We start from the raw sequence: 72,089 nt of genomic DNA, 5'->3' as shown, positions 1-72,089 counted from the left end.
CTAGTCCCTATATCCCAGTTATGTACAGCATAATTCCCTATATCCTAGTCCCTATATCCCAGTTATGTACAGCATAATTCCCTATATCCTAGTCCCTATATCCCAGTTATGTACAGCATAATTCCCTATATCCTAATCCCTATATCCCAGTTATGTACAGCATAATTCCCTATATCCTAGTCCCTATATCCCAGTTATGTACAGCATAATTCCCTATATCCTAGTCCCTATATCCCAGTTATGTACAGCATAATTCCCTATATCCTAGTCCCTATATCCCAGTTATGTACAGCATAATTCCCTATATCCTAGTCCCTATATCCCAGTTATGTACAGCATAATTCCCTATATCCTAGTCCCTATATCCCAGTTATGTACAGCATAATTCCCTATATCCTAGTCCCTATATCCCAGTTATGTACAGCATAATTCCCTATATCCTAGTCCCTATATCCCAGTTATGTACAGCATAATTCCCTATATCCTAGTCCCTATATCCCAGTTATGTGCAGCATAATTCCCTATATCCTAGTCCCTATATCCCAGTTATGTACAGCATAATTCCCTATATCCTAGTCCCTATATCCCAGTTATGTACACCATAATTCCCTATATCCTAGTCCCTATATCCCAGTTATGTACAGCATAATTCCCTATATCCTAGTCCCTATATCCCAGTTATGTACAGCATAATTCCCTATATCCTAGTCCCTATATCCCAGTTATGTACAGCATAATTCCCTATATCCTAGTCCCTATATCCTAGTTATGTACAGCATAATTCCCTATATCCTAGTCCCTATATCCTAGTTATGTACAGCATAATTCCCTATATCCTAGTCCCTATATCCCAGTTATGTACAGCATAATTCCCTATATCCTAGTCCCTATATCCCAGTTATGTACTGCATAATTCCCTATATCCTAGTCCCTATATCCCAGTTATGTACTGCATAATTCCCTATATCCTAGTCCCTATATCCCAGTTATGTACAGCATAATTCCCTATATCCTAGTCCCTATATTCCAGTTATGTACTGCATAATTCCCTATATCCTAGTCCCTATATCCCAGTTATGTACAGCATAATTCCCTATATCCTAATCCCTATATCCTAGTTATGTACAGCATAATTCCCTATATCCTAGTCCCTATATCCCAGTTATGTACAGCATAATTCCCTATATCCTAGTCCCTATATCCCAGTTATGTACTGCATAATTCCCTATATCCTAGTCCCTATATCCCAGTTATGTACAGCATAATCCCCTATATCCTAGTCCCTATATCCCAGTTATGTACAGCATAATTCCCTATATCCTAATCCCTATATCCCAGTTATGTACAGCATAATTCCCTATATCCTAGTCCCTATATCCCAGTTATGTACTGCATAATTCCCTATATCCTAGTCCCTATATCCCAGTTATGTACAGCATAATTCCCTATATCCTAGTCCCTATATCCCAGTTATGTACAGCATAATTCCCTATATCCTAGTCCCTATATCCTAGTTATGTACAGCATAATTCCCTATATCCTAGTCCCTATATCCCAGTTATGTACAGCATAATTCCCTGTATCCTAGTTATGTACAGCATAATTCCCTATATCCCAGTTATGTACAGCATAATTCCCTATATCCTAGTCCATATATCCGAGTTATGTACAGCATAATTCCCTATATCCTAGTCCCTATATCCCAGTTATGTACAGCATAATTCCCTATATCCTAGTCCCTATGTCCCAGTTATGTACAGCATAATTCCCTATATCCTAGTCCCTATATCCTAGCTATGTACAGCATAATTCCCTATATCCTAGTCCCTATATCCCAGTTATGTACAGCATAATTCCCTATATCCTAGTCCCTATATCCCAGTTATGTACAGCATAATTCCCTATATCTTAATCCCTATATCCCAGTTATGTACAGCATAATTCCCTATATCCTAGTACCTATATCCCAGTTATGTACTGCATAATTCCCTATATCCTAGTCCCTATATCCTAGCTATGTACAGCATAATTCCCTATATCCTAGTCCCTATATCCTAGCTATGTACAGCATAATTCCCTATATCCTAGTCCCTATATCCCAGTTATGTACAGCATAATTCCCTATATCCTAGTCCCTATATCCCAGTTATGTACAGCATAATTCCCTATATCCTAGTCCCTATATCCGAGTTATGTACAGCATAATTCCCTATAACCTAGTCCCTCAGGGCCGGCTCCAGGTTTTTCTGGGCCCCGGGCGAAAGAGTCTCAGTGGGCCCCTTTAACACATACCACGATTCATGATGCAGAGATACGGCGGAGAAATATATATATATAGTACAATGCAAAGATTTCACTTCATACATTACATGAGTGATATCTATTGTAAATTGCACAATAGCTCAGAAACCGGTGAATCGCTCCACACAGAATAGTGGCCCCCATATAACGCCCATACGGAATACTGGCCCCCATATAACGCTTCATACGGAATACTGGCCCCCATATAAGGCCCCATACGGAATACTTGCCCCCATATAAGGCCCCATACGGAATACTGGCCCCCATATAAAACCCCATACGGAATACTGGCCCCCATATAAGGCCCCATAAGGAATACTGGCCCCAATATAAGGCCCCATACGGAACACTGACCCCCATATAAGGCTCCATGCGGAATACTGACCCCCATATAAGGCTCCATGCGGAATACTGACCCCCATATAAGGCTCCATGCGGAATACTGGCCCCCATATAAGGCTCCATACGGAATACTGGCCCCCATATAAGGCTCCATACGGAATACTGGCCCCCATGTAAGGCCCCATATGGAATACTGGCCCCTATATAAGGCTCCATATGGAATACTGGCCCCCATATAAGGCTCCATAAGGAATACTGGCCCCCATATAAGGCTCCATACAGAATACTGGCCCCCATATAACGCTCCATACTGGATACTGGTCCCCTTATAAAGCTCCATACAGGATACTGGCCCCCATATAACGCTCCCTACAGGATACTGGTCCCCTTATAAAACTCCATACAGGATACTGGCCCCCATATAACGCTCCATACAGGATACCGGTCCCCTTATAACGCTCCATACAGGATACTGGCCCCCATATAATACTGCATGCAGGCTGTTACCCCCCACATAATGCCCCATACAGGCTCCCCCCCCTTATAATGCTCCATGCAGGCTGTTCCCCCCCACATAATGCCCCATACAGGCCCCCCCTTTTAATGCTCCATGCAGGATGTTACCCTCCACATAATGCCCCATACAGGCTGCCCCCACCTTATAATGCTCCATGCAGGCTGTTCCCCCCCACATAATGCCCCATACAGGCCCCCCCCTTTTAATGCTCCATGCAGGCTGTTACCCCCCACATAATGCCCCATGCAGGCTGTCACCCCTCCTCTTTATAATGCCCCATGCAGGATGTCCCCCCCCTCTCTTTATAATGCCCCATGCAGGCTGTTCCCCACCTTATAATGCCCCATGCAGGCTGGTCCCCACCTTATAATGCCCCATGCAGGCTGTCACCCCTCATCATTATAATGCCCCAAGCAGGAATCCCCCCCCCCTCTTTATAATGCCCCATGTAGGCTGTTCCCCACCGTATAATGCCCCATGCAGGCTGTCACCCCTCCTCTTTATAATGCCCCATGCAGGAATCCCCCCCCCTCTTTATAATGCCCCATGCAGGCTGTCACCCCTCCTCTTTATAATGCCCCATGCAGGATGCCACCCCCTCCCCTCTTTATAATGCCCCATGCCTCCATACATTAAAAAAAAAAATCAAATACTCACCTCCCTTCTCCTCACCTGCTACCTGCTGCCCGCTGCCTGCTGCCCGCCGCTCGGCTCCGAACTCCAGCGTTGTCGGTGTCTTCCCGCTCAGCGCTCCCTGTGACGGCTCAGGGGAGGGCGCGGTGTAAAGACGTCACCGCACCCTCTGACCTGAGACGTCACAGGGAGCGCAGAGCAGGAAGACAGCTCATCTGCGGAGGCACGGGGAGAGGTAAGTATCCAGCTGCCGGGGCCCTGAGCAAGCGGGGGAGAAGGGCGGGCGCTGACACCGCTCTCCTCCACCCATAGCCCGGCGGGGTGCGCGACCGCCAGTGGGCCCCTCTGCCTGCTCAGGGCCCCAGCATTTGCCCGGGTGCGCCGGGTGCTGACGCCTGCCCTGTAGTCCCTATATCCCAGTTATGTACAGCATAATTCCCTATATCCTATCCTAATTATGTACAGAATAATTCCCTAAATCCTAGTCCCTATATCCCAGTTATGTACAGCATAATTCCCTATATCCTAGTCCCTATATCCCAGTTATGTACAGCATAATTCCCTATATCCTAGTCCCTATATCCCAGTTATGTACAGCATAATTCCCTATATCCTAATCCCTATATCCCAGTTATGTACAGCATAATTCCCTATATCCTAGTCCCTATATCCTAATTATGTACAGCATAATTCCCTATATCCTAGTCCCTATATCCCAGTTATGTACAGCATAATTCCCTATATCCTAGTCCCTATATCCCAGTTATGTACAACATAATTCCCTATATCCTAGTCCCTATATCCCAGTTATGTACAGCATAATTCCCTATATCCTAGTCCCTGCATCCCAGTTATGTACAACATAATTCCCTATATCCTAGTCCCTATATCCCAGTTATGTACAGCATAATTCCCTATATCCTAGTCCCTGCATCCCAGTTATGTACAGCATAATTCCCTATATCCTAGTTATGTAGAGCATAATTCCCTATATCCTAGTCCCTATATCCCAGTTATGTACAGCATAATTCCCTATATCCTAGTCCCTATATCCCAGTTATGTACAGCATAATTCCCTATATCCTAGTCCCTATATCCCAGTTATGTACAGAATAATTCCCTATATCCTAGTCCCTATATCCCTGTTATGTACAGCATAATTCCCTATATCCTAGTCCCTATATCCCAGTTATGTACAGCATAATTCCCTATATCCTAGTCCCTATATCCTAGTTATGTACAGCATAATTCCCTATATCCTAGTCCCTATATCCCAGTTATGTACAGCATAATTCCCTATATCCTAGTCCCTATATCCCAGTTATGTACTGCATAATTCCCTATATCCTAGTCCCTATATCCCAGTTATGTACTGCATAATTCCCTATATCCTAGTCCCTATATCTTAGTTATGTACAGCATAATTCCCTATATCCTAGTCCCTATATCCCAGTTATGTACAGCATAATTCCCTATATCCTAATCACTATATCCCAGTTATGTACAGCATAATTCCCTATATCCTAGTCCCTATATCCCAGTTATGTACTGCATAATTCCCTATATCCTAGTTCCTATATCCCAGTTATGTACAGCATAATTCCCTATATCCTAGTCCCTATATCCTAGTTATGTACAGCATAATTCCCTATATCCTAGTCCCCATATCCCAGTTATGTACAGCATAATTCCCTATATCCTAGTCCCAATATCCCAGTTATGTACAGCATAATTCCCTATATCCTAGTCCCTGTATCCTAGTTATGTACAGCATAATTCCCTATATCCTAGTCCCTGTATCCCAGTTATGTACAACATAATTCCCTATATCCTAGTCCCTGTATCCCAGTTATGTACAGCATAATTCCCTATATCCTAGTCCCTATATCCCAGTTATGTACAGCATAATTCCCTATATCCTAGTCCCTATATCCCAGTTATGTACAGCATAATTCCCTATATCCTAATCCCTATATCCCAGTTATGTACAGCATAATTCCCTATATCCTAGTCCCTATATCCTAGTTATGTACAGCATAATTCCCTATATCCTAGTCCCTATATCCTAGTTATGTACAGCATAATTCCCTATATCCTAGTCCCTATATCCTAGTTATGTACAGCATAATTCCCTATATCCTAGTCCCTATATCCCAGTTATGTACTGCATAATTCCCTATATCCTAGTCCCTATATCCCAGTTATGTACAACATAATTCCCTATATCCTAGTCCCTATATCCCAGTTATGTACAACATAATTCCCTATATCCTAGTCCCTATATCCCAGTTATGTACTGCATAATTCCCTATATCCTAGTCCCTATATCCCAGTTATGTACAACATAATTCCCTATATCCTAGTCCTTATATCCTAGTTATGTACTGCATAATTCCCTATATCCTAGTCCCTATATCCCAGTTATGTACAGCATAATTCCCTATATCCTAGTCCCTGTATCCCAGTTATGTACAGCATAATTCCCTATATCCTAGTTATGTAGAGCATAATTCCCTATATCCTAGTCCCTATATCCCAGTTATGTACAGCATAATTCCCTATATCCTAGTCCCTATATCCCAGTTATGTACAGAATAATTCCCTATATCCTAGTCCCTATATCCCTGTTATGTACAGCATAATTCCCTATATCCTAGTCCCTATATCCCAGTTATGTACAGCATAATTCCCTATATCCTAGTCCCTATATCCTAGTTATGTACAGCATAATTCCCTATATCCTAGTCCCTATATCCCAGTTATGTACAGCATAATTCCCTATATCCTAGTCCCTATATCCCAGTTATGTACTGCATAATTCCCTATATCCTAGTCCCTATATCCTAGTTATGTACAGCATAATTCCGTATATCCTAGTCCCTATATCCCAGTTATGTACAGCATAATTCCCTATATCTTAATCACTATATCCCAGTTATGTACAGCATAATTCCCTATATCCTAGTCCCTATATCCCAGTTATGTACTGCATAATTCCCTATATCCTAGTCCCTATATCCCAGTTATGTACAGCATAATTCCCTATATCCTAGTCCCTATATCCTAGTTATGTACAGCATAATTCCCTATATCCTAGTCCCTATATCCCAGTTATGTACAGCATAATTCCCTATATCCTAGTCCCTATATCCCAGTTATGTACAACATAATTCCCTATATCCTAGTCCCAATATCCCAGTTATGTACAGCATAATTCCCTATATCCTAGTCCCTATATCCTAGTTATGTACAGCATAATTCCCTATATCCTAGTCCCTATATCCCAGTTATGTACAACATAATTCCCTATATCCTAGTCCCAATATCCCAGTTATGTACAGCATAATTCCCTATATCCTAGTCCCTATATCCTAGTTATGTACAGCATAATTCCCTATATCCTAGTCCCTATATCCCAGTTATGTACAGCATAATTCCCTATATCCTAGTCCCTATATCCCAGTTATGTACTGCATAATTCCCTATATCCTAGTCCCTATATCCCAGTTATGTACAGCATAATTCCCTATATCCTAGTCCCTATATCCCAGTTATGTACTGCATAATTCCCTATATCCTAATCACTATATCCCAGTTATGTACAGCATAATTCCCTATATCCTAGTCCCTATATCCCAGTTATGTACAGCATAATTCCCTATATCCTAGTCCCTATATCCCAGTTATGTACTGCATAATTCCCTATATCCTAGTCCCTATATCCCAGTTATGTACAGGATAATTCCCTATATCCTAGTCCCTATATCCTAGTTATGTACAGCATAATTCCCTATATCCTAGTCCCTATATCCCAGTTATGTACAGCATAATTCCCTATATCCTAGTCCCTATATCCCAGTTATGTACAACATAATTCCCTATATCCTAGTCCCAATATCCCAGTTATGTACAGCATAATTCCCTATATCCTAGTCCCTATATCCTAGTTATGTACAGCATAATTCCCTATATCCTAGTCCCTATATCCCAGTTATGTACAGCATAATTCCCTATATCCTAGTCCCTATATCCCAGTTATGTACAACATAATTCCCTATATCCTAGTCCCAATATCCCAGTTATGTACAGCATAATTCCCTATATCCTAGTCCCTGTATCCCAGTTATGTACAACATAATTCCCTATATCCTAGTCCCTGTATCCCAGTTATGTACAGCATAATTCCCTATATCCTAGTCCCTATATCCCAGTTATGTACAGCATAATTCCCTATATCCTAATCCCTATATCCCAGTTATGTACAGCATAATTCCCTATATCCTAGTCCCTATATCCTAGTTATGTACAGCATAATTCCCTATATCCTAGTCCCTATATCCTAGTTATGTACAGCATAATTCCCTATATCCTAGTCCCTATATCCTAGTTATGTACAGCATAATTCCCTATATCCTAGTCCCTATATCCTAGTTATGTACTGCATAACTCCCTATATCCTAGTCCCTATATCCTAGCTATGTACAGCATAATTCCCTATATCCTAGTCCCTATATCCTAGCTATGTACAGCATAATTCCCTATATCCTAGTCCCTATATCTTAGTTATGTACTGCATAATTCCCTATATCCTAGTCCCTATATCCTAGCTATGTACAGCATAATTCCCTATATCCTAGTCCCTATATCCTAGCTATGTACAGCATAATTCCCTATATCCTAGTCCCTATATCCTAGTTATGTACAGCATAATTCCCTATATGCTTATATCCTAGAACGCACTGAATAAGATTGGATTGAGGACTGGTCCCCAAGAATTATAATTAATAATTGATATACAACCATCAATATAGAAGCACAAGCACTTTAGTAGTTATGGGTTATTTAACCCTTCGCTGAAAGAATTACAATATCCAGTACTGTGTGTTTTTAGTGTATGTGTCCTTCCATTATATCTAATAAGTGAAATAAAAGTTCTGTTTTATTTTTAGGTCTATATTCGGGATCTCTATTGGCCTTTGGCAATCTGTGTGTGTATGAAGTAAACCCTAAGCTGACCTCTGAACAGATTTTGTTAGTGTATGGATAAAATCAATGTCAACCCTACAATTCACAGCCACTTCACATAATGTCCGCTTTTATAATGGATATAACTGTTTGTGTCAACTTTTTAAAAAAAGGTTTTCGTACATATGGAATATTCCTTAATAAACACATTTATATCCAAAAAATTTATATTTACAAAATCATATAGGGGTGAGAAGGAAATACCCCAATTATTAGAATTTATGTCCCTAATAAAGGATTGCATGTTATTGTTACAATTGTCCCATATAAAGAAAGGGTCATCAATGAAGCTTTTATATAAAGTTATATACTTTTTCCATTTATTATTTTGAATACAAATCTCCTCTCATACCCCTATGAATAGATTTGCGTAGGTTGGTGCGACCTTTGAACCCATCGCAGTGCCTCGCGTCTGATGGTAATGTTCACCCTCAAATGTAAAATAATTATTTTTTTAAATAAAGGATAGCCCTGTGTAGATGAAGGATTTGTCTACTGGACAATCTGACAAAGGCCAAATATTTTTGAAACATGTCAATCCGATATATTTGAATATAAAGATGATACATCTAATGTGAGAAAACCATAATTCGGCTCCCATTGTATCTCTTGTAGAAGTGGAATTAGTTGTGCAGAATCTTTTAGATCGTTTGGTAATTTTGACACATGATCCTGCATTAATTTATCAATATATTCTGACAGATTGCTCGTCAGAGATCCAATGCCTGATATTATAGGTCTTCCAGGGGGATTGGTAAGACTATTATGGATTTTTGGAAGGTGATAAAAGAAGGGAGTAGTGGGATTTTTGATTAAGAGAAACTTTTTTTCTTTTAGATTTAATATATTTTCCTCCATTGCTCTGTTGATCAAACTATTATTTATTAGCATCACTTTAGGTAAAGGGTCTGAAGGAATTGTCTGATAGTATTCCACGTCTGATATTATCCTGTATGCTTCTCTGCAATAATCTGTGCAGTTTTGTATTACTATATCCCACCTTTATCAGCAGCTCTAATGACTAAGTTGTCATTATTACATAAGGATTGTAGGGCTTTTTTTCTCAGATATTGAAAGATTATTTTTATTTTTTGTGGTGGGCTTCCTTTAATTGTAAGTTATTTTAATTTATCAAGAACTATATCATGGAAGGTGCTAATGTGATGTAACTTACTCTCTATCGGATAAAAATGGGATTTTGTTTTTACATTCACATGAAATTGTAAATCAGTTTGTGATGAAGATAAAACAGGCTGTTCTCTCACTTTATTGTAAAATGTTTTTTGAATCAATCAGTCATTTTCCTCGTAAATACCTGAAGAAAAAAAGATCAAAGTCTTTGGGTTTGTTTGTGGGACAAAAGGAAAGTCCTTTTGATAACATTCATTTCTCATCATTTGATAAAAGGTAGTCCGACAGATTAAAAATATTTGTGAGTATTATTGTTTGGGGCTTGGGGTAGGTTTATTTTCCCTCTTTTCTTCCTTCTCACGTTCCTCTAGTAGGTTTTTTCTTTCCCCTGGTTTGGGGGAGAAGTATTGGTTAATTGCCCTTTCTTGGGAGACACAGCCCGGGGTAAAAAAGGTACCAGACTTTTAGTACCAGTTGTGGTAATGTCCACTATAACAGTATTGCTTGTTTTTTTTTAGTAGAGGAAACAATATCTGATGTAGTGTCATATATTGAGAGGTCCAGTAGTGGAGTAGAAATGGGATCTGAGAATTCGATTAGAGCAAGAGATTCAATTTCATTAGGTGGAATTAGACTTTTATTAAATTTATTGCCCCTAGTTGTCTCAGTTTTAGTTTTACTTACACAAGCACTTTCCCTTTCTTCATTTAGCCTAATGCTGTCTACATGTTTGTTTTGCATTAAGAACCAAAATGAAGGTAGAGGTTTTCCATTCAGAAGATGGAAGTATTGTATTTGAATTTTGTATAGGAGGAGTGTTTGTCAAATTTGTTCTCCTGCTCACAGTACTTTTTGTAGATTCAACTGTTGCAATTGATAAAGGTTCAATTCTATTTGGTAGGACTTTCTCAATTATTTTGTTATTTGTTATCTTCGGTTGGATATTATTATTTTCATTTTTTTCAATATTTTTTTTTATTTGTATCAATACATTCATTAGCCTTGTTCTTTAGTTGTATAGGTAGAGAAATTTTAGATTTTGTTCGATCACTCAGGGTACACTTTGTGTTTCTTTCTTTTTTATAATACGATAATCATCCCTGTCTCGTTGCAGTTTTTTCGATTTATTCATTATATTATTTGCAGTTGCAAAAACCATCAAGCGCTACAAAGAAACTGGCTCACATGAGGACCTCCCCAGGAAAGGAAGACCAAGAGTCACTTCTGCTTCTGAGGATAAGTTTATCCGAGTCACCAGCCTCAGAAATTGCAGGTTAACAGCAGCTCAGATTAGAGACCAGGTCAATGCCACACAGAGTTCTAGCAGCAGACACATCTCTACAACAACTGTTAAGAGGAGACTTTGTGCAGCAGGACTTCATGGTAAAATAGCTGCATGGCGGAGGAGGTGTGATGGTGTGGGGGTGCTTTGCTGGTGACACTGTTGGGGATTTATTCAAAATTGAAGGCATACTGAACCAGCATGGCTACCACAGCATCTTGCAGTGGCATGCTATTCCATCCGGTTTGCGTTTAGCTGGACCATCATTTATTTTTCAACAGGACAATGACCCCAAACACACCTCCAGGCTGTGTAAGGGCTATTTGACCAAGAGGGAGAGTGATGGGGTGCTACACCAGATGACCTGGCCTCCACAGTCACCAGACCTGAACCCAATCGAGATAGTTTGGGGTGAGCTGGACCGCAGAGTGAAGGCAAAAGGGCCAACAAGTGCTAAGCATCTATGAGAACTCCTTCAAGATTGTTGGAAGACCATTTACGGTGACTACCTCTTGAAGCTCATCAAGAGAATAGCAAGAGTGTGCAAAGCAGTCATCAAAGCAAAAGGTGGCTACTTTGAAGAACCTAGAATATAAGACATATTTTCAGTGGTTTCACACTTTTTTGTTAAGTATATAATTCCACATGTGCTAATTCATAGTTTTGATGCCTTCAGTGTGAATGTACAATTTTCATAGTCATGAAAATACAGAAAAATCTTTAAATGAGAAGGTGTGTCCAAACTTTTGGTCTGTACTGTACGTGTATTTTTGTGGCTGGTCAAGAAGGACATACGATTATTTGTATAAAGCTGAATGTTGATATCTCTTGGTTTTTAAACAATGATGTTTGTTACTATGCTAATTGCATATTGTACTAAAGCCATCAAGATGTTGATTTACAAGAGCCCCCCTGCTATATCAACTATATAAATTGATTAAATGCTCAAACAATGAGACATGAACCCTGTGGAATACTAACTTCCCTAATCCTTGACCTGTGGATGCGTACGTGAAAGGACAACTGTAACTATTTAAGGGACATATGCCTCTGTAGCAGTGAGAATTGAAAATCTGTCAGAGTCTTCAGGGCATCAGCTTGGTAGCATAGCTCAATCCAGAGAGACACAGATTTGAATTCTACATGATTCCGGCCTAAGGATGTACGGCCCTGACTGGAAGGATATGGATCTGCTCCATTGACCATCAGAGAAACCATGGATACATTTGGGTAGACCAGGCTGGGACGATGAAGTCACCTGGCCCCATGGATATGTTGTTTGGGGTTGCCAGGTGGCACCCACTGGTCGCCTAGAACTCATGGAAACTCTCGGAGAGGCCAGGGTGGGACCCTTGGGTCTCCTGGCCTTGTACCTTTATGGACTGTCAGCTTCCTAAGCTTGCTGCTACCTCCTCTCTGTGGGCGCCCACCAAAAGCGGGGGCCACTGGCTGAGGTATTTGGCCCTGGAAGTCCCAAAATCGCAGTTCTATCCCTGGCAAGTCAGTGGAAGGACAAGACTGTGCAATGTTGTACCCTCTTGGGTATTTGCTGGGACTGTTCTGTTTAATGTCCGTTTGGTGATCCAATGAAATATTGCCACACTGCTTTACCCTCACACTGTGTTGTCTGAATAGTATTATGCCAACGGAAGACCCCAGGTCTTCACAGTCCTTAGCTAAAGATAGAACTTTTTCAGTTGCAGTTTCACACAATTGTGTTCTCTTTTTATGTAAACATGTTAATATAATGTGCAGACAATTATTTAAATTAGAGTCAGTTAAACTCAGTAAAGTCCGATTTATTGGACAATATCCACACTGGTGAACATCACCAAAATAGATCATAAATCATAAGGAGGGGGAAAGGGGGAAGAGAGTGTGAATAGATATAAAATATAACTTTTAATATTGATTCAATTAAAATACTGGTATTTAATTGTAAAATCAAATTCTTACATACATCCAAGTGGATGCATATGGGGTCGATATTAATTTGTAAACTCTGACCCTATAAGTCCTGTATTGTATGTCACAGCCAAATAAATTATACAGATCCACCACCCATGTCCCTCAAAGTTGGAGGTGGGGAATTATATTGTGCTGTCCCTTTTAGATGTATATTTCCCTATTTACTCCACATGAATAATTATAAGAAATCATTGTGGGTCACCGCTACATTCTAATTCAGTTGAATATAATTAATTATACAGTTTAGACACTGTGGATAATCATGAATGTGACAGTTGTAACTATTATAAGAATATCTTCTGTCACATATTAGTATAATAATTTCTGATAATTATTCATGTGGAGTAAATAGGGAAATATACCACTTCCCTCCTCCTCGTCTCCCCTGCTCAATCTGTCTCCAGCGTGACGACCATGGTGTCATCTTGGAGCTGAAAGCCTGCTTCTCCCGCAGTCTTTATGTGGCTTTTCCTGGACATTTTTTTCTCCTGGAGCAAAGTACCTCCACACTCAGAAGGTTAACTGGTAGATGTATGACGATTTTCAAAATGGTCGTCAGGTCCTGTATGGATAAATGGCTAGATTCTCGGCAGGAGCTCCTACATCTGCTTATTCACATATGTCGTTAGAGTTGTTGCACAAAAGTACTGCTGCTTTCTGTGTGAGTGGGATAGTCGTGCAAGGGAATATTGTACAAAAAAAGTGACTGGCCTCTCCGACATTCACTTCAGCAAGGGAATAAACTGTCCTGCATCAAGAAGTTGAGGACCCACCTAGGCAATGGTGGTAACAAAATCTTATCAAGTTGGGCCTAATGAAGAACTTTGTAAAGGCTATGGATAAAAATGTAAAAGCATTCATGCATCTGATTGATAACTTTCAAAGGTTAAGTGAAGCAAATAAAAGAAGGATTCTTTATTGGAATACAGATTCGTAAGCTTCTTCAAGATGAGGAGTTTCTTCATTTGTTCCAGGCCAACAAAAAGTCTGTATGGTTGACATTTGCATTTGTGGTAACTAACTTTTGGCAAACTCGAGCAGATACAGTAACTATGAAGAGTTGGTGTTATTTCTCCTCAAAACATAAGGATCTTGGCTGTAACATGTCCTTAATGATTAATTTCTTACATTCTAGAATTTTCTTACACCAAACTGTGAGAGACGAGGATGATGAGAGATCTAACCAAGATATTGCAGCTATGTAGAAAAGATATCAAGGAAAATGAACTTCATCAATGCTTGCAGATTACTGTTCCATAATTTTAAGAGATGATCCGATACAGGAGTACAAGAAACAAGCAAAAAACAGTTGTCACTGAATGAGGATTAATTTTATGGTGCAATGCAATTTCTATAACTGTTCAAAATTCGCAATAGGGTTTAGACAGGTTTTAGTTATTTGAATTGTTTCTAAGTTTTCTCTAAATAAATATCAGAAAATTGGCATAACAAAATATTCTGCATCTGTATATTTACAAAAATAATAATGTTTCAAAGTACTGAAACTTTTATCATTAATTATATGTAGCAGTAAAAGGGAAACTCATTGTCCAATTTGAATTTAGGAGGTCAAACTCATTAAGAAATGGCTCAGTTCATAACGGAACCTGACAACTTTTAAAAATATGTAAAACAGTGTTACATGATCTGAAAGGTCCATGAGCTAGGTTCTTCAGCTACTCAGTCAGGACATGAAGCCTCTGTACAGGTCCCGGTACCTTCCTCTCCTCCTCTGCACCAATCAGTTAGATAAGTGTGGGGCTTGAGGAGAGAGCAGTTCTCTCACTGATCAGGAAGGACACGGTGTCACTGTTCTCGGTCACAGGAAGCTACCTCCAGTCTATAGCAAGATTTATTCTTGCTAAAAGTGTGTCTTTTCAAGTAAAACATTTTCCACATTAAGGATATAAAAAAGGCCTCTCCCCTATGTGAATTCTTTGATGTCTATCAAGATGCGCTTTCCGGTTAAAAAAATTCACACATTCTGAACAGGAAAAAGGCTTCTCCCCTGTGCGAGTTCTCTGGTGACTAAGAAGATTTGATTTCTGGCTAAAACATTTCCGACATTCTGAACATGAAAAAGGCTTCTCCCCTGTGTGAGTTCTCTGATGTGTAACAAGATCTGATTTCTGCTTAAAACATTTCCCACATTCTGAACATGAAAAAGGCATCTTTCCTGTGTGAGTTCTCTGATGTCTATCAAGATTCACTTTCCGGTTAAAACATTTTCCACATTCAGAACATGAAAAAGGCTTCTCCCCTGCGTGAGTTCTCTGATGTGTAACAAGATCTGATTTCTGCTTAAAACATTTCCCACATTCTGAACATGAAAAAGGCATCTTTCCTGTGTGAGTTCTCTGATGTCTATAAAGATGCGCTTTCCGGTTAAAAGATTTTCCACATTCTGAACATGAAAAAGGTTTCTCCCCTGTGTGAATTCTCTGATGTTTAACAAGATCTGATTTCCATGTAAAACATTTTGCACACTCTGAACATGAAAAAGGCTTTTCTCCTGTGTGAGTTCTCTGGTGCTTAACAAGATTTGATTTCCCTGTGAAACATTTCCCACATTCTGAACATGAAAAAGGCTTCTCCGCTGTGTGAGTTCTCTGATGTTTAACAAGATCTGATTTCTGGTTAAAACATTTCCCACATTCTGAACAGGAAAAAGGTTTCTCCCCTGTGTGAGTTCTCTGATGTTTAACAAGATCTGATTTCTGGTTAAAACATTTCCCACATTCTGAACATGAAAAAGGCATCTTTCCTGTGTGAGTTCTCTGATGTCTATCAAGATTCGCTTTCCGGTTAAAACATTTCCCACATTCTGAACATGAAAAAGGCTTCTCCCCTGTGTGAGTTCTTTGGTGACTAAGAAGATTTGCTTTCTTGTTAAAACATTTCATACACTTGAAACAAGAAAATCTATTCTTTGCTGTGTCAATTTTTTGATGTTTAAGAAAAAACTTTTTGAGGGGAAAACTATTTCCATATTCTGACCGTGCAAATGGCTTCTTAGCTTTAGGAGCAGTTAGTTTTTTAATGCTTATTTTGTGACTTTTATTTTCCTTAGTAGTCGGTAATGAATCAGAAGATAGGACCTGTTTCAAAGGATCAGATGACACATCTTTGCTGTGAAGGGATGATGGTATATTTGGAGTAATAGCATTCCCTTCAATTGTATCCTGTGAGAACTCAACCTCATCTGATTTGAAAATTGAAGATGTCAGCCGTCCCTCTGATCTCCTAGTACAGTCATCTAAGTAAAAAAAAATATTATATTTGAATAAAATATTCTTGAAATTTATATTTTTGAACATCTCTACTTAAACTGTTGGTACAAATGGCAAGTTATGTAAAAATATTGAATTATTCACCAAGACAATGACAGTTCACAGTCTAATAGAAAACCTCATAGCATGAACCAGTAGAGCTTGATGTTCAACTGTTTGTTCATTCTGCCTCCCAAATATGAAAATGCGAAAATGATACCAATAAAAATTTCTACTCATATCACAAAAAACAAGCCTCCACTCAGGTCCATCATCTGCCAATGGAAAAACAGAGGTTTCCACATCATTAGTGGCTCAAAAACTCTTGAAAAGCAACATGACTTCCATAAACCAATCCAGCAAAATCCGCTCTTCCAAAGTCAAATATGCTCCCTACCAAATAGAAAGCACCACACCCTACTAAAGCTCATGCATAATGCCAGAAGCTGCCTGATACAGCCTTGTTCTCCGCTGGTTAAGTCTTCTGTGTTCAGCTCCCGTGTTGTGTATTTTCTTCTTAGTTTCTTCTTGTGATCCCAGCCAGTTTTCTGACTACTATTGTGTCTTCTGATTTTGTATTTTCTCTGCCCTCATGGTTCTGATCCGGCAACCTGACTATTCTTCTTGTCATCACACACCACAGAACAGCAGGCAACATCAAGTGCAAGTCTAGGGGTCTTTGTGTATGTACAGATCCATGTAGAGGGGTTAAAGGGTGATGGGCAAAACTTTGACTATAGACAATAACACATCTAATGAAAAGATAAAAAAAAGTAAAAGTAACTAGTGGAGAAGCCTCTCTGGGATAATTAGAGTATGCTTCTTGGTAGCTCCTGGCAATTTAAAATATAGTAAGGGCCAATATTTTCTGTCAAATGAGTTTCAAGAAGAAATATACATTTAATGAGAACTTTTTATAATAGTGCAGAGCTGAGGTGCCTTAAATTTAGAGAAAGTATTAGTGCTCCCCATTTCAGGATAAATTGTATCTAAATTCTTTAGAATTGATAATATAATTTATGACGTGGAGTGAATCCATGAAACCAGGGCTCGAGTCATGCCAACATATCTCCTACAGGCATGAATAAATTTTTTTACAGCCATCCATCAGCCACTCACATATTAGAGATATATCATGGCACAGGTGTAATGTTTTTTTGTATACTTTATCTATTTGAAGTTATTTGGTTTAAAAAGAAATTGAAAAGTCAGGGTAAAGGGAAACTCTGCTGTTATTATACAGAAATTCACACTTGGCCCTCACTGCACGTTTAATGTTGTCGATCATAAAAGATATATTCATCCAATAAGATATCAGGATTCTAAGAAGCCAACAGCATCATTACCCTCTGCTTTCTCTCACAGGCCCATCATAATATTTTTCTAACTTGTGATTTTCTAACTTGTCAGCACTTTCTACATATGCTGTCATTTGGATTGGTAGTTTACAGATTTGGGCAGGTAAGAACCAGGATCTTCTAATTTAAGTTGGTAGGTGGATCTTCCAGGTTGTAAGTTCTATTGAAAAAGGGATTTCAATGCCCAAAGTCATTTGAACAGTTTTTGGTGAAGGACAATGTTTTGGTCTAGATGCAAAATGGTGATCACACGATTGTGATACAGCTGGACTACATGACCGGTAAACCAGCCACAGCCTGCGACTGAGAAGAATCTGTGACTTCTCTGCATTTAGTGGTTACTACTCACCTGGACGGTTATCTGTAGGAATCTCCTCTTTACACCGCTCGTTACCCCTCACATATGTCTCTGTAGTATTAATATGGGTCAGATCTTCACCCTGAAACAAATATTGTACAAGTCACAGACAGATGGAGAAGTCATATCTATGATCAGTAGTGATGAGCGAGTACCGTTATATTCGTAATCGCTATACTCGTAACGAGTACTTTATACTCGGTATTCGGAACGAATACGCGATTATTACAATGTAAGTCAATAAGAAATGCGAGTAATTTTCAGCTGGACCCTACTAAGGGGCCTGGGGCCCTTAGGAAAAGGCTGAAATCGATGGGGAAGTGATGAAACAGAATAGAAGAGCCTGGAGAATGTGCCTGCATGCATTTCTGACTCACATATGGTTTCTGGGAATAAGTTTGTTGCATTATTACGCCACTCTTACAGACACACAAGAACAACTTCCAAACCTAACCTAAATTGCATTTAACAGGCCAAAAAGGTTAAGAAACAGTTTTTCCTGCACAATCACTTGTATATAAGGCTAAATAAACCAGAGAAACCAAAAAAATATCCCTTTCAGTGTTTGTTCACACATACTGTTGTGGCTTTTTTTCGCCTTTTACAATTGGGAGGGCTCTGACTTATACATTTTGTAGGTCCCTCTGTCATACATCATTTTTAGTTCTCTATTCCCCAGCACTTTACAAGCACAGCTAGAACATACTAGTAGGTATGTTGATCTTTGACCTGAGAGGCCTCAGGTGGCTCTGTAACATGCGTTTTGGAGGGACAGCTGTTACTTAAACATTTGGGTGGTCCCTCCATCATTGACAGTCAGATAGTGGAATACATATTCAATAGCAGTTTACAATGTGCCCATTTTAGCGTTGGGTTGACCCTCTTCCTCCTACTCCACCACCATGTGATACTGCGGCCCTACAGTGCCTACAAGTAGTATTCAACCCCCTGCAGATTTAGCTGGTTTGATAAGATGCAAATAAGTTAGAGCCTTCAAACTGCAAACGAGAGTAGGTTTTATGAACAGAAGCATAAATCTTACAAACCAAAAAGTTATGTTGCTCAGTTGAATTTTATTAAATTTTAAACATAAAAGTGTGGGTCAATTATTATACAACCCCTATGTTTAATATTTTGTGGAATAACCCTTGTTTGCAATTACAGCTAATAATCGTCTTTTATAAGACCTGATCAGGCCGGCACAGGTCTGTGGAGTTATCTTGGCCCACTCCTCCATGCAGATCTTCTCCAAGTTATCTAGGTTCTTTGGGTGTCTCATGTGGACTTTATTCTTGAGCTCCTTCCACAAGTTTTCAATTGGGTTAAGGTCAGGAGACTGACTAGGCCACTCCAACACCTTGACTTTTTCCCTCTTGAACCAGGCCTTGGTTTTCTTGGCTGTGTGCTTTGGGTCGTTGTCTTGTTGGAAGATGAAATTACGACCCATCTTAAGATCCTTGATGGAGGAGCGGAGGTTCTTGGCCAAAATCTCCAGGTAGGCCGTGCTATCCATCTTCCCATGGATGCGGACCAGATGGCCAGGCCCCTTGGCAGAGAAACAGCCCCACAGCATGATGCTGCCACCACCATGCTTGACTCTAGGGATGGTATTCTTGGGGTCGTATGCAGTGCCATCCAGTCTCCAAACGTCACGTGTGTGGTTGGCACCAAAGATCTCGATCTTGGTCTCATCAGACCATAGAACCTTGAACCAGTCTGTCTCAGAGTCCTCCAAGTGATCATGAGCAAACTGTAGACGAGCCTTGACATGACGCTTTGAAAGTAAAGGTACCTTACGGGCTCGTCTGTGTAACGGGTCTGGGAGGCGGAACCTCTGGGTTACTATACAAGGGAGCGGTCATTGTAAGGCAGGCAGTCACAGCAGGTGACCGGGACAGTCTCTGGGTGTATGGGCAGGAGGTCACGGCAAGTGATCAGGGCAGTCTCTGGAAGAACGGGCTGGAGGTCACGGCAAGTGACCGGGGCAGTCTCTGGAAGAACGGGCTGGAGGTCACGGCAAGTGACCGGGGCAGTCTCTAGGTAAAGGGTAGGTACGACCTGTGATGGCTGAACCTCCAGGTAGGCTAGCAAGGCAGATGGAGGATGTGTGCTCCCAGGTGAGCAAGCGAGAGTCTCTGGAATAGCAGGTGGTCACAGCATGTGACAGCGGAGCCTCCAGGTAGGCAAGCAGGCAGGTAGCGGAGAAGCGCTCCCAGGTGAGCGGGCAAGAGTCTGGAATAACTGGTGGTCACAGCACGTGACAGCGGAGCCTCCGGGCAGGCAAGCAGGCAGGTAGCGGAGAAGCGCTCCCAGGTGAGCGGGCAAGAGTCTGGAATAGCTGGTGGTCACAGCACGTGACAGCGGAGCCTCCGGGCAGGCAAGCAGGCAGGTAGCGGAGAAGCGCTCCCAGGTGAGCGGGCAAGCTGGTCCATAGACAGACTGACCGGAGTTGTAAGGCAGACCGTCGGACCTCAGGCAAGCAGGCAGGTAGCTGATGTGCGCTCCCAGGTGAGCGGGCAAGTTGGTCCTTAGACAGACTGACCGGAGTTGTAAGGCAGACCGTCGGACCTCAGGCAGGCAGGCAGGTAACAGGAAATCAGGCAGGATTAGGACAGCAAGCTGGCAGGAATCTGGCAGGTAACTGGCAGGTAACTGGCAACGGGACCTGAGGGCTGAAGCAGAGTAGAACGGTGCAACAACATTGCTCGGGCACCTCCATTTTGGAGGAGGTGCCTTATATATGGTAAAGTCCTCCGCCCATTGGCCGGGGACTCCTTAGGACGGCGCGCGCGGCCCCTTTAAGAGGGAGGGAGGGCGCGCGCGCGCGCCCTAAGCACAGTGGCCGGGAAGGAGCGCGCGCTGCCAGCAGAGCGGGAGAGGGACGCCGGGCACGGAGCAGAGCGGTGAGGGGAACAGCGTCCCTGCCTAGCAGAGGGCAGGGACGCCGGCACTACAGTACCCCCCCCTTTAGGCCCCCCCTTTTTTAGGCCAGATAGAAATTTAGCTAGGATGAGAGGGGCATGGATGCTCTCCCGGGGCTCCCACGTTCTCTCCTCAGGACCAAACCCCTTCCAATCTACCAGAAAAAAGGTCTTTCCTCTTACCCTTTTGGTGGCAAGAATGTTCTCTACCTCAAACTCGTCCTCAGCAGAAACCGGAGCAGGAGGCGTACCTGTAGACTTGGAAAAAGAGTTAAGCACCACGGGTTTGAGGAGAGATACATGGAAGGAGTTAGGGATCCGTAAGTTGGCCGGGAGTTTCAATTTATAGGCCACCGGGTTGATCTGACTGATGACCTCCAGAGGACCGATGAACCGAGGCCCTAACTTGTAAGAAGGTATCTTGAGTCGAACATATTTAGATGAGAGCCAGACTTTATCTCCTGGACGAAATTGTGGAGGATCCAGGCGTTTTTTGTCAGCGTGTCTTTTCATACGCTCGGATGACAGAAGGAGTGCGGACCGGGTACTCTCCCATATGGAGGAAAATTTGCTAACGAGAGATTCCGCAGCCGGGTTGTCCACAGAGGTGGAGACAGGAAAAGGAATCCGAGGATGCTGACCAAAGACTACAAAAAACGGGGATTTGGAGGAGGATTCGCTCTCGTGATTATTATAATAGAACTCGGCCCATGGTAGGAGATCCACCCAGTCAGAATGGTGGGCATTAACGAAGTGCCGGAGGTAACTGGTCAGGTTCTGATTGATCCGCTCCACTTGACCATTGGACTGTGGGTGGTAAGCGGAAGAGAAGTCCAGGGTGACGTCTAGTAGTTTACAAGTGGCTCTCCAGAAACGTGAGGTGAACTGTACCCCACGATCCGACACGATGTGGAGGGGCAGGCCATGAAGACGGAAGATGTGGCGGATAAAGTCTTTAGCCAGCTCGGGTGCAGACGGAAGGCCTGGCAGGGGAATAAAGTGAGCCATCTTGGAAAAGCGGTCAGCGACCACCCAAATGACCGTACAACCGGCAGAGACGGGGAGATCAGTTATAAAGTCCATTGCTATATGCTGCCAGGGGGCAGCAGGTACAGGAAGCGGAAGGAGGCGTCCGGCTGGCAGATGTCTCGGGACTTTGTTGCGGGCACAGGACACACAGGCAGAAACAAAGTCTATTATGTCCTTGTGCAGGGTAGGCCACCAATAGTGCCGGGCAATAAGCTGGAGGGTCTTTTTCTGACCGGCGTGGCCAGCTAGTTTAGACGAATGGCCCCAGTGTAGGATCTTCTCCCGATCAGGTACTGAAACAAACGTCTTACCGGGAGGGAGACGATTTAGACTCACGGGAGCCACCTGCATTACTCTGGCGGGATCGATGATATGTTTAGGTTCTTCCTCGAGATCGGACACAGAAAGGATCGGGACAAGGCGTCTGCTTTGACGTTTTTGTCTGCCGGGCGAAAATGAAGAACAAAATCAAAGCGAGCAAAAAACAAGGACCACCGGGCTTGGCGCGGGTTAAGTCTCTGGGCATGCTGGAGGTAAGCCAAGTTCTTGTGGTCAGTGTAAATTATTACCGGATGAAGAGCCCCCTCGAGTAGGTAACGCCACTCCTCCAACGCCAGCTTGATGGCCAATAACTCTCGGTCTCCTATGGAATAGTTGCGCTCAGAAGAGGAGAAGAGTTTGGAGAAGAAGCCACAAGTTACTATTCTCCCGGAAGATGATTTTTGAGTAAGTACCGCTCCGGCTCCAGAGGAGGAGGCGTCAACTTCCAGGAAGAACTGCTTGTTGCCGTCCGGGCGATGCAGCACCGGGGCGGAAGAGAAGGCCTGTTTTAGGGAAAGAAAGGCCTCCTCTGCTTCGGGCGGCCACTCTTTGGGATTAGTACCCTTACGGGTGAGCGCGGAAATTGGGGCAGTCCGGGAAGAGAAGTGCGGGATGAAGAGGCGGTAATAGTTGGCGAAGCCCAGGAACCGTTGAATAGCCTTCAACCACTGGGGCCATTTCTCGATGGCAGACAGTTTCTCAGGATCCATTTGTAGGCCGGTCTGAGAGATAATGTAGCCCAGAAACGGAAGCGAGGTCTGCTCAAAGAGGCACTTCTCATATTTAGCGTAGAGATGGTTCTGCCTGAGCCTGAGCAGGACCTGACGAACATCCCTCCGGTGAGTCTGGAGATCCGGAGAGAAGACCAAGATGTCGTCCAGGTACACCACTACGCAGGAGTAGAGAAGGTCCCGGAAGATGTCATTGACCAACTCTTGAAAGACGGCAGGAGCGTTACAGAGGCCAAAGGGCATTACCAGATATTCATAGTGGCCGTCCCGGGTGTTGAATGCCGTCTTCCATTCATCCCCCTGACGGATACGAACCAGGTTGTACGCCCCACGGAGGTCCAGTTTGGTGAAGATTCTAGCCCCCCTCAGACGATCAAATAACTCCGGAATGAGCGGAAGGGGGTACTTATTCTTCACCGTGATCTGGTTAAGGCCTCTATAGTCTATACAGGGACGGAGAGAGCCGTCCTTCTTTTTGACGAAAAAGAAGCCTGCTCCCGCCGGGGAGGTAGATTTCCGGATGAATCCCCTGGCCAGATTCTCCTCAATATATTCGGACATCGATCGGGTCTCAGCAGCGGATAATGGATAAATACGCCCACGGGGAGGAGAAGTACCAGGTAACAGGTCGATAGGGCAGTCGTATGGTCTATGAGGGGGTAGTGTCTCTGCCTCCTTTTTATTAAAGACATCAGCATAAGACCAATAAGGAATCGGAAGTCCAGGTAGATTAGCTGGGGTAGGAGAAGGACGGACGGGATGAACGGGAACCAGACAGGTCTTATGGCAGCCCTGTCCCCAGCGAAGGACTTCTCCGGTCTGCCAGTCAAGAACGGGTGCATGTTTCTGGAGCCAAGGTAGGCCTAGCAAGAGGGCGTGAGAGAGTCCAGGCAGAACATGGAAGGAGATACTTTCAGAATGCAGCATTCCCACCTGCAGAGTAATGGATTCGGTGATGAGTTGGATGGGGCGTGGTAAGAGCCCCCCATCCACAGCAGCAACAGACAAGGGTACAGCCAGAGGTTTGGTGGGATGCGGTATTTCTCTACCAGGGACTGTGAAATAAGATTCCCGGCTGCTCCAGAGTCCAGTTGGGCTAGTTCGAAATAACGGTTCTCCCCGTAGACGATTGAAACTGACAACAGCAGGGATGGAAAGGATTTATTCTTGTCTAGGTGGACCTCTCTGAGCGAACCTAGACACAGGCGTTTCCCGACCTCTCCGGGCAGGCACGGATCCGGTGCTCCTTACTGCCACAGTAGAAGCAGGTCCCCTCGGCACGGCGTAAGTCCTGACGGGTCTTGACCATCTTGGTCTGGTCGACCTGCATAGGCTCAGGAGGGTGTACCTGGTTAGAGACAGATGGAGTGATGGGTTTCTGAAAAGTAGGAGCTAGACGTGGTAACCTCCTCTCACGGGTGACCTCTCTGGCACGCTCCTGGAACCGTAGGTCAATCCGGGTGGCAAGAGTTATTAAGTCATCGAGAGTGGTAGGAATGTCCCGACCGGCAAGTTCATCTTTAATACGGCCGGACAGACCCTCCCAGAAGACGGAAACCAGAGCGTCGTTATCCCAGGCCAGCTCCGAGGCAAGGGTACGGAACCGTATGGCATATTGGCCCACGGTGAGACTTTCCTGACGGAGGCGTAGCAACGATGATGCGGATGAGGTCTTCCGTCCGGGTTCGTCGAAGACTTTCCGGAAAGCCGTGAGAAAAGCAGGCAAGTTGGACACCAGGGGGTCTCCTCTCTCCCATAGAGGATTTAGCCAGGCCAGGGCCTCCCCGGTGAGATGGGACATGATGAATGCAATTTTGGCTCGGTCGGAGTTAAACTGGTGGGACAATAGTTCAAAGTGCAGGGTGCACTGATTTATGAAGCCCCGAGCCTGGGCTGAGTCGCCTCCGAAGCGAGGAGGTGCAGAAAGCCGAGGTCCGGAGTAGGATATCATGGTGTTAGTGGACAGCGGAGCTGCCGGATTGCGAGACATGGCACTGGCGGAGGTTGTTGGTGGAGCAGTCAGAGTGTCCAGGCGAGTATTGACATTCCGCAGGTGACCCAGGATGGACTCCTGTTGGGACCTTTGACGGGACAGTTCATGACACAGGTCCGAGAGCGAGGGAGCTTGGGTGCCACCGGGTTCCATGGCCCGAGCAAACTGTAACGGGTCTGGGAGGCGGAACCTCTGGGCTACTATACAAGGGAGCGGTCCTTGTAAGGGAGCGGGTGGCGACCAGGCAGGCAGTCACAGCAGGTGACCGGGACAGTCTCTGGGTGTACGGGCAGGAGGTCACGGCAAGTGATCAGGGCAGTCTCTGGAAGAACGGGCTGGAGGTCACGGCAAGTGACCGGGGCAGTCTCTGGAAGAACGGGCTGGAGGTCACGGCAAGTGACCGGGGCAGTCTCTAGGTAAAGGGTAGGTACGACCTGTGATGGCTGAACCTCCAGGTAGGCTAGCAAGGCAGATGGAGGATGTGTGCTCCCAGGTGAGCAAGCGAGAGTCTCTGGAATAGCAGGTGGTCACAGCACGTGACGGCGGAGCCTCCAGGTAGGCAAGCAGGCAGGTAGCGGAGAAGCGCTCCCAGGTGAGCGGGCAAGAGTCTGGAATAACTGGTGGTCACAGCACGTGACAGCGGAGCCTCCGGGCAGGCAAGCAGGCAGGTAGCGGAGAAGCGCTCCCAGGTGAGCGGGCAAGAGTCTGGAATAGCTGGTGGTCACAGCACGTGACAGCGGAGCCTCCGGGCAGGCAAGCAGGCAGGTAGCGGAGAAGCGCTCCCAGGTGAGCGGGCAAGCTGGTCCATAGACAGACTGACCGGAGTTGTAAGGCAGACCGTCGGACCTCAGGCAAGCAGGCAGGTAGCTGATGTGCGCTCCCAGGTGAGCGGGCAAGTTGGTCCTTAGACAGACTGACCGGAGTTGTAAGGCAGACCGTCGGACCTCAGGCAGGCAGGCAGGTAACAGGAAATCAGGCAGGATTAGGACAGCAAGCTGGCAGGAATCTGGCAGGTAACTGGCAGGTAACTGGCAACGGGACCTGAGGGCTGAAGCAGAGTAGAACGGTGCAACAACATTGCTCGGGCACCTCCATTTTGGAGGAGGTGCCTTATATATGGTAAAGTCCTCCGCCCATTGGCCGGGGACTCCTTAGGACGGCGCGCGCGGCCCCTTTAAGAGGGAGGGAGGGCGCGCGCGCGCGCCCTAAGCACAGTGGCCGGGAAGGAGCGCGCGCTGCCAGCAGAGCGGGAGAGGGACGCCGGGCACGGAGCAGAGCGGTGAGGGGAACAGCGTCCCTGCCTAGCAGAGGGCAGGGACGCCGGCACTACAGTCTGGAACGGAGACCATTGCGGTGGAGTACGTTACTTATGGTATTGACTGAAACCAATGTCCCCACTGCCATGAGATCTTCCCGGAGCTCCTTCCTTGTTGTCCTTGGGTTAGCCTTGACTCTTCGGACAAGCCTGGCCTCGGCACGGGAGGACACTTTCAAAGGCTGTCCTGGCCGTGGAAGGCTAACAGTAGTTCCATAAGCCTTCCACTTACGGATGATGCTCCCAACAGTGGAGACAGGTAGGCCCAACTCCTTGGAAAGGGTTTTGTACCCCTTGCCAGCCTTGTGACCCTCCACGATCTGGTCTCTGATGGCCTTGGAATGCTCCTTTGTCTTTCCCATGTTGACCATGTCTGAGTGCTGTTCACAAGTTTGGGGAGGGTCTTAAATAGTCAGAAAAGGCTGGCAAAAGAGATCTTTAATCCACACATGTGAAGCACATTATTCTTGGTGCCTGATCTACTTCTTAATACTTTAGGGGGACCAAACAGAATTCTTGTGGTTTGAGGGGTTGAATAATAAATGACACTCTGAATTAACTTTTAACGTTTTAAAAACAAAACAAAACAAAAAAAAAAAATTTGCTGCAGTGCATTTCCCACTTCCAGGCTGATCTACAGTACAAATGTCACAATGCTAAGTTAATTCCGCATGTGTCAACCAGCTAAATCTGCAGGGGGTTGAATACTACTTGTAGGCACTGTATATTCAAATGTTCAGAGGCTCTGCAGTAGGCAGGAAAGCTGAGTTTTGTGAGAACCCTCGTGTGTCCCTGTAACATACATTTTGAAGTGCCCTCCTCTAGAGATTTTTGGAGGTCCCTCTTGTGTACATTTGAGAGTGCCCTCACTTATTCATATTGTAGGGCCCTCACGCTATTATTTAACTCATTTAAGGGCAGAGACTATAGAGAAAAAGGCAACGAGATATGGAGTACTAGAAGGTAGAAGTGAGTGCGGCCTGCGATCCTCTGGTATGGCTGAACTCAGTGAACTGGAAAAATAAAGCTGCAGTAGACAACTGGATGACGAGCTCAAATATATCACTTGTGCAAGTCAATGGACAAAGGATATATGGTGCCCCCCCTCCAGGATGGATTGGAGAAGCTTCTCCAAATGGCTCAGAGATTTTGATTGTCAATATTCCCAAGATTATATAGGTAGAGAAGACTTCTTGATACTGTACTACTTGGTCAAGTGCAGAATGTGCATCGTATTTCCAAAAATTACTCCTGGGGGCTGTGTCATAGGTGCAGGGAGATTCCTTGACAAGGGCTTCCCTTGTCAAACATTATCTACGATGGAGTACTGTAGAAGTTGTGGCCCTCAATTCAAGTTTTCAGAGGGCCATCAGTCGGTCATCAACAGTCATTGTAAATTTCTATTGAATATGTATCCTCTATCTCAGTCACAATGAGGTACAAGCTAGGCATATTTTTTGCCAAATAGGGTGACTGACAGTACATTTCTATTGAATATCTCAGTCTCAATGTGACACAACCTGTGACAAGGGCCTCCAATGACAAATATTAGTTTGGTAGGACCCCTGTACATTCCAGATTTGTCCACTGCACAATGTGCATAGGGTTTGTAAAAATTAGCCCTATGGGCTGAGTCATGGTTGACGCAGGAAGCCACCATCACAAAGGCCTCAAATCACAAATAGCAGTTAGGCTGGAGTAGGAATAGTGTCCTGGTTTGTCCACTGCACAATGTGCATAGGGTTTGAAAAAATTAGCCCTATGGGCTGAGTCATGTTTGACGAAGGAAGGAATCTGGTTTTTATGGGAAGGGGGTGACGTTAACAGCAGTAGCAAGAATATGCATTTTTGGTGAATTTAGGTTGGCTTGCTGTCATCTGGAGGGATTACAAACTGTGGAGATATCCAGTCCTTGTTGAATTTAATCAGTACGTCTCTCTGCATTTTCCGTGGAGAGGCGTGTGCGCCTATCAGTGATGATTGCCCCAGCGGAACTGAAAACACGCTCAGATACCACAGTAGCAGCCGGGCAGGCCAGCATCTCCAAGGAATATAAAGAGAGGTTGGGCCAAGTCTTCAGTTTAGACACCCAATAATTAAAAGGGAACTGAAGTGTCAGAAAGGACCAAGTATGGTCACTTAAGTAACCCTTGACCATGTTCTGCAACTTATCCCTCCTTGGCATTGTTACAGGCACAGATAGCCCTTGCTGTTGTGCTGGTAAATTGAAAATTGCCCAATTTGTGCACATTTTCCCCCCAAATCCGTTGGTGTTCGTGTCTCTCCCCATTATCCCTTGGTGTTGAAAAGAGCTGGTACCTCTGCCACCAGCATTGTCTGAGGGTGATGTTTTCAGCAACTAATCTACAACGGCCTTCTTAAACGATTCCATTGTAAAACTCTTTGGTGACTCCAAAAGGAGAGAAGGAAATTTCTCCTTGTAACGTGGATCGAGAAAGGTGGCCAAGCAGTATAGGTTGTTGGATAAAATGTGTATCACGCGAGGGTCTTGCCACAGACACTTACACATGTACTGTGCCATGTAGGCCAAGCTGCAAAACGGTAAATGTTCTGTGTCCCCAACTGTAGAAAAAATAACCATCCTATCCTCACGCTGACTCGCCTCCTCTTCCTCCTCCACCTCCTCTCCAGCCCATCCAGCCTGCACAGACATGAAGCTTGGGTTGGGTGTCCCCTCTGTAGCATTACGAGTCCCCTCGGTAGCACAGAAAAACAAGCCCTCTCCCTCCTCATCTTCCTCCTCATCACTCATTGTTGCCTCAGAATATTGGGTGGGCTGGATAGTAACACCCATTGGGAAATCTTGCTTCATATCAACATGCTGGGCACTCAAAGCTTCCTCTTTGAGATTATGCAGTGTTTGTTTCACGAGACACAGCAGCGGGATGGTTATGCTGATAATAGCCTTATCACCGCTCACGAGACTGGAAATCGATGGGCTTAAACCCAAAAAGTCGCCAGGTCTGGATGGCTTAACATCCGAGTTCTTTAGGACCTTTAGGGACTCTTTAGTCCCCCTCTTGACTCAGGTGTTTAATGAGTGTCTCTCCTCGGGCACTCTGCCGAGATCATTAAGGAGGTCAGCTTTGATCATTTTGTCGAAGGGTAAGTATCCGTCACGCATTGAGAATTGGCGTCCCATAGCACTTCTCAATGTGGACAGGAAGATTTTGGCTAAGATACTTTTCAACAGGCTGGTGAAGTTTGCACCCCGGCTCCTTTCGAAGGCTCAGCACTGTTGCGTTCCTGGCCGTAGCACTTTTAGTGTTGTTCTTGTTGTACGAGAGGCCGTGGAGCAAGGCAGGGCAGGCCTTTGGAAGGGGTTCTTGCTGACCCTGGATCAGGCAAAAGCCTTTGATCGGGTTAACCATGAGTACCTCTGGTCCACTCTTGAGGTATGGTCTGCCTGGAGGGTTTGTGGAGAGGCTTAAGACCTTGTATGCAGGGGCTGAGACTTTCCCTCTGGTAAATGAATGGATTGGACAACCTTTCAGGGTAGGATCTGGTGTCCATCAGGGCTGTCTTCTTAGCCCTTTGCTTTACGCCTTTGCACTTGATCCCTTTCTCAGAAGGATCGATTTTGGATCCTTGGCAGGGGTGTGGATTGGCAGGGCGGCGACAGAGGCTATCCTGAGGGTAGTGGCCTACGCGGACGATGTCACCGTCTTTGTTTCTTCGCAAGAGGAGGCAATGGAGGTGATGTCAGAAGTGGAGCGCTACTCGGAGGCATCCGGGTCCAAGGTCAACCAGGATAAGGGTGAAAGTCTCTGGCTGAGAGGTGGAGATCCTGAGTTTGATCTTCCGGACACCCTCCCCGAACCCCAAGAGCACGCCAAAGTCCTGGGCACCGAATTCAGCCAGGGTGATTGCCCCATGAAAAACTGGGAAGGCAGAATCAAAGGTGTCACCCAAAGAGTGGACCAATGGAAGGGTTGGTCTTTGACCCTGAGGGAAAGGGTTGGCCTCTGACCCTGAGGGAAAGGGTTGGCCTGTGCAAAGCTTTCCTGCTACCCTTGCTAATATACCTGGGCTGCGTCTGTGTTTTGCTAGAGCCTCTTTGGACACGGGTCTACAGTCTGTTCTTCCAGATGTTATGGGGGAATAGACTGAACCTAGTCAAGCGGGAGGTCACTTACTGCACGAGGAGACTAGGGTGGTTGGATATGGTGAACCCCATGGTGTTCCTAGTGAACACCTTTTTGAAAGTTAACGTGGCAAACCTCTGGAAGGAAAGGGCTCCTCCGTGGGTATTATCCTACAAGGGATGGTTTCAGCCTTTCTTACAGGAATGGGAGACAGGGGGAAGATTGAAGGATCTTCGCACACCGCATGGGCATCTCCTGGCTTATGTTACCTCGGTTCTCAAAATGATCCACTGGTGGGGTCTGGAAATGTAGGAGGTGAGGTCCCTCCCGAGGAAACTCCTCAATAGGAGGGCCTTGCTTTCTCATTTTCAGAGTCCATTGGTCCTCAAGTACTGCCCAAGTCGGGATCTGGAGGTTGGGTTGAGTTTATTAAATTCTAGCAGGATCCCCAAGAAGTACTGGGACTTGACTTGGTGCTGCTTCCAAGGTAAACTGTGTGTAAGGGGCAATTTGAAGTACAGGAGCTCCAAGGACAGGAATTGCCCCCATGAGGCTTGTGCTAACATGCTGGAAAGCATGAACCTTTAATACAGAGGTGTACAACAGGGTGGGACCTTCCATTGGTTGGTCGCGGCTGGCTACTCTGTCCTATGCCGGGTGGGCCTATGGAGTATTCGGAGACCTTGGGAGAAGGGACCGAACCATTTTATTCATAGTAAGTGTAGTGGTCAGGTATTTCACGTGGAACGCATGAGTTTTAGTTTCGATGCAGAGTAAAATCCTCAGTGTAGATGAAGTTTGGAGGAACATCCTAGGTGACCTGGTGAAGGTACGTTCTCTGGAGTATGAAAGACTGGGTGCCCGGAGGGCGGCCCGTCTCTGGGGGGGCTTTTCCTTCAGGGTGCCTTAGTCCGGCAGCACTCCTATATCCTGGTGGTAGGCTGATGTCTTCCCAACCTAGATTTTTGTTTGGTATTTATGTCTCCTGAATAGAAGGTTTTCAAGCATCAAACTTGAGCCTTAGATGGTGAGTATGTTGGTTGCCCTTGCCCTGGCCTCTGCTCAACTTGGTATGGCAGATGCTACAGACTACAATGTTTTTCTCTGAAGGAATTTCAGAAAAAAAATACCACACAGCAGCTGAACACCCTTGCCCTGACTTGGCGCACAGCGAGGGTGCTCTTGTAAACAGTTGACCCAGTTCTCACTCTGGGCAAACCACGACCCCTTGGTGCCTGTGCTGGTGCTACATATCCATCTTCCTCTGTGTTGCTGTCATGGCTATGCATGCCAACGGTCCAGGTCGGATCAGTAGACTCATCATCGACCAACTAGTCTTCCATCTCATCCTTCTTCCCAGTTGACATTGTAGGCTGACTTGATAGCAACTGTGTCTCATCATCATCAGCCTCCACCTCTGGAGACAAAAAATGACGCTACGCCAAGTGGCTTTCTTCTGGTCGTAGGTCCTCAAATATATGAGCATCAACGCATGCCACCTCCTCTTGTCCCTCTTCAATGCTGCACGGTGATAGTCCAGAGTCAACCAAAGGATACGTACCAAACAAATAATCAGAGTGGCCAAGCTTGGGGTCATATGTGTCCTGTGACTGATAATGGTTGGAGGAAGGAGAACCAAATTCAGGATTGGATGGGCCAGCCTTCTGTGTATCCACAGTAGACTGTGTGGTCGTGGAAGATTTGTTGCTGCTTGACAAATGCATAGAGGCCTTGTCTGCTATCCAAGACAGAATCTGCTCTCGCTGTTGTGGCTTCTAAACACATTTACGTTCCAGACCGGGAAATTTTTCCAGGAACATGGTGGATGAATCAAGCTTCTTCTGACCTGACACAGACTGAGTGCCTTCTTGTGCACCACTGAAAACACCACGTCCACATCCCTTAAAAACAGGCTTTTTGGCATTTTGTTGACAGACTTTCAGATGTTGATGGCACAAGCCAAGCTAGCTGTCACAGCCAAAATGGTGGTTAAAATGGCCAGGTGCATGCTTTGTAGCAGGTAGTAGGAAATGTTTGGACTACTGCTTTGTGTAAGGCACTCAATGATTTTTTAAGAGGACTAATATGGACAGAAGGCAGGATGACACCCCAAAAACAGCGGGGAAAATGGCCTTGTGCGTGCTTTGTAGCAGGCAGTAGGAAATGTTTGGACTATTGCTTTGTGTAGGGCACTCAATGATTCAATGATTTTTTAAGTGGATTAATATGGACAGAAGGCAGGCAGACATCCCAAAATAGTGGTTAAAATAGCCTGGTGCATGCTTTGTAACAGGAAGTAGGAAATGTTTGGACTACTGCTTTGTGTAGGGCACTCAATGACTTTTTAAGTGGACTAATATGGACAGAAGGCAGGCTGTCACCCCAAAAATAATGGTTAAAATGGCCTGGTGCGTGCTTTGTAGGAGGCAGTAGGAAATGTTTGGACTACTGCTTTGTGTAGGGCACAAAAAGCTTTTTTAAGTAGACTAATATGGACAGAAGGCAGGCTCTGACCCCTAAAACAGCAGGGAAAATAGACCGGTGCTAAAAAAAAAAAGGCAGCACAAAATGCTACTTCTGTGTGTGCTGGAAAAATAGATCCTATGATGCTGGGCGGCCAGCCAATCACAGTAATGCCACAACCAAGATGTCTGCGGTATTACTATGATTGGTTATGAAGCCCAGCATGTTTAGTGGCTACAAGGAAGGCGCCAAAACTGCAGGGCAGGACATCTGAATATAGCGAGGCGAGTACACAAATACTAGCAATATAACAAGTAACCCCAATACCGTACTATGTGTGTGAATAGTAACGAATACACTCGCTCATCATTAATGATCAGCTCTAATCCAGCCATCTCCACCATTCTCATTATACAAGTATAAACCATATAATTCTGGTGGATAAATCAAGACCGAGCACAAGACCTTCACAGCCGTATACACATCACAGGAGAGATCTCAGGACACCTTCTCTCCATCTACCTGATGATCCTGAGGAATATTGGGATCTTCTTGTTTACAGTCCTGTGGAAGAAGAGGACGGGGACATCTGTCTGGTGTTGTCCTCTTACTGGATAGATCTGGAAGAAACACATACAGGGACTGAATTTATTCTTTACATACAGATAATTATAGGCCTTGTGTATTCAGACCTGTCTATTACCTGGAGATGTGAGGGGCTGGGGAACCTCCATCACGACGTCCTTGTACAGATCTTTGTGTCCTTCTAAATACTCCCACTCCTCCATGGAGAAATAGACAGCGACATCCTGACATCTTATAGGAACCTGACACACACAATGATACTGTTATCCCCCCAATCCCTTCATAGCTTTACTATAAAATGTACCAGCATTCCCAGCAGTGTCACCTCTCCAGTCAACAGCTCAATCATCTTGTAGATGAGATCTAGGATCTTCTGGTCATTGATGTCCTCATGTATCAGGGGGTGAGGTGGAAGCTCCGTGATTGGGCTCAGGGTTCTTCCCCATCCCTCAGACACAGGGTCCGGACAGCGCTCACTAGAGGTCTTCTTCACTACTGTGTAATCCTGGTTATGGAGAGACACATTCATAAATCTCACTCCAGACATTTCCAGAGTCCTCACCTCTCCAGTTCTGTCCATCTGTTATTCCCATAGATAAGAATGATGTAATGTGATGTCATCAGAATCTCTCACCTCTCCAGTAACCCGGAAGAGGATCTCTAGGGTGAGGTGTAATATTTTCTCAGCCATCTTGTCTGTGTCTATATTCATTTTTGATGGGTAAATCAGGAAAATTCTCTTATATAGAAGATCTTCACTGAGAGGATCCGATATTGCAGAGACCTGAATGAGAAGTTGAGCCGATGTAACGTCATGAAAACCCTGTGTAATAATACAATTACTGGAGATAATAAGGGAAACATTTGAGGAGATTTAGGTTTTACAGTATCTAGTTTTCTTCTTTACATCTAGTAATAAAACCTATATATTTTAGGCCACAGACAACAAGCAGTTTCTTCCTCGGAGTCTGCAGCTGAATACCTTTCTCATAGACTCATCTTCCTTATTGCTAATTCTCATCTCATTTACGGACACTGGAATCGGCATTAGCAATACTTCAGAAGATATTGATTACACGTGACAGGAGAAATAACTACTTCATGATGAAGGCGAAATCTTCATCTTCCACTATGGCTCTATAAAAGTATTTGGCCAGAGTCAGTCACTGACTACATCACCACCGGCCGTCTATATGAATGTTTCCCGTCTTCACCGGACTGTCATCTTCTATCACGTTAGATCTCAGGTCTGATTCACACTCAGAAGTTTGAGGCATTTATAAAAGCTTGTTTGTAAGAACACAAAGACAGGAGTTATTTGATACCAAAGTTTCCATGTACAGTGTTTTATGGGGTTTATTTCTGGCCTTAGGCTTTCCTATATTACAAGAAAAACTCCATAAAAAAGGCAGATATTAAAATCAGAAAATAGGAAGAATGACCCAGCTTATCAGACTATAAACTTGAATAAAATATAGCTTTTTTTGAGCCATTAAAAAATGCTGCTACCACCATAATAAGTCTTAGTACACACAAGGATCACAGCTGTCTCGACCTATGCGTTTCGACGTGCAGTCTTAATCATGGTCTGTCTGAACTGTGGACTAGTGAGCATATAAAGGTAGGTTGTAATTAAAGATAATAGTTATCATGTGCTCACTAGTCTCTGTGGTCAGTATGATTAGCATAGACAAAAATGAAATAAAAATGTTAGTGACACACATATTGTTATCCTCTAAAATTAATATCATTGACATGTAGAAAAAATAAAAATATTTGTGATTCAAATATAGAATAAATATAAAAACTAGCGATATACCATGTCCAAGGTGTAAACAAAACTGTCATTAATATTGTAGTATTAGATCCTGCCTGAGATTCAATCCAAAGGGTACTCGGGTTTCTAACATAAAAATCCAATATGATTCCCTATTTAGCAGTTTGCGTCTATGGTCTCCCCCCCCGGATAGGTCTATACACTCTTTCTATGCCTTGAAATTTCAGTGCTGAAACTTCCCATTTATGGAACGTTCGGAAGTGTGTTGACGCTGCTGAAATATTTGTGGCCAAAGGATTAACCGCATCAGATATGTGTCCTCTAACCCGTAGTATTAAAGGGCCGGTAGTACAACCAATGTATTGGATCTTACATGTAATATATTCAACAAGGTATATAAGCCAGAGTGTGCAGCAATTAATAAGGTCATGTATTTTGTGTATACGATTATTATGCAGTGAGGTAAAAGTATCCTTTATCACTGTGTGTGAACACGCTTTACAGCGGCTCGCTCCGCATTTGAAAAAAACACTAAGGTTTAACCAGGTAGTAGATTCAGAAAGCCTATGCTCTTCACTCAGGAAAAGACTGGGGGACAGGGTGGTACCACAGCCACAAACCCAATATCCTTGGTAAGAATTGTATTAAGCCCCGGATCCTGGTGTAACATTGTATGTATTTCTTTATAATGGACACCACTTTGTTATACTGCGGACTATAAGTTGTAGAGAATGTTACACTGAATTTACAAAAATCGATAAATAACGTGGGTAGCCTAGAAACCTTTTTACAATAAATACCCATTAAAAAAATATCCTTTAATATTGGCGTTTAAAACTATTAAGAGTCTCACAACAAATACTTAGTAACAAGAAAAAGACCTAAAATATAGGCATGTGATCCGAACCTGTATATATAAATCACCCCAATCTATTATTCACTCTGTGAGGGTGTCTTGAAAATCCATTAATACAACCCAGAAATACCTAATAACAGAAGATTGGACGTATCCAGACAGGATCACCATAGCACAATACATAAAGGGAATAGTACACTTTTGTCCACAAAGCATAGAAAAAGACACTCTATAATAACAATGGCGCACCATAGATCCCCTAATTAAGTTGATACATCCACCTCACTCAGAGGAATGAATAATCCTAATTGGTATTTTAAAGGATATATCTCCAGGACACAGCATATAGGGCCTCACAGGCCTCCCCAATTTGGGGGCCTGACAATAAAGTGCATTGCAGATTCCCTTATAGCAGCATTTTATCAGGGATAATTAACCCCCTGTAGTAATATTCCCCACAGGAATACCTATGTAGCCTTCACAATAAGCCAAGCCTTATTAAAAAATAAGACATATATAGACCTCCCCGGTATTCAAATCACTTCAAAGATTTTTAATTAATTATTACTTTTGTCAAATTCAAGTTATTTCTGTGACCTTTTTGGGTTTTTCTTTCATTAAACGAGGGGTACCAACAATTTTGACCACGTGTGTATAACATCGCATAATAGTCAGTGATAATTTTCTTGCTAGAGAAAAATCTTCAAATACAGTAGCCACAAATTTAGAGTCCCTAATGTAGCTGGGAATTTCATGCACTAGTGGTTGAAGATAGAAATCTATCCACGCACCCAGTCTCTCTCCCATAGAACCTAAGCCCGCTACTATTGGTCTGAGTGGTGGAGGAAATGTGTTTTTGTGGATCTTAGGAAATTAATGATATATAGGTATGAAAGGATGTTCCACAAAGAGCTGTTCTGCAAGTTTTTTTTATCCAAGGCTCCTGTACTCAAACCTTCTTGTAGCAATATATATAATTCCATATTGAAATCATTGGTGGGGTCTCTGGTTAGTTCCAAATACACATCCGTGTTTCTTGTTTTTTGTTTCTTAAATCAATCACATTGAGCTTGAGCTAAATAGAATTTAATACCACTATTGTGCCCCACTTGTCTGCTTGACGCACTGTCAAATTCATATTAGTTTTGAGTTCCCTCAGCGCAATTTTTTCTTTTCTAGTTAGATTGTTATTTTTATTTCCCCTATAAATGATTTCATTTTTTTTAGAGAAACCAAATCCTTTTCAATAAGATCCTGAAAGTGGTCTAAAACCATGGAACATGATTGAAGTGGATTAAAGGATGGATTTCCCCTATGAAACAGACTATTCAGAGAGGTATCAGACTTCATAGATTCCCTCTCCAATGATTTCAATTGTAATAACACCTTTTGTTCTGAAAAAGATTTGTTAGGAGTAATATCAGAATTAACTGTTGCAACATCAGTAATATTTTCAACATCATTATCAGAGCTATCAAAATGACATTTGACAGTAAGGTTCTGCGCCAGTCTATTAACATCCAAAATTGCTCTAATACATCAAACTCATTGATAGGAGCAAAACTTAGGCCTTTTACTAAAAGTGATAATTGTTCCTCTGATAACACAAAACTGGACAAACTCCAAATCGGTAGCTCTAATAGCGGTGGTTTCTGTTCCGGGTGGTATATCTGTTTCCACTTGTGTTTGCGGCGCCCCCTTCCTCCGTTTTTTGGCATGCTAGTAGATGTACAGAGTGGGCCATTTATATGGATACACCTAAATTAAATGGGAACAGTTGGTGATAACTTCCTGTTTGTGGCACATTAGTATATGGGAGGGGGAAAACTTTTCCAGATGGGTGGTGACCATGGCGGCCATTTTGAAGTTGGCCATTTTGGATCCAACTTTATTTTTTCCAATGGGAAAAGGGTCATGTGACATCAAACTTATTGAGAATATCATAAGGAAAACAATGGTGTGCTTGGTTTTAATGTAACTTTATTCTTTCATGAGTTTTTTACAAGTTTGTGACCACTTATAAAATGTGTTCAAAGTGCTGCCCATTGTGTTGGATTGTCAATGCAACCCTCTTCTCCCACTCCTCACACACTGATAGCAACACCGCAGAAGAAATGCTAGCACAGGCTTCCAGTATCTGTTGTTTCAGATGCTGCACATCTCGTATCTTGATGGTATGGTGTGGTATATGGGGGTACAAAGATAGTGGGACCATTCTTCATCAATGTCAACCTCATTGCCACTGGATATCTGAAATTGCTACATGATGATGTGTTGCCCTCTTTATGAACTGAAGATGGCACGTTCCCTGAGTTTTTCCAACAAGATGGTGCACCACCACATTATGGGTGTCAGGTCTGAGCATTCGTACATGAACAGTTTCCTGGAAAGTGGATTGGTCGACGTGGGCCAGTTGAATGGCCACCAAGGTCTCCCGATCTGACCCCCTTAGACTTTTATCTTTGGGGTCATCTGAAGTCAATTGTCTATGCTGTGAAGATATGAGATGTGCAGCATCTGAAACAACGGATACTGGAAGCCTGTGCTAGCATTTCTTCTGCGTTGTTGCTATCAGTGTATCAAGAGTGGGAGAAGAGGGTTGCATTGACAATCCAACACAATGGGCAGCACTTTGAAAACATTTTATAAGAGGTCATAAACTTGTAAAAAGCTCAGGAAAGAATAGTTACGTTAAAACCAAGCACACCATTGTTTTTCTTATGAAATTCTCAATAAGTTTGATGTGTCACATGACCCTATTCCCATTAAAAAAAAATAAAGTTGGATCCAAAATGGCCGACTTCAAAATGGCTGACATGGTCTCCAACCACCTGGAAAAGTTTTCCCTCTCCCATATACTAATGTGCCACAAACAGGAAGTTGATATCACCAACCATTCCCATTTATTTTAGGTGTATCCATATAAATGGCCCATCCTGTATTTTGCTGGACACTTCTGCTGGTCATAAATTGCTGATTTTCACTTGCCGAGCTTACTGAGGAATCTGAATGTTCATCTGATGTAGAAAAGGTAGATGAAAAATCTGTAGAAACCTCCATACCCTTGAAACTGACTTTGGCAGGTTTTGTATGTTTGTAGGGAAGCTTTTTTAGAATAGAAAATGGACCTTTATCCCAATCATACACTTTGTTCTGTGAGTAATCCTCACTATCATGCCTGAATTTTGTTTTTTTAATGTTGATAATAAAATCTTCCATCTTCGCTAAACTAGCTTTCAGTTTGTCATTATGGCTAGTGAAATCCTTGTTGTGCACAAACGTTTCCAATGAGGATTGGATACTTTTTATTTCTGATTTACTTTTTGTAAGTTCCAGCTCCTCATATTTCAGGATTAACCCATCAACTTCAATGAACAATCGCTAAGGATGCAGTTCCACTCTGTAATGTCTCATCATACAGGGCTGCGGCCACTTATTTTAGCCTTAATCCCCTTGGTATCATCTCCTTTTTCACATACATTTCCAGAGTTGTAAAATCCCAGCAGATTATTAATTCTTGAGATTTTTCAATCTCAGGCAGGATCTAATGCTACAATATTAGTGACAGTTTTCTTTACACCTTGGACATGGTATATCGCTAGTTTTTATATTTATTCTAGATTTGTATCACAAATATTTTTATTTTTTCTACATGTCAATGATATTCATTTTAGAGGATAATAATATGTGTCACTAACCTTTTTATTTCCCTTTTGTCTATGCTAATCATACTGACCTCAGAGACTAGTGAGCACATGATAACTATTATCTTTAATTACAACTTACCTTTATATGCTCACTAGTCCACAGTTCAGACAGACCATGATTAAGACTGCACGTCGAAAAGCACAGGTCGAGACAGCTGTGATCCTTGTGTGCACTAAGACTTATTATGGTGGTAGCAGCATTTTTTAATGGCTCAATAAAAGCTGTGTGTTATTCAAGTTTATAGCCTGATAAACTGGGTCATTCCTCCTATTTTCTGATTCATGAACCAGGCTGCTCTGGCTGGATCTGAGCGAGGCTGAGACTGAGTGGACTTTACTGACCTTTTTTTCTCAGATATTAAAATGTTTCAAAATAAAATTGGCACCAACAATTCTTGTAATAAGAAAAAAAACCTGCAAAAAGCACAAGACACATTTTGTTGCTTTTTAACAAGTTAAACATTTGTTTTAAAGGAAATTAAGTCTTTTGAGCACCAGAACAGATGTACCCCGCAGGGATGGCACAGGTACGGCTGCTACACCAACCCTGGCAGTCTAACCACTTACTGCTGTCAAGAGCAAACATGGCATCTAATAAGGTTTGACAGAGTTCGGTCAATGCCGCCCTTCCCAAGTGCTCAATAGTATGTGGCTGCCTAGTTACTACGATACTGAAATGCCTAATAATGGTGTCTGGGCCTGTAATGTACGAAAGTCTATTAGGCCGGGCCAGAGGCAGCGTCCAATGAGTTACATTTTAAAGCCCCCATACACATTAGACTAAAACACACGTAACTTTTTTTTTTTTGGGGCAAACAGCTGTAAGATGGATTATTGTTTGCGGGTCGAGTGGCAGATTTTTTTTGGTACCATTTTGCATATATTTTTTTGATCGCTTTTTATGCTGATTTTTCAGACCTAAAATGAACACAAACCAGTAATACAGTAATTTTTTCTATATTTTTTGCGCCATTCGCTGCACAGTAAAAGTGATCAGACCGATTTGTTCGTCGGGTCGGTGCGATTACAGCAATACCAGATTTATATTTTTTGTGCTTTGCTATTTTTACAGACTAAAAATATTTTACAAAAATGAATTTGTTTTGGCATTGCCATTTTCTGAGAGTTGAAACTTTTTTATTTTTTTAGCCGAATGAGCTATATTAGGGCTATTAGTTATATTAGGGCTTGTTTTTTGCAGTTTGGTGTTTTCATTTTTACCATTTTTCTTTTTACATAACTTTTTGATCGCTAGTCAGTATGATCAATAAGCGATGTTTTTGTGGTCCTTTTTTTTTATTTTTACGGTGTCCGCGAAACGGTGTTGCATCACAATCGCTGCGTTTTAAATGGCGAAACGGCTTTTCGTGATGTGTTTTTGTGTTTTTTACATACTTAATTTCACCTTTTTTCACTGTGGGACATGTATAATTTTTATTTTTATCACTGGTCTCATACACTGCAGTACTTGTGTACTGCAGTGTATGAGAATAGTCAGCTTATAGCTAGATCTCACAGGCCACTGTACCCTGGGGTCATCACATGAAGTCAGGGTACCATGGTAACCATCGGGACCAGCAATTCTCATCGCGGGGGTCCGATGGCTACAAAGGGGGTCTTGTGACTCCCTTGTAACAATTTAAATACTGCTGTCGCGATTGACAGCGGTATTTAAGGGGTTCATTGGTCCCAATCGGTCGCAAAAACGTCCGGGGCCGATACTACAGGGTGTCAGCTGTCATAATGTTGTCAATGACCTGACTGCACAATGTTAGTTAAGTCACATCCATAACAACTTTATTATACGCCATTATCCTATATATATATATATATATATATATATACATACATACATATATCGACGTAGATAGAAATCACAGGTCCCACATGAATAGCTGTACTTGGGCCCCCAACCTCAAAAGGGCAAAAAATATCATAACTATATATGTACAGTACAGACCAAAAGTTTGGACACACCTTCTCATTTAAAGATTTTTCTGTATTTTCATGACTATGAAAATTGTACATTCACACTGAAAGCAGCAAAACTATGAATTAACACATGTGGAATTATATACTTAACAAAAAAGTGTGAAACTACTGAAAATATGTCTTATATTCTAGGTTCTTCAAAGTAGCCACCTTTTGCTTTGATGACTGCTTTGCACACTCTTGGCATTCTCTTGATGAGCTTCAAGAGGTACTGCATAAGGGGCATAATGGGGGCATTATACTGTGTGGGGGCATCATACATACTGCATAAGGGGTATAATGGGGGCATTACACTGTGTGGGGGCATCATACATAGAATCATAGAATGGTAGAGTTGGAAGGGACCTCCTGGGTCATCTGGTCCAACCCCCTGCTCAAAGCAGGATTCACTAGATCATCTCAGACAGATGTCTGTCCAGCCTCTGTTTGAAGACGTCCATTGAAGGGGAACTCACCACCTCTCGTGGCAGCCTGTTCCACTCATTAATCACCCTAACTGTCAAAAAGTTTTTTCTAATATCTAATCTGTGTCTCCTCCCATTTAGTTTCATCCCATTGCTTCTAGTCTTTCCTTGTGCAAATGAGAATAAAGATGATCCTTCTACAATGTGACAGCCCTTGACATATTTGTAGACAGCTATTAAGTCTCCTCTCAGTCTTCTTTTTTGCAAGCTAAACATTCCCAAATCCTGCAACCGTTCCTCATAGGACATGGTTTGCAGACCAGTCACCATTCTGGTCGCTCTTCTCTGAACTTGCTCCAGTTTGTCGATGTCTTTTTTAAAATGTGGTGCCCAAAACTGTACACAGTATTCCAGATGAGGTCTGACCAAAGAGGAGTAAAGACCGATAATGACTTCACGTGATCTAGACTGTATGCTTCTGTTAATACATCCCAGAATTGTATTTGCCTTTTTTGCTGCTGCATCACACTGTTGACTCATGTTCAGTCTATGATCTATTAGTATACCTAAGTCTTTTTCACATGTACTGTTGCTTAGCTCTATTCCTCCCATTCTGTATATGCTTTTTTCATTTTTATTGCCCAGATGTAGTACTTTGCATTTTTCCCTGTTAAAAAACATTCTGTTGGTTGCTGCCCACTGCTCCAGTTTATTTAGGTCTTTTTGAATCCTCTCTCTCTCTTCTCTAGTATTAGCTATCCCTCCTAGCTTTGTGTCATCAGCAAATTTAATCAGTTTACCCTCAATTCCTTCATTTAAATCATTGATAAAGATGTTGAACAATACAGGTCCCAGGACGGAGCCCTGTGGTACCCCACTTGAGACATTCATCCAGCTGGATGTGAAGCCATTTACAACCACCCTTTGAGTCCGATCACTAAGCCAGTTATGAATCCACCTAACAGTTGCCTGGTCCATTGCATACTTGGTCATTTTTTCAATAAGGATGATGTGAGATACTTTGTCAAATGCTTTGCTGAAGTCAAGATATACTATATCTACAGCATTTCCCTGATCCACCCAGTCAGTGATTCTGTCATAGAAGGAAATTAAGTTAGTCTGACATGACTTGTTAGTTACAAACCCATGCTGACTTTGGTTAATCACTTCATTCTTATCCATGTACTTACATACATGTTGTTTAATAATTTGTTCAAAGATCTTTCCTGGTATAGAAGTCAGACTCACCGGCCTATAGTTCCCTGGGTCCACCTTCTTCCCCTTTTTGAAGATAGGAACAACATTTGCTCTTCTCCAGTCTTCTGGGACTTCTCCTGTTCTCCAAGAATTTTCAAAGATTATGGAGAGTGGTTCTAAAATTTCTTCTACAATCTCCTTCAGTACTCTGGGGTGTAATTCATCTGGACCTGGAGACTTGAACTCATTTATGTTAGCTAAATATTCCCTCACAATCTTTCTGTTTACTGATAACTTGGATTCCTCTATTCCTTTAAAAGGACAGTGAAGATCAGTTGATGTTACATTTTCTTTCTGAGAGAAAACAGATGCAAAATAGGAATTAAAAAGTTCGGCCTTCTCAACATTCTCTCTTACCATTTCTCCATTTTCATCCTGTAAAAATCCTATAGCATCTTTGACTTTTCTTTTACTTTTGACATACCCCCAAAATCCTTTTTTATTGCTTTTGACATCTCTTGCAAGCCTTAATTCATTGTCAGCTTTAGCTAACCTGATACGTGCCCTACAGGATCTGCAGACTGCATTATAATCTTCTTTAGATATGCCTTCCTCTTTCCATTTAATAAACATTTCTTTCTTTCTTTTTAGCATGTGTTTAAGTTCTGTGTTCATCCATCCTGGTTTCCTTAAATGCTTCCCATTCTTCCTACTTTTCGGGATTGTTAACGATTGTGCTTTGAGAATCTCATTTTTAAAAATTTCCCATCCTTCCTGGACATTTTTGTCCTTAAGGACATCCAGCCATTGGATCCCTCCTATTCTCTTTCTGAGTCTCTTAAAATCTGCCTTTCTAAAATCTAACCTTGAAGTTTGAGTCTTCACATGTCTTCCTCCTCTAGTTATCCAAAATTCTATAATAGCATGATCGCTGCCTCCTAGGGTCCCAGCCACCTTTACCTCCTCAACCATTTCCTCCCTGTTTATAAGGATTAGATCCAAAGTAGCAGATCCCCTTGTTTTCTCCCCTACCTTTTGGAAGATAAAGTTGTCAGCAAGAGAGGATAAGAATTTGCTTGACCTGTTAGTTTTACTTGAGAGAGATTCCCAACAAATGTCTGGATAGTTGAAATCTCCCATGACCACTACGTCATATTTTTTGGAGAACTTGGTCATTTGATACATAAAGAGTTCATCCATATCTTCAGCTTGCCCAGGTGGCCTGTAGTAAATGCCTACAATGGTGTCCTTTCCGTTGTTCTCTCCTTGTATTCTTACACAAACAGTTTCCACAGAACTCCCAGTCTCTGAAGCTTCAATCTCTGTGCAGATATACGCTTTTCTAACATACAATGCAACACCTCCTCCTCGTTTATCAAGTCTGTTTCTTGCAAATAAGTTGTATCCTTTTAGCCTTTTATTCCAATCATGTGTATCGTCCCACCAAGTTTCAGTGATTCCAATGACATCATATTCCTTTTCCTGCATTAGTAGTTCCAATTCTCCTTGTTTGTTGCCCATGCTTTGTGCATTTGTATAAAAACATTTTAGTTTGTGATTGGTTTCTCTTCCTCCCATATTTTTATTATTTAGATTTTTTTGTCTTTGTTCTTCTTTTCCACTTCCAGTAGCAGAGATCTCAATAGTATTTGTCAGCTGTATGGCTTTTTCTGGCCTTTTGCTTCCCTTCCCACATTGTTCTAGTTTAAAGCTCTTCTGATGAGTGTAGCAAGGTGACTTCCAAATACATGTTTTCCAGTCTTCGTAAGGTGCACCCCATCTCTAGCAAGTAGTCCATCGTATAGGTAATTCATTCCGTGATCCAGAAATCCAAATCCTTGTTGACGGCACCATCGACGTAGCCAGTTGTTCACCTGTAGAATCTTATTCCACCTCATTGTTCCATGGCCATCCACTGGGAGGATGGATGAGAAGACCACCTGCGCTCCCAATTCTTTCACTTTCTTGCCTAAGTCTTCAAAGTCACTGCAGATGGTTTCCAGGTCCTTTCTTGCGGTGTCATTTGTCCCCACATGTATTAGCAGGAATGGGTAGTGATCTGTAGGTCTGAAGAGTCTTGATATCCTGTCAGACACATCTTTAATTTTTGCTCCTGGAAGACAGCACATTTCTCTTGAGGTTATGTCTGGTCTGCAGATAGCGGCCTCTGTTCCTCTTAACAGGGAATCCCCCATGACCACCACTCTCCGTTTTTTCTTCACAACATTCTTCTTTCTCCATCCAGGAGGATTCTGAGGGCTTACAAGGTTATTCATTGCTGGCAAAGTCTTATTTTGCTGTATTTCTTCATGGTTCTCCTGCGTGAGAGCCTGGTACTGGTTCCTGAGCAGTATGGGTGCTGACTGCCTCTCGATCCTCCTGCTTCTGTGGGTCACATGCTTCCATTCCTCTGTTTCGTCAGGTGCAGTTCGAATTTCTTCTCTTTCTGAATCATGAAGAGATAATTCTGCTCTGTCTAAGAACTCTTCACCTTCCTTAATGATTTTCAAGGTAGTTAACCTCTCTTCTAGATTTCGCAACTTTTCCTCCAACAGGGACACAAGCTTGCATTTCTGGCATGTGAAGTCTGGCTTTTCCACTGGCAAGTCTGTGAACATGTAGCAGGATATGCAGCTCACCAAATGGCTCCTGGACTCTTCCATGTTCTTATTGTTAATGTTCTGAAAACAGTGAAAAAAGCTTAAAAAAAAAGCTTCAAAATGGTAGGCGCGCGGTTTACCGATGTCCTCTTTTCAGCTCCAACAGCCAAAATCCAGTGTTCTTTGAGCTCGCGGAGACTCTTCACTTACCCCAAAATGCAGTGGGAATATGCAAATTATCTCCTCAGGACTCCTCCCCTGGTTTACCGATGTCCTCTTTTCAGCTCCAACAGCCAAAATCCAGTGTTCTTTGAGCTCGCGGAGACTCTTCACTTACCCCAAAATGCAGTGGGAATATGCAAATTATGTCCTCAGGACTCCTCCCCTGGTTTCCAAATGTCCTCTTTTCAGCTCCAACAGCCAAAATCCAGTGTTCTTTGAGCTCGCGGAGACTCTTCACTTACCCCAAAATGCAGTGGGAATATGCAAATTATCTCCTCAGGACTCCTCCCCTGGTTTTCTGCATAAGGGGCATAATGGGGGCATTACACTGTGGGGGGCATCATACATCCTGCATAAGTGGCATAATGGGGGCATTACACTGTGTGGGGGCATTATACATCCTGCATAAGGGGCAAAATGGGGGCATTACACTGTGTGGGGGCATCATACATACTGCATAAGGGGCATAATGGGGGCATTACACTGTGTGGGGGCATCATACATCCTGCATAAGGGGCATAATGGGGGCATTACACTGTGTGGGGGCATCATACATACTGCATAAGGGGCATAATGGGGGCATTACACTGTGGGGGGCATCATACATACTGCATAAGTGGCATAATGGGGGCATTACACTGTGTGGGGGCATTATACATCCTGCATAAGGGGCATAATGGGGGCATTACACTGTGTGGGGGCATCATACATACTGCATAAGGGGCATAATGGGGGCATTACACTGTGGGGGCAGTAAAGGGGCCCTGTACTATGAGAACAATACGTTTCCTCCCTTCCTGTCTCCATAGTTGGATCGTATGTATCTATTACAGGAAACAGAACAAAAACCGTATGATTCTTATAAAGGGGCAACAGAAGACCCCAAAATAGTCTCGGTGCTGAAGGGGTTAATGCCCCCTGCGCCCAGTAATGGGGGTCTCCACATACCTCCACCTGCAGAGCCGCCACCACATATATGACTGTTCTGTGCGCACAGGACCTGTGATGAGGTCACAGGAGGGGAGGAGTCAGGGGTCACATGATCAGGGGCCTCAGTGGATGCAGGACTCTGCTGTGCTGGTTGTCATGGTGCTGGATGAGCTGAAGTTTATGTGTGGGGTCAGGAGGGGTTTACAGTGTGGATGTAGCAGAACCGCGTGTGTACGAGGTGTACGGAGCGGAGCCGCGAGTGTACGAGGTGTACGGAGCAGAGACGCGCGTGTACGAGGTGTACGGAGCGGAGCCACGTGTGTACGAGGCGTACGGAGCAGAGCCGCGTGTGTACGAGGTGTACGGAGCGGAGCCGCGAGTGTACGAGGTGTACGGAGCGGAGCCGCGAGTGTACGAGGTGTACGGAGCGGAGCCGCGAGTGTACGAGGTGTACGGAGCGGAGCCGCGTGTGTACGAGGTGTACGGAGCGGAGCCGCATGTGTACGAGGTGTACGGAGCGGAGCCGCGTGTGTACGAGGTGTACGGAGCGGAGCCGCGTGTGTACGAGGTGTACGGAGCGGAGCCGCGCGTGTACGAGGCGTACGGAGCGGAGCCGCTTGTGTACGAGGCGTACGGAGCGGAGCCGCGTGTGTACGAGGTGTACGGAGCGGAGCCGCGTATGTACGAGGTGTATCAGGTGTATCAGACTGTAAAAGAACTGACACTGGACACTCGGTAAAACTGTGCTGGGACGTCTCTTGTTTCTCGCACAGATATTGATAACATAAGATGGAGTCAGACGAACCCTCCTACAAAACCTGATAACAAAGTCATTACTACAGGGCTGGATGAGAAAGGGATTTATTCTACAAGAGACGCTGGGGCCACAAATGAGAGAATCCGGGCCCCGTGGCTGGATACTCCGGGCCCCCAGCGTGTTAGGAGCAGACGGGGTCTTTGTCCCTGGAGCTTCTCTACTCGGTATAATGAGACTCTGATCTTGTTCTTATAAAGAGGGTTGGAGTAAAATAGAAGCGGCCTGAATATGAGGACCTTGTCTGATCTCTATGTCCTTGTGTACAGAGCTATGGAGATAGCGCTATTCTCTGTATAATAGATGTGATGTCGCTGGAGCCCTAATATTCCTGTACAGGGGTCTCTGTAGAGATAATCTTACCCCAGCATTATGGATTGGAAGACGGAGAAAAAGGGATTGGTGACATTTTATTGTAATTTCCCTTTAAAAAAAACAAAACCTGTAATAAAAAATAACTGATTAGTTATTGAGTATAACTGAGTGGTTAGTTTTCCCACCATGTTGTTTTGTAGGAAGTAAAGAGCCGAGGCAGAAAATGCTTTATTTCCAGAAGTCTACAAAAGAGGGAGGATTGGCAACTCCGAATGTCTTTTTCGATTTTGGGATTGGGAGTTAGTAAAAGGGACAGGAGAACATTTTGAGTTTTGTTTTGGGGGCAAGAGATGCAATATTTGTCCAAATAGTGTAAATATATGAATACAGTTAGGTCCAGAAATATTTGGACAGTGATTGAATCTTCGTGATTTCAGCTCTGCAGGCCATGAATTTTGATTTTAAATGAAACAACTGAGATACAATAGAAGTGGAGACTTTCAGGTTTAATTAAAAGAGTTGAACAAAAATATCCTGTGAAACGTTTAGGAATTGCAATCATTTTTCCACAAACCCTCCTCATTTCAGCGGCTCAAAAGTAATCGGACAAATTAACTTTACCATAAATACAATGTTCATGTTTAATACTTTAAAAGACCCAAGATAAAAACATAGTAAGTAAATACTCTTGCAGTAAATGAACAACAACAGTGAGTGCATGAAAATAATATAAGGTGCTTAGTTAACATAATTTTGATCAAAAAATAGTAAAAGCCATCCCAACACGCCTCGGTGACCCTATTCGGGACGGTCCTAACGTCCTAAAACCTTACCATTTGTCAAGTAGAGTCCATGTGGATAAGGGCTAAGAAGTACTGAGACCCGGCTAATGGACACCCAGCCATGGGAAACTACATGAATATATTGTCCAGCTCAAAGAAATGGCAGGAATAAAATCCTTTGCAGCAATGATGGCCTGAAGTCTGGAAGCCATGGACATCACCAAAGGCTGGGTTTACTCCTTTGTGAGGCTTTGCCGCCTTCACTGCAATTAACTTCAGTTCATGCTAGTTTGTGAGTCTTTCTGCCTTAAGTTTAGTCTACGGCCTGTGAAATGCATCTCGATCGGGTTGAGATCTGGTGAATGACGTGGCCATTACAGAACATTCCACTTATTTGCCTTAACCCCTTTACCCCCAAAGGTGGTTTGCACGTTAAAGACCAGGCCAGTTTTTAAAATTCTGACCACTGTCACTTTGAGGTAATAATTCTGGAACGCTTCAACGGATCCCACTGATTCTGGGACTGTTTTTTGTGACATATTGTGCTTCATGATAGTGGTAAAAATTTCTTCAATATCAGTTGCGTTACTTTGTTAAAAAATCGGAAATTTGGCGAAAATTTTGAAAATATAGCAATTTTCAAACTTTGAATTATCATGTCCTTAAATCAGAGAGATATGTCGCACATAGTGATGAGCAAGCATGTTCGGTTAACCCTTTCGGCGAGTATTCTCAGGCGAGTACTGAGTATCTTCAGCGTACTCGGTGATATGTTTGAATCACTCCCGTGAACATGATTTGCGACTGTTTGACAGCTTTAATACATGTGAGGAATGCGAAAGAAACAAGCATTCCTCACATGTATTAAAGATATTTTCTCTCCCACAGTTAATCCAGCTTCACACAGACAGAGGCTGGAGGAGGAGCTGCAAGTGTCAGCAGGGGAGACATCCAGCTCTGCTATATCTAGTTCTTCAATAGCACTGGCACAGTTCACCACATAAGATGAACCAGCATCAGGCAACTTACTTAGAGATATGCTGGTGGCAGCAGTTCTATGTAGAAGGACTTTGCCACTTTATTATTGACTATACAAACTGTAACTGTTATGATCTGCAACAAGTACTAAGGAAAGATAGGGGAAGGCTGTCCCTACAGTAAGACTAAGCTGAATCCCTACAATGTAGCGGGCTGCCTGTTCCTAGTGAACAGACCCGCCTTAGTCCTAGGCTAGTCTGAACGAAGACCTATAGAATTAAGGGAGAGGTCCCTAAAAGAACTAAGGACTGGGACAAAAATGGGACACCTCCTAAACAGAAGTTGTTGCAGAACACAAAAAGACAAACTGACAAAAAGTACTAGAGGTCCCAGAGCACCAAGCGAACTTGACAGGGAAAGGCACAGAAGCACCAGGCTAGAGAAACAGTAAAACACTGAAGTCCAGCACAGCCACAAGGGCGGAGCTGGAATATAAAGGCAGATGGTCACGTGACCGCAAAACACAAGATAGAAAAAACAAACAGGAGGGTTCTAACAGTAACTAAGGGACTAGATAAGAGTATCTCACATGGAAAATAAAATGGGAGCCTTTGCAAAATCACACAACAAGCTGATAGCTGCACATAATGAACTCCCAGATGAATTGTAAGCAATACAAACTAAACTAGTGGATTTCGAGGAAACATTGTAAAATTGCGAGGGATACCAGAAGATGTGCCTCCTCGAGAACTGGAGATTCCTTCTGATTTTAAAGAAGTGCTGGCTCCAGCTCTAATGGGGTTAATCAACAACTTCCTGTCTCCTGACTTCCTGTGTTTTAATACTACAAGTTCCATCATGCATTGCACTGGCCTGTAAGCCAGTACCTAGCACACCCACCCTCCTCTATCTTCAATCTGTAGCATCTTATTGTGAAACAAGCACCTATGGCTGAGGAGACATCACATTACTGTCACAAGCTCCAGCACCAAGGACGGTACAGCCATGGTAATAAAGCTTTTATCTTTTGCTCTTTATGATATATTTCATAGTATATATAGATTAGTATAGATATGTGATATAGAGAGATCTCACTGTACATATGTCTCATATAAGTAAATGCACACTACACGTGTGGGTATATATGTCCATCTACATATACTTGTGTGCATATTATATTGCACACAATATAAGATACACTAGGTAACTGCTCTCCTCCAAATTAAAGATGTCTGAGTGCATGCAGAGAAGCTAATTAACCAAATCTGCTAATCTGATTGATAAACCTCACTCAGAAACTGAACCACCCAAAATGGCACAATGGCATACTTTATTACGTAGACGTGGGGCATTCTCCTTCTAGGTGGGATTAGTAAAATTTATTGCTCTTTTCTGATAACTCGGCACGCTATAATTTGTCCATCTATGTATCTCTTGGTTTGAGTAACGCCTTAGGAATTCCGATGGAGGGGGTGAGTTCGCCCCTCAGCGCCATCTTTGCCAACTCGACATGAATCTCTCTGTTATCAGCCGTGCACATGCATACTTCATTCCCAGGAAATCAGTTAGTTGTTCGTGTCTATAAATTAGAACAGAAGCTGTTAGTTATATATTCATTAACTATTAACATAATCCATGTGCATATACACATTTGCATACATACACATAGATTATTCCATCATCGCTATATTGATTCACACTGAATAGGTAATCTATTAAAAGACACTAATTGATTTTCTATAATATATATTTTACCTTGACAAACTCCCCCTAAAATCAATTATTTGCTTTTAATATCTATATGCTAAAAATCAGAGGGGGAGAAGAGATTGACCCTATGTTAAAGCTAATCTGGAACCCTACGATGTGACGGGCGCCCCGTCCCTTTTAGACGGACCCACCGACGTTCCTAAATATAACTCGTACGAAGACCTACAGGAAAGGGGTGGAGACCCTAAAAGATCTAGTGACTGAGTAATCGAGGGCCACCCCTAACACAGAAATATGGATATTAACTTTACAAACTCATTTACTTCCGGGAATCTCTCTGGTACAACACTTTTGTTCTAAGGGGAACTGTTTGTTCATAGATTTTGAGAGCCTTAGTAACTTTCCCTGTGGGACCGGTATTGTCTGGGATATACGTACAACAATGCTCACCTATCATTTTGCATACCCCTCCTTTCTCTGCTAGTAACATATCCAGAGCTATTCTGTTTTGGAAAGCCATGGTAGATGTCGGTGCTAGTTGGTCAGCTATCCTTTGTAAGGCATCTTTGGTGTAATTGACAAATCTTTGTTGGTTATAATATATGTAATTTATCCAATCTACGTTCTTGTTAACGGTTATTATGGGTATTATGGACTGAAATCCCGCCTTCACTTGGTCTCAGGCCTTGAATTCGTCTGGCGCCCCCCTAAGCACTCCGAGAACATCAATATATATATGTGGGTCAAAACTGCCTTTGGGGTTAACTTCTCTCTTGGCCCTGTATGTGCCTGTAAACGCAGCCTTTATTTCCTCTTTGGATTCATGGGACTCAGATATAAGGTAAACATACATTATTGCTTTAGTTAAGGCACATTCCCCAGTCTATTTGCCCTCCAATCTAATCCTAATCTTCATGTCACCACATTCAAGGAAGTGTTGTACCAGAAAACTGGAATATCATTCTCTTTAGTAATAATTGCTTGGAATGCACGTGTTACCATAACAAAGACTCCCCTCAGCTACTGTCATCAGACAAAGGAACATCAGGGTTGTGGGTTCTTTATCCAGACAAAATCTCCAGGTTGGATGCTGTGAGTACCTGGTTCTAGATCTGAGTCTGGAATAGAAGAGTACACTGTAGCATGTGTTAGTTTTAACTCTTTAGCAAGTCCGACAACAAAATTCACAAGCTTATCATTCCCTGAACTAAGCTGCTCTGGGTAATATCGACCCATTCTAGGTGGCCCCCCCAAACAAGATCTCATATGGTGTGAGTCCTGTGGGTTGTCTCAGGGTATTTCGGATTGAGTATAGGGCAATAGGCAGCACTTCCGGCCATGGAAGTGACAATTCTTTACTGGCTTTAAGAATTTTGTTTTTTAAAGTGCCATTCATCCTTTCAACTTTGCCGTTACTTTGAGGATGATAAGGAGTATGCAGGCCCACATCCGCCCCAATCATCTCCCAGATTGATTTGGTAACTTCTGCAGTGAAGGCGGGTCCTTGATCACTTTCAATCACTTCTTGTTTTCAATCCTTGTTTTCCTTCCGTTACCGCATTCTGACGGTCCACTTAAGTCCTGTGTGTCGGATTCTCTTCCAGTCTTTGCTCCTCTTCATCTTCCAACCCCAAATTTCTCATTCCCGTTTCTTCCTCATCTCCTCGTTGTCTCCGACTTCTGGTGAGCACAAACACCTCTGTACCCCCCGACAGCTCTGCTTCCTCTGGAAATATTGGTTCCATAGCTGCTGCTTTTGCTGTAATGTCAGCCCTTGGCTTCCTCTGAATTCAGCTTCCCATGAGCCTTAATTTTGGTCATAGCCACTTGCCTAGGTAACTTCAGAGCTTCTAGCAGACTTCTCACTACTGCTGCATTCCGGATTGGAGCTCCACTGGCTGACTTGTAGCCCCTCAGGGCCCATATGAAGCCAAAGTCGTGGGCAATCCCGAATCCGTACCTCGAGCCAATGTAAATATTGGGCACTCGGGGCATGGCTTGGCTGGACATGTGAGCGGTCGCAGGACAGATCAGCTCTGGGAGCAACAGCCTGTAAAAGTCTCCACTGGGCCCTAAATAGTAATAAAACCAGAGATAATATCTCCCTCTAAGCTCCTGTAACCATCGTTGCACAACAGAGGAGTTTTTTTATGGCTGGGAAAGCAGGCAGAAGGCTCCATGAGGTGACTGCAGGAGCAGACAGACAATCTCTAGATGGCGCCGAGAAACCGAACTTTCCACATCTCTAGATGCACCAGGCAAGTCTACTCCCATGAACGCTGCAGTTAAACTAGCTAGTTATGCTAAGACAAACAGAGCAGCCCCCTTGAGTAATACAGTGCAAGCACAGATGAGGGAGATGGCTAATTGCTTCTCTGCTCTCCCAGTAGAATGTAACAATGCAGATAACAATGACAGCCAGAGGTTAACCCCTTCAGCACTCTCTCAACCCAGCAGACAGAAGACCCTACAATTAAGGATATTTTCATGGCTGTTACACAGTATGGATCTGTCCTGTCCTCACTTAATAATCAAATGGGTGAGATTAAGGAAGAACTTTCCTATGAGACAGGGGCTGCAGAAAGTAACAGATCGGACCACAGTAGCTGAGGGGAGAATTAGTGATTTGGAGGATAAACAGCCCCAAATTATCAGTGACAATCGCAGACATGACCAACAGATCCTGGCATTGCTGGCTAAAATTGACGATCTGGAGAACAGACTCAGGCGGAATAATATAAGGGTAATTGGCATCCCTGAAAAAAACGAGAGCAATAACCCTACTGAGTATTTTGAGAAATGGCTGCTCTCCCTGTTTGGGGTAGAACACCTGACCCCTCTATTTGCTGTGGAAAGGGCGCACAGAGTTCCTACTCGGCTGATACCCAGCGCCTCGCCGCGGCCAGTCCTAATGAAGCTGCTTCACTATAAGGACCGTGACAACATCCTTAAGGCAGCTCGTGATAAAGGGGACATCTCAGTCAATGGCCAAAAGGTGTCCTTTTTCCCTGACTACTCCATTGAAGTGTCAAAACGCAGGGCACAATTTGTGGATGTGAAACGCCGGCTAAGCCAGCTACAAATACCATACTCCATGCTTTACCCAGCGAAACTCAGAGTGGCCGCCCTGGGAGGGACCTCCTTTTTTGAAAATCCTAAGGAAGCACTCCGCTGGCTTGATCTAAATGAACAGCAACTTCGCCAGAACCCACAACGTTGAATGAAGACGTATAACTTAAGTCATGTGCCATCAGAAGATATCTGATTGACTGTTGGAGTCATAATTCTTACCAAGTAACCCATGGCCCAGTGGAAAATGGATATTTTGTCTATTATCCTAAAATGGCAGGCTCCCAAGAAACGTTTATTTTTCTCTTTTTGTAGGTTGCTCGCTGGCTTCATGTGCGGGTGCAAGTTGGACTGGTACCCCCATCCATCTGTTTTTTCTGGATGGATCGGTATTTTTCTGTTTGTATGTTTTTGTAAGTTGTATGTTTATAGATTGTGCTGCGCAGTTCTGCCACCCATATGGATTACAGTGATCTTGTATGGAAAAGAGGGTATTATCATAGCCTTGTATTTGGGAACCGGAGTTATGTTAACGCTTGTCATGTATATCCTGTCCTTCCCCTATGTGTTATATCCTAATGGCTAACCAAGTAAAATTCCTTTCTTGGAACGTGAGAGGGTTGGGAGACCCCTTAAAGAGGACGGCTGTCATTGAATATATACGGGGAAATTAACCAGCAGTGGTATGTCTGCAGGAAACGCATCTAGAAAAAAGTAATATAGCGACCCTGAAGCGTTCATGGATTAGCCATAGTTTTCATTCTACCTTTTCAAGTTACTCGAGGGGTGTCAGTATTTTAGTACATAGATCTATCCCTTTTGAATTGATATCCACTAAGGTGGATGAGGAGGGCAGATTCATTGGATTCATTGTAGAATATTCACCAAATAATTATTACTAGTGGCAGTCTACATTCCCCCTCCCTATAATAATATCAGGAGGCATACTCCACACACATTAGGGAGAAGGCCAAGAATAAGCGACTATTTTCCCAAACACATTTTTATGAAGAAGGGGAAAAGGCAGGGCATTTACTGGCTATGATTGCAAGGGCTCAAATAGGGACATCCTTTATAAAATAAGGAAGGTGCAATGGTTAATCAGCCAGATCAAATGTCAAATGCTTTCAGAGAATTTTATCAGGACTTATACAGAACCAAAACACGATTTAGCAGAGAACAAATCCTGACTTATTTGGAGGGGATTGATCTTCCAGCTATCTCTGAAGCAGATAAAAAATACTTAAATAGTCCCCTGCAATTAGAGGAGTTACAAATGGCCACAGCTTCAATGGCCAATAATAAATCACCAGAGTTGGACGGGTTCCCTATGGAAATATACAAAAAATTTGGGGATATATTACTACCTCAATTGCTGTGCACCTTCCAGGAGGCAGCAAGGGAAGGCATTCTGCCCCTCTCAATGAGAGAAGCAGTTATCGTAGTGATACCCAAACCGGGTAAGGATCCATTGCTTCCTGAATCCTATAGGTCTATATCCCTGCTACCTACGGACATTAAAATTATAGCAAAAGTTCTGGCCTCCAGGTTAAATAACATAATATCTAATGTTATACATAGTGATCAATCGGGCTTTATGCCAGCTAGGTCTACAGCCGTTAATATCCGTAGACTATTTCTTAATCTTCAGCTGCCAGTGGACAATGCAGGAGACAGGGTTATTTGCTCGCTAGACGCTGCTAAAGCGTTTGACTCTGCTGAATGGGAATATCTATGGGTAGTTTTGGAGAAATTTGGTATGGTTGCTGGATTTATTTCATGGATCAAGCTACTATATGAGAGGCCATTGGCACGATTAAGGGTAAATGGGCGTCTTACTTCAGCCTTTGAACTGGGGAGGGGTACCCGGCAGGGCTGCCCATTGTCCCCTTTACTGTTCGCACTGGCCATTGAACCACTAGCTGCGGCTATCAGGATGCACCCTGGCATAATGGGATTTCGCAGAGGGAATATAGAGGAGAAAATTGCGCTTTATGCTGACGATGCACTACTATTTTTATCGGAAGCCTCCAAAACATTAGCTGTAGCTATGGAGACAATCGAGAAGTTTGGGAAATTTTCGGGTTTGGCGATTAATTGGACTAAGTCAGTACTGCTTCCAATAGATAATGGGAACATTAATGCACCTCGCTATACTGACTCGGGCTTACAAGTGGTCAATGAATTTAAATATTTGGGTATTAATGTAACATCTAAAGTCACTGACTATGAGAAACTAAACCTCAACCCAATACTGGCCAGATTCAAGTGTAAACTGGACACGTGGTCTAAATTGCCACTGTCAGTGGTGGGCCACACTAACTTGGTCAAGATGATCTGGATGCCACAATTGCTATATGTATTGCATAATTCTCCAATATGGATTCCCCAGAGATATTTCCTTAAAGCAAACAGCATGTTCAGGGACTTAATCTGGGGAAAACAAGCTCCAAGAATTAAACTGGAAACTTTGCAAAGAGATAAAATAATGTGTGGCCTTGCTGTCCCAAATCCGTGGGTTTATTATATGGCAGCTCAGCTCCAGCATATTCGTGGGTGGGACGACCCTGGAGGGGGAGGGGAGGCTCAACGTCTTCTACTCCAATCACATTTTAAATCACTCAGACTCTATGAAGCATTGGATGCTCACAAATTTAAGACACCCTCTTGTAGAACCCCAACTACGCTGTTAATACACAAACTTTGGTGGGCAGTGAGGAAATTACAGGGGATACAAGGGATCTCACAATTTACATCACTGTGAGAAACGCCATGGCTCCCTAACCTATATAAATTGGAAGGGTTTAAAAATTGGAGTCTAAAAGGACTAGAAATATTCACTCATGTTTTAGCGAGAGATTCACTCAAGGAGTTTTCACAGATACAAAATGAATATGGACTGCCCAACACCGAAGTTTATAAGTACCTTCAGTTACGACATGCATATCAGGCAGAGAGTCTTGTCCTAAGTAACGGAGTTCCTCAAAATGCTATAATACAGAGAATGGCTAGCTCACATAATTCTCATTGCTTTATAGGGGTCTGCTGGACCTGGTATTAGCAAAACACCCCATAAGATCAAAAGAAATATGGGAGGGCTTGATAGGCCCTATTGAAGAGGGGCTGTGGTCTGAAATACTGGAAAGAGTTCCCCAGTTATCTCTGAGTGAGTCCCATAGATTCTCCCACTTACAGGTGCTGCACCAGTCATATAGAACACCCCAATTTCTCCACGATATAGGGCTTCGACCAGACTCCCTATGTGCTAGATGTAAAACATCCCCGGCTAACATGCTTCATATGATGTGGACCTGCCCTGCTCTGGAAAACTTCTGGAGGGATGTAATAGCGATCATTGATAGAACATACTCAGTCGATTCAGATCCCTCACCATTAGTATGTATACTGGGATATATAGAAGATCTGAGCACTGACGAACATGGCAAAATAGCGGTGGCACACATGTTATACATACAGTGCCTACAAGTAGTATTCAACCCCCTGCAGATTTAGCTGGTTGACACATGCGGAATTAACTTGGCATTGTGACATTTGTGCTGTAGATCAGCCTGGAAGTGGGAAATGCACTGCAGCAAATTTTTTTTTTTTGTTTTGTTTTTTAAAAACGTTAAAAGTTAATTCAGAGTGTCAAACCACAAGAATTCTGTTTGGTCCCCCAAAAGTATTAAGAAGTAGTTCAGGCACCAAGAATAATGAGCTTCACATGTGTGGATTAAAGATCTCTTTTGCCAGCCTTTTCTGACTATTTAAGACCCTCCCCAAACTTGTGAACAGCACTCAGACATGGTCAACATGGGAAAGACAAAGGAGCATTCCAAGGCCATCAGAGACAAGATCGTGGAGGGTCACAAGGCTGGCAAGGGGTACAAAACCCTTTCCAAGGAGTTGGGCCTACCTGTCTCCACTGTTGGGAGCATCATCCGTAAGTGGAAGGCTTATGGAACTACTGTTAGCCTTCCACGGCCAGGACAGCCTTTGAAAGTGTCCTCCCGTGCCGAGGCCAGGCTTGTCGAAGAGTCAAGGCTAACCCAAGGACAACAAGGAAGGAGCTCCGGGAAGATCTCATGGCAGTGGGGACATTGGTTTCAGTCAATACCATAAGTAACGTACTCCACCGCAATGGTCTCCGTTCCAGACGAGCCCGTAAGGTACCTTTACTTTCAAAGCGTCATGTCAAGGCTCGTCTACAGTTTGCTCATGATCACTTGGAGGACTCTGAGACAGACTGGTTCAAGGTTCTATGGTCTGATGAGACCAAGATCGAGATCTTTGGTGCCAACCACACACGTGACGTTTGGAGACTGGATGGCACTGCATACGACCCCAAGAATACCATCCCTACAGTCAAGCATGGTGGTGGCAGCATCATGCTGTGGGGCTGTTTCTCTGCCAAGGGGCCTGGCCATCTGGTCCGCATCCATGGGAAGATGGATAGCACGGCCTACCTGGAGATTTTGGCCAAGAACCTCCGCTCCTCCATCAAGGATCTTAAGATGGGTCGTAATTTCATCTTCCAACAAGACAACGACCCAAAGCACACAGCCAAGAAAACCAAGGCCTGGTTCAAGAGGGAAAAAGTCAAGGTGTTGTAGTGGCCTAGTCAGTCTCCTGACCTTAACCCAATTGAAAACTTGTGGAAGGAGCTCAAGAATTAAGTCCACATGAGACACCCAAAGAACCTAGATAACTTGGAGAAGATCTGCATGGAGGAGTGGGCCAAGATAACTCCACAGACCTGTGCCGGCCTGATCAGGTCTTATAAAAGACGATTATTAGCTGTAATTGCAAACAAGGGTTATTCCACAAAATATTAAACATAGGGGTTGTATAATAATTGACCCACACTTTTATGTTTAAAATTTAATAAAATTCAACTGAGCAACATAACTTTTTGGTTTGTAAGATTTATGCTTCTGTTCATAAAACCTACTCTCGTTTGCAGTTTGAAGGCTCTAACTTATTTGCATCTTATCAAACCAGCTAAATCTGCAGGGGGTTGAATAATACTTGTAGGCACTGTAGCTAGGAAACTAATAGCCCAACATTGGTTATCAGAGCAGGCGCCCACGGTGACGGAATTTATAAATAAGATTAATTGGTTATTAAATCTGGAAAAAAGTATATATCTGAAAAGGAAGGCCATCTCTAAATTTGAAAAAATATGGGCTCCATGGATTGACGGCTCCGGCCTTGCATCCAGAGAACTGCATAGATTTCGACTTGGTCTGCTATGATTGGTGTATAGATTACTTGACAGGTGCAAAATCCTACATTGGACTGCTTTAGGCACGTATATAACTGATCCAAAGCAAGAGTTAGATACCCCTTAATACAATTGTGACTATTCATACTGTAAGATTGTTAATTTGCTGTGGACAGAACTGTGGAACATTTAACTCAAAATGTTTTGTTTGAAAGGGCGATGTGTTGTGGGGGGAGGGACAGAATAGGGACTGGGTCCCTTCTTTGGTTGGGTTGTTTTATATGTTTTACTGTTGTGTTACAAAAAAAGTTTTAACAATAAAAAATATTTGATTTAAAAAAAAAAACCCTGATGGGCCAAATTATGAACCCTGGGTCTTCTGAATTACCATAGATAATTTAGAATTGTGTATACATGCAAACCACACCTCAAAATGCCAAATACCAAGTATGTAGAGTTTAGAAAAGATAACCTCAATTCATCCAGAGGATTGAGGATCATACAATTAAATATTACCCTTACTAGTATTGGTTGACATTTATTAATAACAATCATATAGAGATACCATGTATGCGCTCAGATAATAAGGTATACAATGAAATCCCACATGCCCTTAAGCAAAAAAAAAGGGGTACCATGGACTATACAGTAAAATCCCACTTGACCTCTATTCAAAAAGGTACCGTGGACTATGTCAGGGAAAATCAACAAAGCCTCACTGAAAGAATCCTTCGGGTTATACCAAGCAAAATGAAACAATCTCACCCAATCCTAAAGTGCATCATGGCTTGATTCATCCTGGTGTAATGTCATCCTATTATTCATGACCAAAACATATTGGAGGTATCCTGCTCCCAACGCGTTTCCTCCTAAAAAAGATTCATCAGGGGAGACTAAAAGAGGGGATGAGGGTCTCCACCATTCCAAGCAGCCCGTGTCCTCCTCTCAAAAGACCCAGGGTTCCACAGGACAGATGACAGGTCGCCAACTGGCACGGTAGATAGGCACGGATGGAAGGCGGGCACGGCTGGTAGGCGGACAGGCGGACACGGCTGGTAGTTCAGCTGGTGGACATGGCTGATAGACAGGCTGGTGAACAGCACAAGGACCTGAGGGCTGGAGAGAGTGTTTTAGCAAACAAACTTCAGCATTGCACAGGCACCTCCATTTTGGAGGAGGTGCCTTAAACAACAGATGTCCTCCGGCCATTGGCCGGGGACATTTTAAGACGGTGCGCGCAGCCCCTTGAAGAAGCAGGGAGCGCACGCCCTAAGCACAGTGTCCGGGAATCTGCGTGTGGTGCGCGCAACCTGGGCCATCACAGCATGGGAGCCAGGAGGAGGAGCAGTGGAAGCCGTTCTGGGGCTTCTGCGGTAAGGGGATCGGCGTCTCTACCGAGCAGGAGACAGAGACGCCGACGCTACAACCCCTTAGTGACCATAAGACATCTTTTTACTGACCTGCGATATAAGAGACTAGCGTTCCCTGACAGGTGACAATCCTGTAACGGTCACCTGTACACTATAGCTGACAACTTGCTGCATCAGCCTAGATCAGTGTTAGCACCGACCATGGACGTTTAACTCCTTAGATTCTGCTGTCAATAGTGACTACAGAATCTAAATGGTTAACAGAGTGTTTGGGCTCCCTCTTTAACCTCATCAACACCCTGAGATCTTGATTGTGTGATCCTGATGTTTGCCATGGCAGGTAACGGTCAAATAACGGCCTTAGAGTCAGCCAGCTATAGCAGCCTGTTCAGAAGTTATCAAAATATAGGTGGTAAAAATAAACTTTTTCATTCTTGTCATGCCACTTTCTATTACTTCCTGAAAAGAACCAGAAGGGTTAATGAACTACCTGAAAGCAATTTTAAATATGTTGAGGGGTGCAGTTTTTAAAATGGTATCACTTTTGGGTGGTTTCCAACATATAGGACCCCCAAAGTCACTTCAAAACTGGACAGGTTCCTATAAACAAAATTTTTTTTGAATTTCCTTGAAAAAAATGAAAAATTACTGCTACATTTTTAAACCTTCTAAAATGCTAACAAAATAAAACAATGCTTTACAAATGGTGCTGATGTAAGGCAGACATGAGGGAAATGTTATTTATTAACCGGTTCCCGACCGCCCACTGTAGATAAACGTCGGCGCTTGCTGGGCTCTGTGCAGCACCGACGTTTAAAAACGGTGGGTGGTCTCGCAGCGCTCAGGACCCCCAGGGTCCTGCAAGCGCTGCGATTCCGGTGCAGAGCGTTAGCTCTGACAGGGGACATCATCGGGACCTGATTGGATTAGGTCCCAATGATGTTAACCCTTTGCTGTCTTCTATATGCTGCGATCTATAGTGATCGCGGCATATAGAAGACAGCAGGAGGAGAGGGGGTCGTCCACTTACCTCTCCGACGGCCCCCTTATACCTCCCAGGACCTGACGTTGCTATGGCAGCTGGAGGTCACATGACCGCCTCCAGATCTGCCATATATGGTGTCCTGCCTGGCTCAGCCTGCAGCTGAAGCCTGGCAGGAGACTCTGACTGTGAAACCGTCAGCGAAGATCTCATGTAATGTAATACATGTCTATTACATTACATGAGATCAGTGATCAGAAAAATAAAAATTAATGTCCCATACACGGACTAAGTAAAAATGTAAAAAAAAATGTTTTTAAACTGTTAAAAAAAAATCACAAAATAAATAAAAATAAATAAATAAAATATTAAACCAATAAATCCTTATATTTATGCAAAACCAAAAAAAGTACACATATTTGGTATCGCCGCGTCCGAAACAACCCGATCTATAAAACTGTCACACTAATTAACTCCTTCTGTGCACACCGTAATAAAAATAAATAAAAAACGGAGCAAAAAAATATGCTTTTTCCTCATATTGCCAAACAAAAAGTGGAAAAAAATGCTATCAAAAAGCAAAATGGAAATAAAAATGGTACCACTGAAAACGTTATCTTGTTCCGCAAAAAACAAGCTGCCATACAGCTCCATCAGCCGAAAAATAAAAAAGTTATACCTCTCAGAATAAAGCAATGCAAAAAAAATATTTTTTCTATAAAATGGTTTTATTGTGTAAAAGCGCCAAAACATAAAAAAATATACAGTAAGTGTAGTATCGCTGTAAACGTACTGACCCGAAGAATAGCGCTGCCTTATCACTTTTACCACACGCAGAACGGCATAAAAAAAAACTCAAAAAACAATTTCTGAATTGTTGGTTTTTGTTAATTTTACCTCCCAAAAAACGAAATAGAAAGTGATCAAAAAATGTCACGTACCCAAAAATGGTACCAATAAAAAGGTCAACTCGTCCCGCAAAAAACAAGCCATCACATGACTCTGTCGGCCAAAATCTGAAAAAATTATAGCTCTCAAAATATGGCGATGCAAAAACTAGATTTTGCAAAAAAAAGCGTCTCTTAGTGTGTGACAGCTGTCAGTCATAAAAACCCAATATAAATGTGGTATCTCTGTAATCGCACCGACCCGAAGAATAAAGTAATCTAATCAGTTATATCATTGTAGGAACGGCGTAAAAAATAAATAAAACCAATTCTTCACCTGCTGCTGATTAGTTTATTATGTCTCCCAAAGATCGCAGTAAGGCGCAGAGCCTTACATTTATCCTGCGCTCTGCGCTGAGCACTTACCCCAGAGTTTCCGTGTAAATCTCTGAAATATGTGATTCAGCCGGAACCCATGACGGAAGATTACCTGTAATGAAGCAGATATAGGCCACTGTGGATGCCGTCTGGCCTGGGATCCCACGGTGTCATTTGTTTTAGGCGTGCATAAAAGTGCGGTTGGCCACAGTTTTGTGCACTTCTGAAAAAAAGGACACCGCTAAACAGAGGCCAGACGGAGTCCAGAGTAACTCTGCTGCCTCATTACAGTGAATGGATCCTGCAAGGGTTTCATCTGAATTACATCACTTGGAAATTTAGATGGAAACCCCGATGTAAGTGCTCAGCCTAGAGCGCCGGATAAATGTTACGTAAAATGTTCCCAATAAAAGCTTCAACTCAGTCCTAAAAAAAAGCTAGTCCCCACTCAGGTCCGTCATCTGTTAAAAATATAAGGGACTTCCAAGTTACTGGTAGCAGAAAGGCTCTGGAAAAGCAAAATGGCCCTTGCCCCCCAAAAGAAATTCAGAAAATTTTGTGCTCCCAAATCCAAATGCCTATTCTACAATAATTTGTTCTCCAATTGTCAAATAGCACTCCGTCCCCCCCAGATCTCGCCGTATGGCTGAGCAGTACGATACAGCCACATATGGGGTATTGCCACTTTTAGAAGAAATTGTGTGACGCATTTCGGCACCATTTTTACCCATTGCCCTGTGTGAAAATGTAAAATCTGAGGGTAAAACATTTTTTTGTGGTAAAAATATAATTATGCTTTTTTCACTGCCCAATGGTATAAATTTAAAAATTAAAAAATACTCACTACTTCCCTAGATGAATTCCTTGAGAGGTGTAGTTTACAAAATGGGGTCACTTGTGGGGGTTTCTGCTGTTTCGGCATGTCAGCGACTCTTCGAATGTGATATGGTGTCTGCTGCCTATCCCAGCCAACATAGCGCTCCTTTCTCTTCCGAACCCTGCCGTACACCAAAGCAGTGGTTTTCCCCCACATATAGGGTATCAGCGTACTCAGGAGAAATTGTACAACATGGTGCAATTTATCCTGTTACCCTTATGATAATGCAAAATTAGGGAATGAAAAAATTTTTTGTGGGAAAACTGTAAAAATTTTATTTTTATGGCTCAATATTATAAACTTCTGTGAAGCAGCTGGGGGTGCAAGGTGCTCACCACACATCTAGATAAGTGCCCTAAGGGGTCTAGTTTCCAAAATGGTGTCACTTGTGGGGGGTTTCCACTGTTTAGGCACATCAGGGGCTCCCCAAATGCAACATGGCGTCCGCTAATTATTCAAACAAATTTTACATTCAAAAAGTCTAATGGCGCTCCTTCCCTTTCAAACCCTGCCGTGCACCCAAACAGTGGTTTGCCTCCACATATGGGGTATCGGCGTGTTCAGGAGAAACTGCACAACAAATTTCATGGTGCAATTTATCCTATTACCCTTATGATAATGCAAAATTAAGGGATGAAAAACGTTTTTGTGGGAAAAATGGGAAAATTTTATTTTTACAGCTGATTATTATAAACTTCTGTGAAGCACCTTGGGGTTCAAGGTGCTCACCACACATCTAGATAAGTTCCCTAAGGGGTCTAGTTTCCAAAATGGTGTCACTTGTGGGGGGTTTCCACTGTTTAGGCACATCAGGGGCTCCCCAAATGCAACATGGCGTCCGCTAATTATTCAAACAAATTTTACATTCAAAAAGTCTAATGGCGCTCCTTCCCTTTCAAACCCTGCCGTGCACCCAAACAGTGGTTTGCCTCCACATATGGGGTATCGGCGTGTTCAGGAGAAACTGCACAACAAATTTCATGGTGCAATTTATCCTATTACCCTTATGATAATGCAAAATTAAGGGATGAAAAACGTTTTTGTGGGAAAAATGTGAAAATTTTATTTTTACAGCTGATTATTATAAACTTCTGTGAAGCACCTTGGGGTTCAAGGTGCTCACCACACATCTAGATAAGTTCCCTAAGGGGTCTAGTTTCCAAAATGGTGTCACTTGTGGGGGGTTTCCACTGTTTAGGCACATCAGGGGCTCCCCAAATGCAACATGGCGTCCGCTAATTATTCAAACAAATTTTACATTCAAAAAGTCTAATGGCGCTCCTTCCCTTCCGAGCCCTGCTGTGCGCCCAAACAGTGGTTTTCCCTCACATATGGGGTATCAGCACGCTCAAGAGAAATTGCACAAATCATTTTGGGGCCCATTTTTTCCTGTTACCCCTGTGAAAATAAAAAAAAAATGGGTCTAAATTAACATTTTTGTGAAAAAAGTTAAATGTTAATTTTTTTCTTCCACATTCCAAAAATTCCTGTGAAGCACCTGAAGGGTTAATAACGTTCTTGAATGTGGTTTTGAGCACATTGAGGGGTGCAGTTTTTTAGAATGGTGTCACTTTTGGGTATTTTCTGTCATAAAGACCCCACAAAGTGACTTCAAATATGATATGGTCCCTAAAAAAATGTTTTTGTAAATTTTGTGGGAAAAATGAGAAATCGCTGGTCAACTTTTAGCCCTTATAGCTCCCTAACAAAAAAAAATTTTGGTTCCAAAATTGTGCTGATGTAAAGTAGACATGTGGGAAATGTTATTTATTAACTATTTTGTGTGACATATCTCTCTGATTTAAGGGCATGAAAATTCAAAGTTTGAAAATTGCAAAATTTTCAAAATTTTCGCCAAATTTCCGATTTTTTTCACAAATAAACGCAAGTGATATCGAAGAAATTTTACCACTATCATGAAGTACAATATGTCACGAAAAAACAGTCTCAAAATCAGGGGAATCCGTTTAAGCGTTCCAGAGTAATTACTTCATAAAGTGACAGTGGTCAGAATTGAAAAAATTGGCCCGGTCACGAAGGCAAAAACAGGCTCTGGTGCGAATTGGTTAAGGATTTAAAGAAATCAGAAGTGTATCCATCAGGTCCAGAGACTTTGTTTGGTTTCAAATTTTTAATTGTAGTGGCAATCTCTTCCAATGAAATAGGTTTATTTAATATAGATTTATGTTCCTCCGAAAAAAATGGTAATTTGACTTTATCCAAGAGTGTATTAGAAAGGGGCAAGGTTTGTTTTTTTTTTTTTTATATAGGTCCTTATAGAATGAGCCTAAAATCTCATTAATTGATTTAGGGTCTGTGAGAATAACTCCATTTTTATTTCTTAGTTGAAAGATTCCCTGTGGCTTTCTCATGCCTTTAGCTAAATTGGCCATCATCCTCCCCGATTTGTTACCAAATCTATAAAAGAATGCTTCTGTTTGAGATAAATGAAATTTTTCTCTCATATCTGCATATTGATTGAATTCAGATTGTTTTTGGGACCAATGTGTTTTATTAAGAGGGGAAGGATCAAGAAGAAATGTAGAATAGGCTTGTTTCAGTTCAGAGGACAGTTCACTATATTTTTTCATAACCCTCTTTTTGTGAGAAAAGGTATATGCCCAAATCCTACCTCTAAGTACCGCCTTGGCCGACTCCCATAATAATGTGGGGTTATCTTGGTGTGCCGAATTGTCATATAAGAACTCGTTCCACCAAATCTTGAGAGAAGAAACGAAAGAGTCGTCTTTGCAAAAATAATCTGGAAATCTCCACAAGAAGTCTTGGCCCCGAGGGAAATCCCTCGACAGTTCCAATCTCACCGGAGCATGATCAGAAATAACAATATCATCAATTTGCACCATTACCAATTTAGCCAACAGAGGAGAAGATACAAAAAAAGTAGTCAATACGAGACCAAGAGTCATTGGCGTGTGAGAAGTGTGTATATTCTCTATTACTGGGGTTCAAAAACCTCCATGAATCAGTTAATTGGCAACTAGACAAAAAAGGTGCCAGTGCTTTGTCATGCGAGGTAACCGATTGCGGAGTGTTTTTCCTATCCTCATGAACCGAGACTACCGAGTTAAAGGCTCCACCTATTATTTTGTTAGGGTTGGAATCAAATAGGAGTCTAGTCTCCAATTGTTTTAAAAAAAGTTTGCTGCTTATATTAGGCGAGTATATATTGTAGATAGAGAAGGTTCCGCAAGACGTAGATAATGTTAATTGAATCAACCTCCCTTCTTCATCCTGCTGCTGACTTATGACCTGATGTGTAAACTGCTTATTAATAAGGATTAAGACACCAGCCTTTCTATCTACGGACGGTGAACCATAAATACCCCCAACCCATAACTTCTTCATCCGGGGGAAATCTGCTTCAGGCAAATGTGTTTCTTGTAGCAGGGCTATGTCAGGCTTTAAACGTTTTAAATGTCTAAGGACTTTCATCCGTTTTTGGGGAGAAGGCAAACCCTTAACATTCCAAGATACAATATACATATTCAAAGACTGTAATGATAGACATGTTTGGTGAACAACTTGTAAAATAATGATGACATGTAGTTAAATTCCGTAATAACGAGCGAAGCTCAAACATGTGAAACAAATTCAAAAAACAATATATAAAAGTTTTAAAGAACTGACCTAGCAAGAGCGTAAACATTTTTAACCGCTCGCTAGGGAAAAACTATCCCCTTGGCTTCACTTCTGCCCGACCATGTGTGTAATATAACAGATTACATTTAAATTTAAAGTAAGATTCAAATTCAAACCTAACCCCCCCTTAATTGAGGTAATTTATCAAGATTTTCTAAACCAATTGCCTCCATAAACGGCTTTCACTCCAGGGCCATCAGGTGTATAAAAGGAGAGACTCCTTTAGTCAGCATTTGTTGTAGCTCTGGTCTCCTTTGTCTCCTCATTTTGTGGGTCTCCCAGGGGACAGTGAACTAGAGGGAGATTTTGCTTGGAGGGTCTGTTCAAGATTGGTCCCAGAGTTTAGGAGACTATTGACAAAATAATCTGCTTTATCAGGAGAGATAAATTCCCGGAAGGAGCCATCAGTGTCCTTCAGGCGTAGAGTGGCTGGGTAGCGTAGTTGAAAGCGGATTTTTTCTTTGTGCAGTCTGGTGCATAAAGCGCTGAAGGCCTTCCTCTTCCTGGTTACTTCAATTGAGTAATCTTCGAACAGCAGGATTCTATGGCCTTGGATGATCAATGGGTGGTTTAATTGTTTGTAGGCTCGGATAATGACCGCTTTAACATTGAAATCCAAAAATTTCATAATGACTTGTCTTGGCCTTGTAGTATTGTTGGCTCCAGAGACAGAGGGTAGAGGACCAATTCTGTGGACCCTTTCTACCTTTTTACCTTCAGATAGTTTTAGGGCTTTTGGAACTTCGTTCTCACATAAGGGCTTTAGAGTGTTCTGATGGTATGATTCAGGTAGACCCACCAAACGCAGGTTGCTCCTGCGAGAGCGGTTCTCAAGGTCATCTATACGATTTCTCAGGATTGAGTTTTCACGAGCCATAGCCACTATTTTGGAGTGGTACTCATTTGAATCATCTTCAATGTTTGATATTCGTGATTCTAGCTCCGTGAGCTGTTCAGCTTGTTCTTCCTGTCTGGCCTAAAGATCCATCAGGGCAGTATTTAGTGTGGATTGGATTATGATTTTGATTTCAGGAAGTAGCCTCGCAGTGACCTCAGCCGCCAGTTCCGAAGGGTCCATTTGTGATTCCCCTTTTCTCAAAGTAGAACTGCGGGGTGTTTTAGGTGGTTGACGTAGATCTCCTCCATATTCAAGATGGACGTGCTGATCCTCTTGGTCTGAGGTAGGAGCCATATTATGAAGATTGAGAAAGTCAGAATGAGTGGAAGAGGAGGATTGTTTTTGCCTGCTACGGAGAAGGTAGCGGTCCATATAGGCCAATGATAATTTTCGGAGACGACCTTTAGCTGTGTGAGAGTTACAAAAAATTTCTGAGCTGCGGGGTCAAAAATTAGGAGTTTGGAGGAGATATACAGGGTGGGAGAGGAAGAGCAGGTAAACAGAGATCACATGGTCAGCGCCTGAACCGGAAGACTCACAGAATCATGGCCCGTAGATAGCGGTTACTTCATAATAAGGAATGAAATGAATCCAGGGCCGGTTGTCCAATGACCAGTAATAGTAAATTACATATATGAGGTCAAATCAGATCACTAGAAGGCCAAGGAGAGCCGGGCGGTATAATAGAAACAGTGAGTGCACTGAGACTGCAGTATTTCTGTGGGCCACAAGATGGCGTTTGATGTAAATGAAAAAGAGAATGGTTGTCATAACACAAATGTCCACTAGATGGAACTTTGAAATAGTGAGCAGATGGAGGACGGATACTTGAGGGTTAATCAGCTTCTCCACAAAGATGGAGGGTGGGAGGGGCCCAGAATGCCTCTCAGTCCCAGCCTCGGGTGGGAGGGGCCCAGAATGCCTCTCAGTCCCAGCCTCAGCCTCTCTCAGCTACACCTTCACCCACGCCGGGCATATACCGATCCGGGACCAACAGCCCTCACACACCGCATCATACACCCTCCAGGGGAAAGTCCCGACGCTCCACTCCGCAACGCAGGACCACACGGAGGACGTAGCGCACTCCACACAGGACGTCCCGATGCCTCCGGACCCCCACGGAGGATGAAAGCAGGGTAAGTAAGTTTTCCCTTCGCAGGTGATTTGAGGGTGCCGTTCTGCTCCGCAGCACTTGCCCCTGGCTAGCGAAGAGTCCTGACAGGGGAGTGCAGTAGGAGAGGAGGCGGGCTCCGACGGTGCGATTTCACGGATCCAAGATGGCGGGCGCGCGCAGGCCTTCCTGACCATTTATGAGCGCAGAGAGTGAGTGAGAGTGGCAGGAGACCGGTTCCCACCCAAACTGTCATAAGACCTAACAGTACCTCTACCCTTAGGTGCTGGTGGCGGTGTCAGGGGCCGGGACATGTGGTTGCTAATTTTCCCCTGACTACGGAACCCATGGACTGCGGATATAGCCACCGGGTCTCAATGTACAGTCATGGCCAAAAGTTTTGAGAATGACACCAAAATTATATTTTCACATGATCTGCTGGCCTCTGGTTTTTATTAGTGTTTGTCTGATGTTTATATCACATACAGAAATATAATTGCAATCATATTATGAGTACCAATAGGTTATATTGACAGTTAGAATGAGTTAATGCAGCAAGTCAATATTTGCAGTGTTGCCCCTTCTTCTTCAAGACCTCTGTAATTCTCCCTGGCATGCTCTCAATCAACTTTTGTACCAAATCCTGACTGATAGCAGTCCATTCTTGCATAATCAATGCTTGCATTTTGCCAGAATTTGTTGGTTTTTGATTGACCACAAGTTCTCAATGGGATTAAGATCTGGGGAGTTTCCAGGCCATGGACCCAAAATCTCTGTTTTGTTCCATGAGCCATTTAGTTATCACCTTTGCTTTATGGCAAGGTGCTCCATCATGCTGGAAAAGGCATTGTTGGGCGCCAAACTGCTCTTGGACGGTTGGGAGAAGTTGCTCTTGGAGGACTTTCTGATACCATTCTTTATTCATGGCTGTGTTTTTAGGCAAGACTGTGAGTGAGCCGATTCCCTTGGCTGAGAAGCAACCCCACACATGAATGGTTTCAGGATGCTTTACAGTTGGCATGAGACAAGACTGGTGGTAGCGCTCACCTCTTCTTCTCCGAATAAGCTGTTTTCCAGATGTCCCAAACAATCGAAAAGGGGATTCATCAGAGAAAATGACTTTGCCCAGTCCTCAGCAGTCTACTCCCTGTACCTTTTGCAGAATATCAGTCGGTCCCTGATGTTTTTTCTGGAGAGAAGTGGCTTCTTTGCTGCCCTCCTTGAAACCAGCCCTTGCTCAAAGAGTCTCCGCCTCACAGTGCGTGCAGAAGCACTCACACCAGCCTGCTGCCATTCCTGAGCAAGCTCAGCACTGCTGGTAGTCCGATCCCGCAGCTGAAACAGTTTTAAGATACGGTCCTGGCGCTTGCTGGTCTTTCTTGGGCGCCCTGGAGCCTTTTTGACAACAATGGAAGCTCTCTCCTTGAAGTTCTTGATGATGCGATAGATTGTTGACTGAGGTGCAATCTTTGTAGCTGCGATACTCTTCCCTGTTAGGCCATTTTTGTGCAGTGCAATGATGGCTGCACGTGTTTCTTTAGAGATAACCATGGTTAACTGAAGAGAAACAATGATACCAAGAACCAGCCTCCTTTTAAAGTGGCCAGTGATGTCATTTTTACTTAATCATGACTGATTGATCGCCAGCCCTGTCCTCATCAACACCCACACCTGTGTTAATGGATCAATCACTAAAACGAT

At 43.1% G+C, this 72,089-nt stretch overlaps 1 protein-coding gene across 1 annotated transcript; it reads right to left on the bottom strand.

The window, feature by feature from the left end:
• Nucleotides 1-13,294: 13,294 nt before the first annotated feature.
• LOC141219407 (uncharacterized) lies at nt 13,295-39,500 on the bottom strand. The gene is made up of 8 exons (XM_073666126.1): nt 39,279-39,500; nt 36,350-36,411; nt 34,283-34,490; nt 33,974-34,153; nt 33,767-33,890; nt 33,586-33,683; nt 18,176-18,266; nt 13,295-16,455 (listed from the first exon to the last, which is right to left on the bottom strand). The coding sequence occupies exons 1-8, from the start codon at nt 39,498-39,500 to the stop codon at nt 15,098-15,100; spliced, it is 2,343 nt and encodes a 780-aa protein (XP_073522227.1). The 3' UTR covers nt 13,295-15,097.
• Nucleotides 39,501-72,089: the final 32,589 nt, after the last annotated feature.

The sequence above is a fragment of the Phyllobates terribilis genome, unplaced genomic scaffold (genome assembly GCF_046119375.1).
Source record: "Phyllobates terribilis strain yellow unplaced genomic scaffold, ASM4611937v1 Scaffold_268__1_contigs__length_2594270, whole genome shotgun sequence".
Lineage (NCBI taxonomy): Eukaryota > Metazoa > Chordata > Amphibia > Anura > Dendrobatidae > Phyllobates > Phyllobates terribilis.
Note: the sequence above shows the minus strand (reverse complement) of the source record. Positions and strands in the feature narration are given on the sequence as shown.

Coding starts and splice junctions, on each gene's coding strand:
- LOC141219407 (XM_073666126.1), bottom strand. CDS start 39,500: ATGGAAGATTTTATTATCAACATTAAAAAAACAAAATTCAGGCATGAT. Junction 36,412..39,278: donor ATGAACATTCAGATTCCTCA/GTAAGCTCGGCA, acceptor TTCTGTTATTAG/GTATTTCTGGGTTGTATTAA. Junction 33,891..33,973: donor TTGAGCTGTTGACTGGAGAG/GTGACACTGCTG, acceptor TGTGTGTGTCAG/GTTCCTATAAGATGTCAGGA.